This window comes from Triticum urartu, chromosome 6 (assembly GCF_003073215.2).
Source record: "Triticum urartu cultivar G1812 chromosome 6, Tu2.1, whole genome shotgun sequence".
Lineage (NCBI taxonomy): Eukaryota > Viridiplantae > Streptophyta > Magnoliopsida > Poales > Poaceae > Triticum > Triticum urartu.
In genome coordinates, this window is record NC_053027.1 from 437,104,339 (window position 1) to 437,156,105 (window position 51,767).

At 43.5% G+C, this 51,767-nt stretch overlaps 2 protein-coding genes and 1 pseudogene across 3 annotated transcripts; all 3 read right to left on the reverse strand.

Moving 5' to 3' along the window:
* Positions 1 to 15,218: 15,218 nt before the first annotated feature.
* On the reverse strand, positions 15,219 to 24,973 carry LOC125514036 (protein SIEL-like). 2 transcript variants are annotated; one of them, XM_048679280.1, is made up of 9 exons: positions 24,660 to 24,973; positions 23,260 to 23,573; positions 23,073 to 23,153; positions 22,393 to 22,626; positions 22,120 to 22,311; positions 21,859 to 21,999; positions 21,483 to 21,569; positions 16,727 to 17,175; positions 15,219 to 16,631 (listed from the first exon to the last, which is right to left on the reverse strand). In XM_048679280.1, exons 2-9 carry the CDS (start codon positions 23,551 to 23,553, stop codon positions 15,704 to 15,706), a joined length of 2,406 nt encoding a protein of 801 aa, XP_048535237.1. In that variant the 5' UTR covers positions 23,554 to 23,573; positions 24,660 to 24,973; the 3' UTR covers positions 15,219 to 15,703. The 2 variants fall into 2 exon arrangements, with proteins under 2 accessions (XP_048535237.1, XP_048535238.1); XM_048679281.1 differs by lacking the exon at positions 24,660 to 24,973 and having other exon boundaries at positions 23,279 to 23,401.
* An 11,508-nt stretch (positions 24,974 to 36,481) lies between these two features.
* Positions 36,482 to 45,916, reverse strand: LOC125514037 (protein SIEL-like). Its single transcript, XM_048679282.1, has 5 exons — positions 45,692 to 45,916; positions 45,419 to 45,610; positions 45,158 to 45,298; positions 44,806 to 44,892; positions 36,482 to 38,311 (listed from the first exon to the last, which is right to left on the reverse strand). Exons 1-5 carry the CDS (start codon positions 45,914 to 45,916, stop codon positions 37,781 to 37,783), a joined length of 1,176 nt encoding a protein of 391 aa, XP_048535239.1. The 3' UTR covers positions 36,482 to 37,780.
* A 3,624-nt stretch (positions 45,917 to 49,540) lies between these two features.
* Positions 49,541 to 50,749, reverse strand: LOC125512287 (annotated as a pseudogene).
* Positions 50,750 to 51,767: the final 1,018 nt, after the last annotated feature.

Consider the following 51,767-nt stretch of genomic DNA (forward strand, 5'->3'; position numbering starts at 1 on the left):
ACTAGGCAAGAGGCCGAGCCTTCCATCCTTTACCAAGTATATAGATGCATTAAGATAACAAGATAATATAATGATATCCCAACAAGAAAATAATGTTCCAACAAGGAACGATCTCCAATCTTCACCTGCAACTAGCAACGCTATAAGAGGGGCTTAGCAAAGTGGTAACATAGCCAATCAACGGTTTGCTAGGACATGGTGGGTTAGAGGTTTGACATGGCAATTTGGGAGGCATGATAAGCAAGTGGTAGGCATCGTAGCATAGGCATAGCAAAAGAGCGAGCATCTAGCAAAGCAAAGATAGAAGTGATTTCGAGGGTATGATCATCTTGCCTGCAAAGTTGTCAAAGTTGACTGGATCCTCGAAAGAAAACTCAACGGGCTCCTCGTTAGCGAACTCGTCTCCTGGCTCTACCCAAACAAGGCAAACAAGCAAAAGGAACACAATCAACCACGTGCAAAGCTCAAACAAATATGATGCGAACATGGTATGCTATGCGGGATGCGGTATGTGATGCATATGCAAGATTTGACAAGGAATGATTGAACCTGACCTCAACTTGGAAGTCCAAGTGTGCCACTGGAAAGGTGAGGTGATTTCGATTGAAATCGATATAAAGAACACCGGAATCGGAGGCACGGTTTGGAAATGGCAAGCAAAACAAATATGGCACCGGTCTGTGATAAACAGCAAGTAGCCATCTAAATGCAACAAGATAATTATGCTACAGCACTCAAACATGGCAACAAAATACATGGCAGGGATCCACTCATAAAGATTAACAAAAGATGAACACTGAGCTATGGCCAATTCATCCATTAACAGGTTCAAACAAGCATGGCAAAAGTGCAATTGGTAAACAGGTTTCAGACTTAGTGAAATTAACACAAGCCTGGAATTTCAGATCAGGTAGCACACTTTGGAGCATGAACACTATATGCTACAGGAACTTAACATGGCAAAGTAAAGCATGGCATGGAGCTACTCAAAGAGCTTAACAAAAGTCCCTTAGTGACCTTGAGCCAAAAGGGATCAGAAAGTACAATTGAAAGCATGTGAACATGGCAAAAACATAATCAGATTACAGACTTAGAGAAAAACTGGAACATGCAAATCTGTTAACAAGTAGGCATGTTTACGAGCTCGATGCACTCACTAAAGAGCAAGGAATGACAATATAAGCATACACCCATCAAGAATAAATATTATATAAGCTAGAAATGGCAAGAACAACAACATAGCATGCACGGATCAACAACAACATCCTCGGCAAAATCGCTAACAAGTAGACAATCTGCCAGGATTCAAGAAATAGTAAAAGTAGAGCTCGATTGACTCAAGCTAGGGTGCTCCATAATTGCAAACAAAGACATGGATGGATAGATCACCACAATATTAACAAATCATCCTTACTGATCATCCTCAAAAGAGGCACAGATCACTAGGAAACAACATGAACATATGGCATATTGATAAAAACAGATCAAGGACTTAGCGAAATTACTAAGTCCCTGAAATCAGCATTAACGAATGCACCACTTTGCAAGCTTGTGCTAGTCACCACACACATCACAAAAATACATGGCTAGCACCTCTGTAAATATGGTAAAGCCTATAACAAAACCCATGTAGAGCTCAGGGGCACATCATGCACACAATAATCATGGAAAAAATGACAAATAGCTATTTGGAGCAGCAGATCTGACAGTTATCTCAAATAGCTCTCTTCCAACAGCATTCGGGCATAAAGATGAGCTCAAATGAAAATGATGCAATGAGATGAAATGATGTGCTCTCTGAGACGAACATTTTGATATGCTACACGCCCAAAACGGATCTACGGATGGAAAGTTACGACATGATGAAGATGGTAAAATAATTAGGGTTAGGGACGAAAAAGTCACCCCCTCGATCTAGATCTGGCCGACACTATAGCACGCGCGGACTTCGAGGTTCAACATCGCCGGAGTCGAGGTCGTCGAAGGAAGGAGGCCGGCCGGACTTGCCGAGGAGAGGAGGGGCTCGCCGGGGCATCGGGCGGCGAGGTAGAATGGCGGCGAGGGAGGCGGAGCTCGGGGAAGCCGGAGTGGGGCGGCGCCGGCCGGTGAGGAGGAGGCGGCCGCGGTCGTCGATGCCGGTGAGGGACGCGGCGGCCGGCGCGGTGTCCTGCGGCGGAGGAGAGAGGCGCGGGGCGGCGCGGCTCTCCCAGGCGGCGGGGCGTGGTCGATGGGCCTCGGGGGCCCGGGGCGGGCTCCGCGGGCCGGTGGGACTCGCGGCGAAGTGGGGCGCGCGGGCGATGATGTGGCGCGTCAGGAGTGGTCGGCGGCGGGGGCGGACATGTCCGTCCGATAAGGTTTCGTCCGGCAGCGGCGGGGTAGTATTGCTAGGGTTTCGCCCGGATTTGGAAAGGAGGGGTCTTTATATAGGGGTAGAGGGAGTTAGGAGAGTCCAAATAAGGTGCGGTTTGAGGCCACGCGATCGTGATCGAACGGCCTAGGTGATGGATGAGGTTTAGGTGGGTTTTGGGCCACTTTGGAGGGGGTGTTGGGCTGCAACACACACGAGGCCTTCTCGGTCCCTCGGTTAACCGTTGGAGCCTCAAACGATGTCCAAATGGTACGAAACTTGACAGGCGGTCTACCGGTAGTAAACCAAGGCCGCTTGGCAAGTCTCGGTCCAATCTGGAAATGTTCAACCCCCACACACGAAAAGAAGGTAGAAAGGACCACCGGAGGAGATAGGAGCGCCGGAATGCAAAACGGACAACGGGGAAAATGCTCGGATGCATGAGACGAACACGTATGCAAATGCAATGCACATGATGACATGATATGAGATGCATGACAACGACAACAACACACGGAGACAAAAACCCGAACCCGAGGAAATAAAATAACTTAGCGCCGGAAACGGCAAGAGTTGGATTACATATTGGGTAAATCACATCCGGGGTGTGATAGCCTCCCCCTGCGCCTAGGGTTGGAAACCCTAGGGGTGGGGGGCGTCCCACTTGGCTTGGGGGGCAAGTCCCCCTTGGCCGCCGCCCCCCCTTGGAGATCCCATCTCCTAGGGCCGGCGCCCCCCCTAGGGGCCCTATATATAGTGGGGGGAGGGAGGGCAGCCGCACCAAGTCTCTGGCGCCTCCCTCTCCCCACGTAACACCTCTCTCTCTCTCTCTCTCGTTGGAGCTTGGCGAAGCCCTGCCGAGATCACCGCTGCTTCCACCACCACGCCGTCGTGCTGCTGGATCTCCATCAACCTCTCCTTCCCCTTGCTGGATCAAGAAGGAGACGTCTTCCCAACCGTACGTGTGTTGAACGCGGAGGTGCCGTCCGTTCGGAGCTAGGTCATCGGTGATTTGGATCACGACAAGTACGACTCCATCAACCCCGTTCTCTTGAACGCTTCCGCTCGCGATCTACAAGGGTATGTAGATGCACTCCCCTCTTCCTCATTGCTAGATGACTCCATAGATTGATCTTGGTGATGCGTAGAAAATTTTAAAATTCTGCTACATTCCCCAACAAGTTGGCCCGACATCTGTAAGCCTCGGGAGCAAGGTGGCCTCGGTATCATGTGCTCGAAGCGCATGAATATCGCGCTCCTTTCCCACTGGCTTTGGTGCATCTCGCTGTTGGGGAACGCAGTAATTTCAAAAAATTTCCTACGCACACTCAAGATCATGGTGATGCATAGCAACGAGAGGGGAGAGTGTTGTCTACGTACCCACGCAGACCGACTGTGGAAGCGTTGACGCAACGTAGAGGAAGTAGTCGTATGTCTTCCCAATCCGACCGATCCAAGCATCGTTACTCCGGCACCTCCGAGTTCTTAGCACACGTACAGCTCAATGACGATCCCTGGGCTCCGATCCAGCAAAGCGTCGGGGAGGAGTTCCGTCAGCACGACGGCGTGGTGACGATCTTGATGTTCTACCGTCGCAGGGCTTCGCCTAAACACCGCTACAATATGATCAAGGTGGAATATGGTGGCAGGGGGCACCGCACACGGCTAAGTAACGATCTCAATGATCAACTTGTGTGTGTAGAGGTGCCCCCTGCCTCCGTATATAAAGGAGCCAAGGGGGAGGGGGCCGCCGGCCAGGAGGAGGGCGCAGGAGGAGTCCTACTCCTACCGGGAGTAGGACTCCCCCCCCCAATCCTAGTTGGACTAGGATTCCCCGAGGGGGAAAGAGAGAGAGGGGGGCCGGCCACCTCTCCTAGTCCTAATAGGACTAGGGGAGGGGGAGGCGCGCGGCCACTTTGGGCTGCCCCTTTCTCCTTTCCACTAAAGCCCATCAAGGCCCATATGGCTCCCGGGGGGTTCCGGTAACCTCCCGGTACTCCGGTAAAATCCCGAAATCACCCGGAACACTTCCGGTGTCCGAATATAGCCGTCCAATATATCTATATTTATGTCTTGACCATTTCGAGACTCCTCGTCATGTCCGTGATCACATCCGGGACTCCGAACTAACTTCGGTACATCAAAACTCATAAACTCATAATATAACTGTCATCGAAACCTTAAGCGTGCGGACCCTACGGGTTCGAGAACAATGTAGACATGACCGAGACACGTCTTCGGTCAATAACCAATAGCGGAACCTGGATGCTCATATTGGCTCCTACATATTCTACGAAGATCTTTATCGGTCAGACCGCATAACAACATACGTTGTTCCCTTTGTCATCGGTATGTTACTTGCCCGAGATTCGATCGTCGGTATCTCAATACCTAGTTCAATCTCGTTACCGGCAAGTCTCTTTACTCGTTTCGTAATACATCATCTTGCAACTAACTCATTAGTTGTAATGCTTGCAAGGCTTATGTGATGTGCATTACCGAGAGGGCCCAGAGATACCTCTCCGACAATCGGAGTGACAAATCCTAATATCGAAATACGCCAAACCAACATTCACCTTTGGAGACACCTGTAGAGCTCCTTTATAATCACCCAGTTACGTTGTGACGTTTGGTAGCACACAAAGTGTTCCTCCGGTAAACGGGAGTTGCATAATCTCATAGTCATAGGAACGTGTATAAGTCATGAAGAAAGCAATAGCAACATACTAAACGATCGGGTGCTAAGCTAATGGAATGGGTCATGTCAATCACATTATTCTCCTAATGATGTGATCCCATTAATCAAATGACAACACATGTCTATGGTTAGGAAACATAACCATCTTCTATTAACGAGCTAGTCAAAGTAGAGGCATACTAGTGACACTTGTTTGTCTATGTATTCACACATGTATTATGTTTCCGGTTAATACAATTCTAGCATGAATAATAAACATTTATCATGATATAAGGAAATAAATAATAACTTTATTATTGCCTCTAGGGCATATTTCCTTCAGTCTCCCACTTGCACTAGAGTCAATAATCTAGATTACACAGTAATGATTCTAACACCCATGGAGAGCCTTGGTGCTGATCATGTTTTGCTCGTGGAAGAGGCTTAGTCAACGGGTCTGCAACATTCAGATCCGTATGTATCTTGCAAATCTCTATGTCTCCCACCTGGACTAGATCCCGGATGGAATTGAAGCGTCTCTTGATGTGCTTGGTCCTCTTTGAAATCTGGATTCCTTTGCCAAGGCAATTGCACCAGTATTGTCACAAAAGATTTTCATTGGACCCGATGCACTAGGTATGACACCTAGATCGGATATGAACTCCTTCATCCAGACTCCTTCGTTCGCTGCTTCCGAAGCAGCTATGTACTCCGCTTCACATGTAGATCCCGCTACGACGCTTTGTTTAGAACTGCACCAACTGACAGCTCCACCGTTTAATGTAAACACGTATCCGGTTTGCGATTTAGAATCGTCCGGATCAGTGTCAAAGCTTGCATCAACGTAACCTTTTACGATGAGCTCTTTGTCACCTCCATATACGAGAAACATATCCTTAGTCCTTTTCAGGTATTTCAGGATGTTCTTGACCGCTGTCCAGTGATCCACTCCTGGATTACTTTGGTACCTCCCTGCTAGACTTATAGCAAGGCACACATCAGGTCTGGTACACAGCATTGCATACATGATAGAGCCTATGGCTGAAGCATAGGGAACATCTTTCATTTTCTCTCTATCTTCTGCAGTGGTCGGGCATTGAGTCTTACTCAACTTCACACCTTGTAACACAGGCAAGAACCCTTTCTTTGCTTGATCCATTTTGAACTTCTTCAAAACTTTGTCAAGGTATGTGCTTTGTGAAAGTCCAATTAAGCGTCTTGATCTATCTCTATAGATCTTAATGCCTAATATGTAAGCAGCTTCACCGAGGTCTTTCATTGAAAAACTTTTATTCAAGTATCCCTTTATGCTATCCAGAAATTCTATATCATTTCCAATTAGTAATATGTCATCCACATATAATATCAGAAATGCTACAGAGCTCCCACTCACTTTCTTGTAAATACAGGCTTCTCCAAAAGTCTGTACAAAACCAAATGCTTTGATCACACTATCAAAGCGTTTATTCCAACTCCGAGAGGCTTGCACAGTCCATAAATGGATCGCTGGAGCTTGCACACTTTGTTAGCTCCCTTTGGATCGAAAAAACCTTCTTGGTTGCATCATATACAACTCTTCTTCCAGAAATCCATTCAGGAATGCAGTTTTGACATCCATCTGCCAAATTTCATAATCATAAAATGCGGCAATTGCTAACATGATTCGGACAGACTTAAGCATCGCTACGGGTGAGAAGGTCTCATCGTAGTCAATCCCTTGAACTTGTCGAAAACCTTTTGCGACAAGTCGAGCTTTGTAGACAGTAACATTTACCGTCAGCGTCAGTCTTCTTCTTGAAGATCCATTTATTCTCAATTGCTTGCCGATCATCGGGCAAGTCAACCAAAGTCCATACTTTGTTCTCATACATGGATCCCATCTCAGATGTCATGGCTTCAAGCCACTTTGCGGAATCTGGGCTCACCATCGCTTCTTCATAGTTCGTAGGTTCATCATGATCTAGAGCATGATTCCAGAACAGGATTACCGTACCACTCTGGTGCGGATCTCGCTCTGGTTGATCTACGAGGTTCAGTAGTATCTTGTTCTGAAGTTTCATGATCATTCATTAGCTTCCTCACTAATTGGTATAGGTGTCGCAGAAACAGTTTCTGTGATGTACTACTTTCCAATAAGGGAGCAGGTACAGTTACCTCGTCAAGTTCTACTTTCCTCCCACTCACTTCTTTCGAGAGAAACTCCTTCTCTAGAAAGGATCCATTCTTAGCAACGAATGTCTTGCCTTCGGATCTGTGATAGAAGGTGTACCCAACAGTCTCCTTTGGGTATCCTATGAAGACACATTTCTCCGATTTGGGTTCGAGCTTATCAGGTTGAAGCTTTTTCACATAAGCATCGCAGCCCCAAACTTTAAGAAACGACAACTTTGGTTTCTTGCCAAACCACAGTTCATAAGGCGTCGTCTCAACGGATTTTGATGGTGCCCTATTTAACGTGAATGCGGCCGTCTCTAAAGCATAACCCCAAAAGATAGCGGTAAATCAGTAAGAGACATCATAGATTGCACCATGTCTAGTAAAGTACGATTACGACGTTCGGAAACACCATTACACTGTGGTGTTCCGGGTGGCGTGAGTTGCGAAACTATTCCACAATTTTTCAAATGTACACCAAACTCGTAACTCAAATATTCTCCTCCATGATCAGATCGTAGAAACTTTATTTTCTTGTTACGATGATTTTCAACTTCACTCTGAAATTCTTTGAACTTTTCAAATGTTTCAGACTTATGTTTCATTAAGTAGATATACCCATATCTGCTTAAGTCATCTGTGAAGGTGAGAAAATAACGATATCCGCCACGAACCTCAACATTCATCGGACCACATACATATGTATGTATGATTTCCAACAAATCTTTGCTCTCTCCGTAGTACCGGAGAACGGTGTTTTTGTCATCTTACCCATAAGGCACGGATCGCAAGTACCAAGTGATTCATAATCAAGTGGTTCCAAAAGCCCATCAGTATGGAGTTTCTTCATGCGCTTTACACCGATATGACCCAAACGGCAGTGCCACAAATAAGTTGCACTATCATTATCAACTCTGCATCTTTTGGTTTCAACATTATGAATATGTGTGTCACTACTATCGAGATTTAATAAGAATAGACCACTCTTTAAGGGTGCATGACCATAAAAGATATTACTCATATAAATAGAACAACCATTATTCTCTGATTTAAATGAATAACCGTCTCGCATCAAACAAGATCCAGATATAATGTTCATGCTTAACGCTGGCACCAAATAACAAATATTTAGATCTAATACTAATCCCGAAGGTAGATGTAGAGGTAGCGTGCCGACCGCGATCACATCGACTTTGGAACCATTTCCCACGCGCGTCGTCACCTCGTCCTTAGCCAATCTTCGCTTAATCCGTAGTCCCTGTTTCGAGTTGCAAATATTAGCAACAGAACCAGTATCAAATACCCAGGTGCTACTGTGAGCATTAGTAAGGTACACATCAATAACATGTATATCACATATACCTTTGTTCACCTTGCCATCCTTCTTATCCGCCAAATACTTGGGGCAGTTCCGCTTCCAGTGACCAGTCTGCTTGCAGTAGAAGCACTCAGTTTCAGGCTTAGGTCCAGGTTTGGGTTTCTTCTCTTGAGTAGCAACTTGCTTGCTGTTCTTTTTGAAGTTCCCCTTCTTCTTCCCTTTGCCCTTTTTCTTGAAACTAGTGGTCTTATTGACCATCAACACTTGATGCTCCTTCTTGATTTCTACCTCCGCAGCTTTCAGCATTGTGAAGAGCTCGAGAATAGTCTTATTCATCCCTTGCATATTATAGTTCATCACGAAGCTCTTGTAGCTTGGTCGCAGTGATTGGAGAATTCTGTCAATGACGCAATCATCTGGAAGATTAACTCCCAATTGAATCAAGTGATTATTATACCCAGACATTTTGAGTATATGCTCATTGACAGAACTGTTCTCCTCCATCTTGCAGCTATAGAACTTATTGGAGACTTCATATCTCTCAGTCCGGGCATTTGCTTGAAATATTAACTTCAACTCCTAGAACATCTCATATGCTCCATGACGTTCAAAACGTCGTTGAAGTCCCGATTCTAAGCCGTAAAGCATGGCACACTGAACTATCGAGAAGTCATCAGCTTTGCTCTGCCAAACATTCATAACATTTGGTGTTGCTCCAGCAGCAGGCCTGGCACCCAGCGGTGCTTCCAGGACGTAATTCTTCTGTGCAGCAATGAGGATAATCCTCAAGTTACGGACCCAGTCTGTGTAATTGCTACCATCATCTTTCAACTTTGCTTTCTCAAGGAACACATTAAAATTCAACGGAACAACAGCACGGGCCATCTATCTACAATCAAACATAGACAAGTAAGATACTATCAGGTACTAAGTTCATGATAAATTTAGGTTCAATTAATCAAATTACTTAAGAACTCCCACTTAGATAGACATCCCTCTAATCCTCTAAGTGATTACGTGATCCAAATCAACTAAACCATGTCCGATCATCACGTGAGATGGAGTAGTTTCATTGGTGAACATCGCTATGTTGATCATATCTACTATATGATTCACGCTCGACCTTTCGGTCTCCGTGTTCCGAGGCCATATCTGTATATGCTTGGCTCATCAAGTATAACCTGAGTATTCTGCGTGTGCAACTGTTTTGCACCCGTTGTATTTGAACGTAGAGCCTATCACACCCGATCATCACGTGGTGTCTCAGGACGAAGAACTTTCGCAACGGTGCATACTCAGGGAGAACACTTCTTGATAATTAGTGAGAGATCATCTTAAAATGCTACCGTCAATCAAAGCAAGATAAGATGCATAAAAGATAAACATCACATGCAATCAATATAAGTGATATGATATGGCCATCATCATCTTGTGCTTGTGATCTCCATCTTCGAAGCACCGTCGTGATCACCATCGTCACCGGCGCGACACCTTGATCACCATCTCAGCATCGTTGTCGTCTCGCCAATCTTATGCTTCCACGACTATCGCTACTGCTTAGTGATAAAGTAAAGCATTACAGCGGAATTGCATTGCATACAATAAAGCGACAACCATATGGCTCCTGCCAGTTGCCGATAACTTGGTTACAAAACATGATCATCTCATACAATAAAATTTAGCATCATGTCTTGATCATATCACATCACAACATGCCCTGCAAAAACAAGTTAGACGTCCTCTACTTTGTTGTTGCAAGTTTTACGTGGCTGCTACGGGCTTAAGCAAGAACCAATCTTACCTACGCATCAAAACCACAACGATAGTTTGTCAAGTTGGTGCTGTTTTAACCTTCGCAAGGACCGGGCGTAGCCACACTTGGTTCAACTAAAGTTGGAGAAACTGTCACCCGCTAGCCACCTTTGTGCAAAGCACGTCGGGAGAACCGGTCTCGCGTAAGCGTACGCGTAATGTCGGTCCGGGCCGCTTCGTCCAACAATACCGCCGAACCAAAGTATGACATGCTGGTAAGCAGTATGACTTATATCGCCCACAACTCACTTGTGTTCTACTCGTGCATATAACATCAACACATAAAACCTAAGCTCGGATGCCACTGTTGGGGAACGTAGTAATTTCAAAAAAATTCCTACGCACACGCAAGATCATGGTGATGCATAGCAACGAGAGGGGAGAGTGTGATCTACGTACCCTTGTAGACCGACAGCGGAAGCGTTAGCACAACGCGGTTGATGTAGTCATACGTCTTCACGGCCCGACTGATCAAGCACCGAAACTACAGCACCTCAGAGTTTTAGCACACGTTCAGCTCGACGACGATCCCCGGACTCCGATCCAGCAAAGTGTCGGGGAAGAGTTCCGTCAGCACGACGGCATAGTGACGATCTTGATGTACTACCGTCGCAGGGCTTTGCCTAAGCACCGCTACAATATTATCGAGGATTATGGTGGAAGGGGGCACCGCACACGGCTAAGAATATGATCACGTGGATCAACTTGTCTGTCTAGGGGTGCCCCCTGCCCCTGTATATAAAGGAGCAAGGGGAGGAGGCCGGCCGGCCCTATAGGCGCGCCAAGGAGGAGTCCTCCTCCTAGTAGGAGTAGGACTCCTACTAGGAGGGGGAAGGAAGTGGGGAAGGAGAAGGAAAGGGGGGCGCCGCCCCCCTCTCCTAGTCCAATTCGGACCAGGGGGGAGGAGGCGTGCGGTCCACCTTTGGCTGCCCCTCTCTTTCTCCACTAAGGCCCATATGGCCCATTACTTCTCCCGGGGTGGTTTCGGTAACCCTCCGGCTCTCTGGTTTTCTCCGAAATCACCCGGAACACTTCCGGTGTCCGAATATAGCCGTCCAATATATCAATCTTTATGTCTCGACCATTTCGAGACTCCTCGTCATGTCTGTGATCACATCCGGGATTACGAACTAACTTTGGTACATCAAAACTCATAAACTCATAATATAACTGTCATCGAAACCTTAAGCGTGCGGACCCTACGGGTTCGAGAACAATGTAGACATGACCGAGACACGTCTCCGGTCAATAACCAATAGTGGAACCTGGATGCTCATATTGGCTCCTACATATTCTACGAAGATCTTTATCGGTCAGACCGCATAACAACATACGTTGTTCCCTTTGTCATCGGTATGTTACTTGCACGAGATTCGATCGTCGGTATCTCAATACCTAGTTCAATCTCGTTACCGGCAAGTCTCTTTACTCGTTTCGTAATACATCATCTTGCAACTAACTCATTAGTTGTAATGCTTGCAAGGCTTATGTGATGTGCATTACCGAGAGGGCCCAGAGATACCTCTCCGACAATCGGAGTGACAAATCCTAATCTCGAAATACGCCAACCCAACATTCACCTTTGGAGACACCTGTAGAGCTCCTTTATAATCACCCAGTTACATTGTGACGTTTGGTAGCATACAAAGTGTTCCTCTAGTAAACGGGAGTTGCATAATCTCATAGTCATAGGAACGTGTATAAGTCATGAAGAAAGCAATAGCAACATACTAAACGATCGGGTGCTAAGCTAATGGAATGGGTCATGTCAATCACATTATTCTCCTAATGATGTGATCCCATTAATCAAATGACAACACATGTCTATGGTTAGGAAACATAACCATCTTCGATTAACGAGCTAGTCAAGTAGAGGCATACTAGTGACGTTTGGTTTGTCTATGTATTCACACAAGTATTATGTTTCCGGATAATACAATTCTAGCATGAATAATAAACATTTATCATGATATAAGGAAATAAAATAATAACATTATTATTGCCTCTAGGGCATATTTCCTTCACAAGGTGCCCGGGCCTGACGGGTTCACGGGACGTTTCTACGCAACCTGCTAGCATATCATAAGAGCGGACTTCATGAGGGCGCTGGAGGAGTTTCATGGTGGAAATATGCAAGGGTTACGTGCAATTAACAAGGCCACAGTCTCACTCCTTCCTAAGAAGATAGGAGCCATCGATATCAAAGATTACATGCCGGTTAGCCTCAATCATGGTGCGGTCAAGATATTCGACAAAATCCTTGCCACACGCCTTGCGGACGACTTGCCTCACCTCGTGGGCAATCATCAGAGCGCTTTTGTGCGGGGAAGATCTTTACATGATAATTTCATGCTCGTTCAAGGCACGGCACGCAGATTACATACTTTGAAGGATCCCACACTATTGTTGAAGCTAGACATATCTAAAGCCTTTGACTCAGTACAATGGCCCTTCCTGCTGGAAGTATTGGCTCACATGGGATTCAGACCAAGGTGGATGGCATGGATCTGTGGACTGCTTGCAACATCATCTACTAAGATTACTGTGAATGGGATACCGGGGAAACGATCTTCAATTGCCAAGGATTGCGTCAGGGGAGCCCGCTGTCACCCATGCTGTTCATTTTATGCATGGACCCCTACACCGTCTCCTTGAACTTGCAACCACCGCGGGTTTACTTTCTCCCTTGGCCAGGACAGGGTTGTGGCATAGAGTGTCGATGTACGTGGATGATGTCATGGTTTTTCTCAAGCCAATGGAAAGGGACCTCCGGACGTGTGCCTCGGTCCTGGACCTGTTTGCCAACGCGTCAGGGCTCAGAATCAACTTGCAGAAAAGCCTAGCCCTGCCGATCAGATGTTCGCCGGAGGACATGGAGCTTGCTTCGGGGCTGTTGGGATGTGAGCAAGGAACGTTCCCTTGCAGATATCTGGGGTTGCCACTGTCGATAAGGAAGCAAGCCGCATCACAGTTTCAGGATAGGGTGGATCAGATGGCCGCGAGGCTGCCATCTTGGAAGGCACGATCACTACCAAAGAGCAGCCGGTTGCTCCTTATTCAGTCGGTGCTATGTGCTATTCCTGTGCACTCCATGCTTGCATGGGTTTGCCAACGAAAATGCTAAAGGCGATGATCAAAATCTGCAGAAGCTTTCCATGGTATGAGAAAGAAGACGGCGGAGGTGGAAAGTGCGCAGTTGCTTGGGAAACCTTATGCCGACCCAAGTGGGCAGGTGGACTCGGAGTTACAAACCTCAGGTGGATGAATATTGCACTCCAAGCGAAGTGGCTCTGGTTGCAACGCGCTGACAGGACTAGACCATGGGCAGAGTTCAAATTCTCAGTGCCGTACGAGGCAAGGGGATTGTTCCAAGCGGCGGCCAAAGTGACGGTGGGTAATGGACACACAACGCTCTTCTGGGAGGATAGATGGCTCAACGGATACAGGATGCAGGAGCTGGCACCGCTCATATATGACATGGTGTCAAAACGGACGAGGGACGTGAGAACGGTGGCAGAGGCTATACAGGGTGCAACTTGGGCGCGAGATGTTGGCCCAAACATGGATGACACGGCACTACTGTAGTTCCTAGAGGTGTGGCCGCAAGTACATAGCGTGGCTCTTGACCCACGGCAGCCGGATCAGCTCAAGTGGTCATGGGAGAAGGATGGTGAATTCTCGGCAAGATCAGCTTACGCGGCCAATTTCGCGGCCCTTCAATGCTCACCGACGGCAACCTACACATGGGTGTCAAGGACGCCCTTGCGCTGCCGATTTTTGCATGGTTGGCTCTAAGGGATAGAGTGTGGACCTCCGATAGACTGGCAAGACGTGGACTACCACATCAAGACACATGCCCCTTCTGCGATCAAAATGATGAAACAATTAATCATCTCATGACACAATGCGTTTTCGCGAAGGAGGTCTGGACGAAGGTGGGTCAGGCAGTTGGCATGACAGGAATGACGCCATCAAGCGATGAGGATCTAGTGAAATGGTGCACCAGGCCCATCTTCGAGGGGAGGCATGCCAAGACCTTGCGGGCGATTCACCTACTTGTCATGTGGGAGCTGTAGAAACACCGAAACGCTATTGTGTTCAAGGGCATGAGGCCGGACGTGCAACACATCTTACGACGGATCGCCTCCGAGTGTGGGTCATGGAGACAAGCGGGTGTTCTACGCAAAGACATGCGTTTCAACTTTATAGGAGTAGTTGGGTGGAGCGAGGGCGAGTAATCCGCTAGGATGTATTAAGGATGGAATGCGTAGTAAGACGTGTTGTAAATAACCGTAGATTGGGGTATCTTACCCTCTCCTTCTCTTAATATAAGATACGCACACTCGTGCGTGCGAGAAAAAAGATCAAGAGGAGAAAGAGAAAGGAAGAGTATGATCAGCTGATCGCTTCGCTAAGGCCGCGACCACGCACATGTTCAGTTCGCAGCTTTACCCTGCGATGTAATCAGAGGTTTCGTGTACCAAGGGAATCAAATTTTTTTAGTTCATCCTGTCCTACTAAACTTTTGTGCATGGTAATCTTAGCTTTGTCTTGGATATTTTTCACCCTTTCTCCTCGATCGTGCGCATGGATATTTTCACAAACCAACTTTTTTTTAGGTCAATAACAAAAAAAAGAATCAACTAAGGATTCAGTGGAAATGAATGAATCAACATGGAGTAGATGAAAGCCGGTTATACGAGATCGCGAGTGCAGTTGCTGGGCATGTATATGTAATTGTATAAGAAGAAAAGAAGTCACAGCGAACGCAAGAAGACACCAGCAGTACTTTCGACAAACGTAAACCCACAGCAAACAAGCCGCTGTCATGCGGCACAGCGTATGGTAAGTCCAAAGTTACACTAACGGGGAACCTGTCCCAGGCGCAGAAGCGCAGAACACACAAATCATACGTGCACAAGGTTAACATTGGCCTCTGCAGCCTCTAATTCAGCAGCCTCATAAAATTCACAGAATTTTCAATTCTTTAGTCATATGCCAAACCCTTACATATACATACGCCGCGAAGTAAACATACCCTAGCAACAGCAACACATCTTAGTGGTCGGGTAACTGCTTTGTTCCTGCTTACTGCTACCAAAATATCAGCGCAGCCAAATTCTTTACCCAGAGTTCTTGCTAGTACTATATCGGCTATGAGATAACGTTTCTTCTGGTCACATGCCATAGAAAAATTCTCCATTCTTAAAGAAAACAACTAATCAGAGTTTGATCTGATACTACAGTGAAACAACTAATCATATGAAACTCCTCATTAGTCACTACTGGTATTTTAACTGCCTTCGCATATTACTTGATCGCAGTTGATGTTAGAACACAATGGTGCAGTCGATCAAAGGGGGCATGCTGAAGAACTTGGTGCAAATGACCACTATCATTTCGACCATTGCCTTTGCTCGGTATCAGCACTAACAAAGTAGACATCCAATTCATCACATAGTTGCACTACACAATCTCTTGGCCCTCCATGTCCTTCCTGGTGAGTGCCGATACTTCCAAATGGGCATTCAATTACCAAGCATGCCCTCAGAACAAATGAACATGCCATTGGGGTAGCATAGAAAGGAATGACTCTGGAGCAGCTCTTCATCTTATCATTGCCCTCAAAACAAGACAAGTCTAAGAAGACATGTTGGACGGACTGACCAGCAACCATGCGGAGCCATATTCTATCATGACTAGAGGTATTGCACAGAGACATGTCAAACGCCACGCCCACGGGTAATCCATAAACATATGATAACGGATTTTCAGAATCTGTATCCCGGACTTGCAGCACAGCAGTTGTAGCATTAAGCATTTCAAAATCTCTTGCTGGTTTTAGATCAAAGATTTCAAGAAAGGTGCAAATGTTGACAATAGGAGTGCCGTCGATAAAGTTATCATCAAACACTTTCTTAACTTCTTTGCTGAAGTCGGAAAGTTCATAGGATCCATCGGCACACAGACCATCAATGTGATTAATTATCCAATGCAACTTATCTAGCACTAATTTTGAACATGTTCCAAACTCGGACAGTCTACATAAAATAGCTAACAAAGCAAACTCCAAAACTTGAACCTCCAGTTCTCTATTCAATCCAGCATAACAACATTTCATCCTTCTCACAGATGTATCCAACTTCTCAAGCAAAATATCAAGTGATGTGGGGCCAAAAGCATGAGAATCATCCAACTGAATGAACCACCATATTTCAACAATGAGCTGTACTGCATCAAGATAGTCGCATACAAAGCTCAACACCGCACTAGTTGATCCAGAAGAATTTACAGCTAAGCTATTGACTTCTTCTTTGCATGTTCTACAATAAAGACAATCAAAAGAAGTTGAAGTAATCACAAACAATAGCATGAAAGATTGGTTGCATGGGAAAGAACGGAATATAGTAAGTCATACCTCAGAGTACTTTGAACTTCTCCTATACTGCACGGCTTTATCATAACCCAGGCTCCTTTAACTGTTTCTAATATGATCCTTGTCGATTGCTTTATCACGACTTCATCTAAGTACTTGGTTGTTTTTCCAGTCGTTTCTACCTGTGCATGAGTTCCTCCCACAGTTTCAACACTGAAACATTCATAATCTCCACCTTCTGCAGACACTAACTTCTTTTCCCAAAACTGCATTCCAGCTTGACGATACAAATAGGATAAGAGTGAATCCTGTTCATCTTCGGCTAGTGCACACGAGATCATCCCAAATAGGGGAATTGCATGTGAAAATATAACTGTGGGTATATCCAGTTTTTTGTCTTTATCATCATAAGCAGCCGAGACAGAAACCATTAACAATGCTTTGATTCTAGGTTTATCCAAGATCAGCTCTCCATCAGATGCCATATTGATCTATGTCATAGATAATATAGCATTAAGGGATATAACAAAACTTCATAAAAAATCCAAAAGAAATGCTACTATACTCAATGTAGCAAATGAAGATATTACTCTACCTACGCATAAAAACAAGTCCGAAGTCCTTGTATGTTAAGAATAACAAAAGGCTAAAGTGAGAAAATATGGTTGGTCAGTGGAATTAATATTCAAATTCTTTTCACCACATTGTTTGCTTATGCTCATTCCTTAAACAGTTGGGCCTAAGGAGGATAAGCTGGAACTTAAATAAAGCTGATTTTAATATGTTAAAAGTTATTTGCAAACCAAGTGTGTGTGCATGGCTGCTAGGTGTCCTTTTTTGCTATTGGATCTAAAGAGAAGTGAGACTGTACCTCACATACTGAACACACCATCTCAGGTCATAATACCCCTAAGCGTGTTTGGTTGGGGGTAATTAGAGCTAAGGAATGGGAATTGAAGGGGTACGAGACTTCAAATCTATTGTTTGGTTAGGGGGATTGGGAGTTCATAAGGGAATAGTCATGGGACTTGAGACTCCAACTTCCACCGTTTTATTAACAGGGGAGGGGGTGGGAGTTGGAAGGGAATTGTTTTAGTGAGTCAATCTTAACCCTTCATCATAACTTGCGTTAATTTCCCTTGTCTATTCCCTTGTCAATTCCCACGAACCAAACACGAGAATACAGTTTCTCCTCAAACTCTCACACATAATTTCCATCATGCGCCAAACAGGGGATTGGGAATAAAACGACTCATCCCATGTCTAATCTCAATACAACTCCCTACACTAAACTCTCATTCCCCTTCCCAAATTTTGCCAGAAATTATTCAATGATAATGCAGTTGAGAAAACACATAATGTTAATCTGCAAACTGCTGTCAGCATTTCTTTGAATCAGTAAGATCCCTAAACTAGTAGCGTTGTGATGCATCCTCTGTTCATCTGATTTGGCTCGCACTTCACATTGATTTGGGGCAGTTTGAGCACAGAATAATATAGGTATGTTCCTCACTGACAACCCTGCCTATTGTTTTAATAGATTGTAGGCAATGTGATATCTAGACAGACAAACCATTATGATGTGCAAAGGTGTATGAGGCTATGAGCAAGCAGCGGTGTGTTTCTCCTTACAAGTAGGTTCTGTTTTAGGCTTTTATTGCATAATAGATATGGTTTTGTGATCTATGGTCTTAATTACAAAAGCATGCTAGCATATGGAAGAATGGATATTCTATTTGTTGCTCTTACTGATTTGGCTACAAAGAGGAGATCATCTGGAGTGTATCTATCTGCTGTGGACTCAGACACTATCATTATCACCCTACTAACAGATTACCATTTATAGATGATGCTCTACCGGTGATTTTGACTTTTCAAAGGAGTTTCCCTACAAACTCAGTGATTACGTGGCATACATATGCAACTTCTGTTCTGATAGAACTATTTCTCATTTTTCTGTGAAACTACTAGGTACCCATCTTGGTTGAACTTCGTGGAATTTTGCAAAATTTACTTACTGAGTTAGATTGCCCATATCAAGCAAGTTACAGTAATTTATTTGAATTTTTTTTACCAATGCTCCATCCTTATAGTATACTAAGATATGCATAGATACTTTTTTCACACACCTTGTGTCCGGTTTATGATATTTGTACTCCACAGAGAAATCTGCATGTCCACGCTTGATATCACCCCCCACCCTGCTGTGACGCTGAGCCACCGGTCACGTGGAAGAAGTCAAGAAGAAGGGAGTGAAAGGAGAGACTGGGGGGGGTAGGTTAGAAATGCAAGCCACTTTGATACTTAGATGAAAACATGATGGATTGTTCGCAGACTAATAATTAGCCATCAAAATGGAAGTTCCCTTTTGATGCAAACAATGGTTTAACATTTATTTCTTCGTAGAAAGTTTCCTGCAGATTGCAATGCCATTGGTGCCTCTGAAGCTAATTAAATGTACATGAATTGATTTTCATGCTAATGTGAAAATGAGGCATAATCTGCTTACTTTAATGTAGCATGTAGGTCAAAAACAACATGACTCCTTGATTAGAGGATGTGTCTGTGCAAACTAGTTCCATTGCGATGTTATCATACTTCATTAATACCTACAATTAAAATGTTATCATTACACTTGCGTCTATAAATACATATGGTTTGGTCGTTATTATTTAAATCTCAAAAGTTCTTGGTTCATATCCTGCTTGTTTACTCTTGGTTTTCTTTTTTCCTTCTTCCTTGATAGATACGTGACTCTGTAGTCTGTATAGAAGTTCTGTCTATATAACATATGTCTCCCTATGAAATTTAACCATGTGTTTGAATGGACAAGATCTGGTCTACTAAGATAGTATAAGATGGAACAGAAAGAATCTGATTACCAAAGATGAAAATAATTCCATATCTTCTGCAGTTACTGCAGCCCAATCTTCAAGGGATTATTTTTCCAATGTTTGACTATATTAACATATCATTATGTTCTAATATTTTAATACGAAAATATTGGTTTTCTCTCTCTCGATCAGTAGCTGGATATAGTGTGCAACCTATGTAATAGATATGTTATGTGCAACCTTTGTGATAGACTTGGCTATTCACGTTCCTACAACTATTACTTTTTCTCATCCAGTTGGTAGAGATACAGAAGACCTATAAAATGAGTTACCATCATGGCTTATACTTAGTACGTGACCATATCCTCGCAATTTTTTGTTTCTTGGCCTTGATGTAAAACTGTAAAAAGTGGCGGGTCAGCCCATTGCCGGCGCAGCTAAAGAGATATTTGGAAAAAGACGACAACCCAAATAAAGAAGATACAATGTTGGAGAAATGGAACACTCTGGTGCACTCTTGAGGAAGGTTTTAAGGGAAGTCAAACAAGAGGAACTATGCTGCTCGCTGCAACAGTATCAAATATCAACCTTCTGAATGCTGAAAGACAATGTCTCTTTGACAGCAAGGGGGCCTTTGAGGGGAGGAAGCCTAATTTTTGTAGTTGTTTCCATGCTAAACTGTAAGCAACTCTCGTTGTAGAACTCAAGTCTCAGCTCCAATGATATTTTATCATCTAACGAAAGGAATCTCAGCTGGTGCGATGCCTGCTATACTGTCTACTATGATCTTTATTTTACAAAATAAATGAGCTACCAGGACCGCTCAAACAATCTGCTAACAGTGATCACATGGCAACGCGGCCACAAATAATCTGACAGAGTGCGTCAAGCCGTGCCTTGGGTATTCTCAAAATCCAAATTTTGGAAAAAAAAACACGTACAATATTGTGGTCTCAAACTGTGGTTTTAGTCTTACATTGATAGCAGAAAGTCAAAAAATGGGAATACATTCTCAAATGAGGGAATATACTTCTTTCCCTCACGAAACCTAGAAAAACAAATGGTAAGAACTTATGATAAACTATGTGTAGTCTTCTAAATGTTGTAGACAAGTGTTAGATATCAGCAAACAACTGTAATGACATTATATATTTTCCGGTCTATAAAAACCTGCAGTAACTCAAATTTGTACTCGCCAAACAATGTTATAGATTTTTCTCCTTTTTGTTGTATTGACTTGCACTTTGTTGATTGTTGCCATCTCAGCTGGAGGGGTAATGCTTCATGCACCAGCCGGTTCACCCAAAAGTCCGAACTAATTGAGAAGGTTGGGCGAACCAGGTATACTTCAACAGGAGGTACCATCTTTTGTCACAGGTTTGGGCATCATCGAGTGGCCGATCCCATGCACTATCAAGCAACCAGACTTTGATGTTCACATCAGTGCGAAGCCCACATAATCAGGTGTATCTTATAGGATAGGTATTACACAGGGCTTCAAACATTTGGCTCACGAGGATAATGTATATTAATGTGATCTTCTACAAATATATGTAAATTAAATATGCTCTTTTCCTTTCAGATTCAGTTGTCCTAAATCAAACTGTAAATATACAACACATCCTTAAAGTATTACTTGGCTAAAAAAGAAATCTACAGTTGGGGATGAGTAGACTTCATCGTTACAAATTACTTAGCAACCTGCAAATATAGATGCATTCTTTGTTATTATTTAAGGTTCATAGCTTGGAATATTCTCAAATTACATACGACTGACAGAAAATAAGAACATGGGTACACGCTACCGAACTTGAGATGGTACCTCCTTTCTAGTATATACCGAACTTGAAAGAACCGCGGAAACAGAAAGAATCAGTACAGCAGCAATACTGAAAGTGAAAATATACATTTTATATAGAACATTAGCATGTAGATAAAATTGGAAGTAAGCAATGGAGAAACACCTCTTTGGCTAAATGTTTGGCTATATTGGCTGAAAAGCTCCCATGATTCTTGCCAATGGAAAACAGAACGCCATATATATCTTGATCCTGCATATAATAAATACGGGCGCAACATAGAAGAAAAGAGTCAGTTACCATAAATTGAAGTCATAGGCTCAAAGCCTCAAATAATTATAGAGTAAGCAATATTCTATACGCTGAATGAAACTCAAATTAACATTTAGCAGGATAATTAAGGCTTTGTGTTACATTGACTACACGAATAATTCATCTAGAAAATGTTCAAGCAAAGATCAGAATACCAAGGGAGAGCTAATTGTGAAGCATGGTGATTGTTCTGCATGTGAAGCATGGTGATTGTTCTGCACTAACATACCTCCGGATTTTTCTTCAGACCCGCAATGAGACCATCAAGTGCAGATTTAAACATTTGAAGTTTAGGCAGATTCACTGACCCTAGGATCTTGCGTGCTGCATTTCGAACTACGACATTGGCATCCATCAATATGCCAAGGAACTGCAAAAGCAACAGGAGGCATAAGATTACCAAATTTAGCATCTAGCATAGTTAACTACAAATAAAGAACCAATTCATACATCTAGCTTACACGAGATACATTATACTGATAATTAGTACCATGTGCATGTGCTTCTCCTGCATGCTCAAACATCCATATGTTGCCATATCAAACAGTGCCTGCAAAGTTTGCAGTCTAACTGCTTCTATATCATCATTCATCATGTCCATCAACAAGTCCAAGGCCTTCTGTGCATATTGGTTTGAAAGCTTTGCAAGAGCTCCCAGCGTTTTACATGCAATTGTTCGGACCTGTAGGGAGAACATGTAGAACAATAAACAAAAGACACGGGACGTTAAGGGGAATTATGTGGTATAAGAGAATGACCTGACCTGATAGAATTCATCTTCAACCCCATGCGCAAATATGCCAGCAGCACAGGGGAATGATAATTTAGGTGGTAGTTTTTTCCCTTTGATGCTAGAGGCACTCCCAGTGTCAGTTTTTATGATCTTCTTAGACAGCGACTGAAGCAAAACACCTTCCGATACTCTCTGCATTTTGGCAAGTGCGTTGAATGCTTCAATTCTTACTTCTGTACACATGTCCCTAGCCATGGAGCTAAGCTGAATAGAGAAGTCCAAAGGGGAAACAAAACAGTTATCATTACAGTGGTCAATGGAGTAAAACTTGCAAGTTACAAATATTAAATGCATAAGCATGATTAGATGCATCTTTCTTATTGTGTGCATCACAAACTGCATGTTTCAGTAGTAAATCTCATTTGCCATGAGTACTTTCACCTTGTCAAAAGGATTTCTGGTAATAAGAACAGAAAGGTAAATTGCCGAAAATACAGGTCTAGTAAAAAACAAGAATATCGCTCCTAGTATCAGTTATGGGCATGTCGTATAACTATTCATTCCAAACTTTAGTAGCCTGGAATTGACATATAGAAACAGAAGTATTAGGCTAAATAAAAATGTCCGTATCACATTAACATTAGGCCCACACTCAGCTAGTTGATCCTACCGTTCATGAACACCAAATCCAGCGGGAAGTGCAACCATACCTGTAGGAAAACCCAGTCCATTTGGTCACCATCACCACCCAACTCCTCTCTCATGGCAAACTTCTCCGCACAAAGGCCAACCTATCCACCGAAGACAGGAGATCTCCTCAATTCCTCATATGTAACTCTCAAAAGCATGCAGTAGCACAAAAGAAAACATATGTACCCATAAATGACAAAATCTCACCAATCGCACAGCGGCCAACCTGATACCCTCGTCTTCGTCCCTCAGCAATTTCTCCGTGCAAGCGTAGCAGCACTCCACAACCCCGCCGCCGGCATTCACCTTCTTGAGGACCGCAGCGAGGCCGCTGAGCGCCTCCGCCCGTGCCAACGGGTAGAGTCCGCTGGCCATCGAGACTAGTGCTTGGATCTCCATCTCAGGGTCAGCGCCTGAGCTACTGGATGCATGCGGCCCCATAAACCGAGCCCGCTTGGCGACGGACGGGCCGGGTTCGGAAGCGGCAAGGCCCTCGTCCATGAGATTCACGGCCCCATAAGCTTGGAAAGAATTTTGCAAAACCCATATAAGTATATTTCTTGCAAACTAAAACTAATAATCTCTAGCAAGTTAAAATTAGAACTGCATGCTGGTCGCATATTTACTGTATGATTAAATTTTTAGGTCTTTGTAACTGTTATTCCGATATCAGCACAGAGACCTGAAAAGAAGTATCAATTTCCATATAGCTGAGAATTTAAAAATTAAATAGCAACAATGCAGCTGTATGGATTGAACTCCTCCTCAAAGTATATATGCATTTAGATTTAGTTACACATGTTCATTCCAGCTAACTTTTATCCAGATTGCTTAGGACATTGTTATCCAAACAGTTGATGGAAAGAATTTAGCATAATACTACAAAACACAGGAGCTAGCATAGAGTTTTGTAAGGGGCATATCTATGTTTTCTTCTCAACGGTAGTGGCCGCCTAACTTACTTTACAAAATGGGACAAGGATAATGGAAGGATGGCCTTGTGCCCTTTATTCATGGAATGGTACTAATCAATACTCATCTGCTGCATAAGTTTCTTCATGGTTTTTTAGACTATAATCCTGACATTTTTTTGCCTTCCTAAATCCTAATCCTGTAGGGGATTGCTGTCTGCTACATGGCCTAGATGAGCATAGGCCTTGTCAACGGCATAGCCAGGATTGGCTGACGCCCCGGGCCAAAATTGAAGGGAAAAAATTCTCAAAAACTACCCCAGTTTTAAGGCATTCAAAAGCAACGCTCATTTGCAACTGATAAAAATCTGAACACATTATTTAATAGTGCTTCATCTGATAATGTAACACATAACAGAAGACAATATAAAGGATAAATAATACAATAGAGGGTACCAAATCAACGAGTTGTCCTAGTTCTTTTGTTCATCTTATCTTCCAGTAAATTGCAACACAAATTAGGAAAACAGTTTCTACTGCAACAATTAAGCAATCAAGCCATCAAGGTGTATTTTGAAGCATCAATTTGAATGGAGCTAATTGATGCATTAACTCAGAGAACAAAATCAAAAGACCTGCTGTGTGCTTTGACAAAGGAAGTTAGGATTTGGGAGTGGGCAGAGGACAGAAGAGTACCTGGTTGGCTAAACGGTGGCGGGAGGCCGGAGGCGGGGCGAGGTCGCCGGACGGCCGGATGGTGACGGGAGGCCGGAGGCGGGGCGTCGCTGGATGAGAGGCCGGGCGAGGTCGCGCACGAGCAGCGGAGTGCAGCAGGTGAAGCCGTGCGAGCGGGGTCGCCGCCTCGCCGGACAAGCAGATGAACTGGACGGGGTTAGACGGGGCGCCGGATTTGACGAGCGGCGGCCGGTGGCTCGCTGCCTGGCTCGATGCGTAGGGTTCCTCTCTCGTCTCTGCCTCTCTGTTTTTTTTTTTTTGAAACACTTTTTTTTTAAGACACGTCTCTGCCTCTCTGGTGAACATCTCGAGAGGGTTGCAGCAGAGGACAAGACGCCCGCGAAGTACGGAGAGGGAGGAGATGGCCGCGACGTAGGAGGCGCGGGTGGGGAGCGGGCGCGACGCAAGACGGCAGGAGATAGCGGGAGGACGGAGGAGTAGGGATGGCTTTCGCAAATCAGCCGCGCGCTGGCTTCCGGCTCCTCGTGCAGAAGCAGATCTACGGGTGTTTTTCTGGGGGCTATAGAAGCCGGAGCCGCACCAAAGGGCCTTTTCATGGGCCGGCTCCACACAGAAATGGCTCAGAAGCCACGGCTGCTATTTCGGGCTGGAGCTCCTCGCAGCCGGCTCCAACCTGGCCTTTTACTGTTTTACCCTCCCGCAAATCTCCACAATACAATAATAATGCCACAAAACAGTTCGCCCATTGTTTCCTTCGTCGTCCCAAGCCGATCCTCAGCCAAGGATTCCTTTGACCCGGCCACCACCCGCACGATCTCCGGCCATCGAAGTTCTCTCCCTCCTTTAGCGGTGGATCGTGTTGAATATATGAGCAAATTACTACGATATTTAGTTCGAATAAACAATAAATAAATCATGACGACAATAACAGGGAATGAACTGATCATACGAAGTAGCAAAGTAGATGAATAGATCGAATCTAAGGCACATACTAGAAATAAGAATTCTAGTAGGATCTCAAACAAGAAGGACAGAATCACATACAGTGTTGCAGGAGCGAGACAACCTGCATTGATGTTCGTCCATATCGTTGATGAAGAGGTTGCTAAGGTCGGGGAAGAAATTGTCGTCGGAGCATGGTTCTTTATACCTGTTTGTGCCACTTAGTGGTTTTTGCCTAATTAATGCATGTGGTGCTTTCGACCCGTTTGCGGCTTATGGTTGACGGGGAACGCAGTAATTTCAAAAAATTTCCTACGCACACGCAAGATCATGGTGATGCATAGCAACGAGAGGGGAGAGTGTTGTCTACGTACCTACGCAGACCGACTGCGGAAGCGTTGACGCAACATAGAGGAAGTAGTCGTACGTCTTCCCGATCCGACCTATCCAAGCACCGTTACTCCGGCACTTCCGAGTTCTTAGCACACGTACAGCTCGATGACGATCCCCGGGCTCCGATCCAGCAAAGCGTCGGGGAGGAGTTCCGTCAGCACGACGGCGTGGTGACGGTCTTGATGTTCTACTGTCGCAGGGCTTCGCCTAAGCACCGCTATAATATGATCGAGGTGGAATATGGTGGCAGGGGGCACCGCACACGGCTAAGGAACGATCTCAAGGATCAACTTGTGTGTCTAGGGGTGTCCCCTGCCTCCGTATATAAAGGATCCAAGGGGAGGGGCTGGCCGGCCAAGGGGGGCGCGCCAGGAGAGTCCTACTCCCTCTGGGAGTAGGATCCCCCCCCCCAATCCTAGTTGGAATAGGACTCCTTGAGGGGGGGAAAGAGAGAGAGGGGGGCCAGCCACCTCTCCTAGTCCTAATAGGACTAGGGGAGGGGGGAGGCGCGCGGCCACCTTGGGCTGCCCCTTTCTCCTTTCCACTAAAGCCCACTAAGGCCCATATAGCTCCCGGGGGGTTCCGGTAACCTTCCGGTACTCCGGTAAAATCCCGATTTCACCCGGAACACTTCTGATGTCCAAACATAGGCTTCCAATATATCAATCTTTATGTCTCGACCATTTCGAGACTCCTCGTCATGTCCGTGATCACATCCGGGACTCCGAACTAACTTCGGTACATCAAAATGTATAAACTCATAATAACTGTCATCGTAACGTTAAGCGTGCGGACCCTACGGTTCGAGAACAATGTAGACATGATCGAGATACGTCTCCGGTCAATAACCAATAGAGGGACTTGGATGCCCATATTGGCTCCTACATATATTCTACGAAGATCTTTATCGGTCAGACCGCATAACAACATACGTTGTTCCCTTTGTCATCGGTATGTTACTTGCCCGAGATTCGATCGTCGGTATCCAATACCTAGTTCAATCTCGTTACTGGCAAGTCTCTTTACTCGTTCCGTAATACATCATCTCGCAACTAACTCATTAGTTGCAATGCTTGCAAGGCTTATGTGATATGCATTACCGAGAGGGCCCAGAGATACCTCTCCGACAATCGGAGTGACAAATCCTAATCTCGAAATACGCCAACCCAACATCTACCTTTGAAGACACCTGTAGAGCTCCTTTATAATCACCCAGTTACGTTGTGACGTTTGGTAGCACACAAAGTGTTCCTCCGGTAAACGGGAGTTGCATAATCTCATAGTCATAGGAACATGTATAAGTCATGAAGAAAGCAATAGCAACATACTAAACGATCGGGTGCTAAGCTAATGAAATGGGTCATGTCAATCAGATCATTCAACTAATGATGTGACCTCGTTAATCAAATAACAACACCTTGTTCATGGTTAGGAAACATAACCATCTTTGATTAACGAGCTAGTCAAGTAGAGGCATACTAGTGACACTAAGTTTGTCTATGTATTCACACATGTATTATGTTTCCGGTTAATACAATTCTAGCATGAATAATAAACATTTATCATGATATAAGGAAATAAATAATAACTTTATTATTGCCTCTAGGGCATATTTCCTTCAGTCTCCCACTTGCACTAGAGTCAATAATCTAGATTACACAGTAATGATTCTAACACCCATGGAGCCTTGGTGCTGATCATGTTTTGCTCGTGGAAGAGGCTTAGTCAACGGGTCTGCAACATTCAGATCCGTATGTGTCTTGCAAATCTCTATGTCTCCCACCTGGACTAGATCCCGGATGGAATTGAAGCGTCTCTTGATGTGCTTGGTCCTCTTGTGAAATCTGGATTCCTTTGCCAAGGCAATTGCACCAGTATTGTCACAAAAAAATTTCATTGGACCCGATGCACTAGGTATGACACCTAGATCGGATATGAACTCCTTCATCTAGACTCCTTCGTTCGCTGCTTCCGAAGCAGCTATATACTCCGTTTCACATGTAGATCCCGCTACGACGCTTTGTTTAGAACTGCACCAACTGACAGCTCCACCGTTTAATTGTAAACACGTATCCGGTTTGCGATTTAGAATCGTCCGGATCAGTGTCAAAGCTTGCATCAACGTAACCATTTACGATGAGCTCTTTGTCACCTCCATATAACGAGAAACATATCCTTAGTCCTTTTCAGGTATTTCAGGATGTTCTTGACCGCTGTCCAGTGATCCACTCTTGGATTACTTTGGTACCTCCCTGCTAGACTTATAGCAAGGCACACATCAGGTCTGGTACACAGCATTGCATACATGATAGAGCCTATGGCTGAAGCATAGGGAACATCTTTCATTTTCTCTCTATCTTCTGCAGTGGTCGGGCATTGAGTCTTACTCAACTTCACACCTTGTAACACAGGCAAGAACCCTTTCTTTGCTTGATCCATTTTGAACTTCTTCAAAACTTTGTCAAGGTATGTGCTTTGTGAAAGTCCAATTAAGCGTCTTGATCTATCTCTATAGATCTTGATGCTAATATGTAAGCAGCTTCACCGAGGTCTTTCATTGAAAAACTCTTATTCAAGTATCCCTTTATGCTATCCAGAAATTCTATATCTTCCAAAATTGCCTTAATATCATATTTTCCGAACTTACGTACATTATTGTCCATCCGCATTATAATTATTTCTTCGAGATATGATGCAATTGGATTACTAGAGCTCCTCTTAGCCTCACGTTTCTTGTAAATATTTCAGACTGATATTTCCCTAAGGTCCTTGTATTATGTAAACAAAATGTTCGGTGCATCAAGCGACTATCAAGGGAAGTGTTATTCAACTCGCGATGCAGGTCTGTGCAATCCTAGGGGTGCAGTGAAGTTTGTGGATCGTCTGGTAGGGTCTATGTCACTCCGCACTTTGCTTAGCTCCCTTTGGATTCGACAAAACCTTCTGGTTGCATCATATACAACTCTTCTTCCAGAAATCCATTCAGGAATGCAGTTTTGACATCCATCTGCCAAATTTCATAATCATAAAATGCGGCAATTGCTAACATGATTCGGACAGACTTAAGCATCGCTACGGGTGAGAAGGTCTCATCGTAGTCAATCCCTTGAACTTGTCGAAAACCTTTTGCGACAAGTCGAGCTTTGTAGACAGTAATATTACCGTCAGCGTCAGTCTTCTTCTTGAAGATCCATTTATTCTCAATTGCTTGCCGATCATCGGGCAAGTCAACCAAAGTCCATACTTTGTTCTCATACATGGATCCCATCTCAGATTTCATGGCTTCAAGCCATTTTGCGGAATCTGGGCTCACCATCGCTTCTTCATAGTTCGTAGGTTCATCATGATCTAGCAGCATGATTTCCAGAACAGGATTACCGTACCACTCTGGTGCGGATCTCGCTCTGGTTGATCTACGAGGTTCAGTAGTATCTTGTCCTGAAGTTTCATGATCATCATCATTAGCTTCCTCACTAATTGGTATAGGTGTCGCAGAAACAGTTTTCTGTGATGTACTACTTTCCAATAAGGGAGCAGGTACAGTTACCTCGTCAAGTTCTACTTTCCTCCCACTCACTTCTTTCGAGAGAAACTCTTCTCTAGAAAGGATCCATTCTTAGCAACGAATATGTCTTGCCTTCGGATCTGTGATAGAAGGTGTACCCAACAGTCTCCTTTGGGTATCCTATGAAGACACATTTCTCCGATTTGGGTTCGAGCTTATCAGGTTGAAGCTTTTTCACATAAGCATCGCAGCCCCAAACTTTAAGAAACGACAACTTTGGTTTCTTGCCAAACCACAGTTCATAAGGCGTCGTCTCAACGGATTTTGATGGTGCCCTATTTAACGTGAATGCGGCCGTCTCTAAAGCATAACCCCAAAACGATAGCGGTAAATCAGTAAGAGACATCATAGATCGCACCATATCTAGTAAAGTACGATTACGACGTTCGGACACACCATTACGCTGTGGTGTTCCGGGTGGCGTGAGTTGCGAAACTATTCCACAATTTTTCAAATGTACACCAAACTCGTAACTCAAATATTCTCCTCCACGATCAGATCGTAGAAATTTTATTTTCTTGTTACGATGATTTTCAACTTCACTCTGAAATTCTTTGAACTTTTCAAATGTTTCAGACTTGTGTTTCATTAAGTAGATATACCCATATCTGCTTAAGTCATCTGTGAAGGTGAGAAAATAACGATATCCGCCACGAGCCTCAATATTCATCGGACCACATACATCTGTATGTACGATTTCCAACAAATCTGTTGCTCTCTCCATAGTACCGGAGAACGGTGTTTTAGTCATCTTGCCCATGAGGCACGGTTCGCAAGTACCAAGTGATTCATAATCAAGTGGTTCCAAAAGTCCATCAGTATGGAGTTTCTTCATGCGCTTTATACCGATATGACCTAAACGGCAGTGCCACAAATAAGTTGCACTGTCATTATCAACTCTGCATCTTTTGGCTTCAACATTATGAATATGTGTGTTACTACTATCGAGATTCATCAAAAATAGACCACTTCTCAAAGGTGCATGACCATAAAAGATATTACTCATATAAATAGAACAACCATTATTCTCTGATTTAAATGAATAACCGTCTCGCATCAAACAAGATCCAGATATAATGTTCATGCTCAACGCTGGCACCAAATAACAATTATTTAGGTCTAATATTAATCCCGAAGGTAGATGTAGAGGTAGCGTGCCGACCGCGATCACATCGACTTTGGAACCGTTTCCCACGCGCATCGTCACCTCGTCCTTTGCCAGTGTTCGCTTAATCCGTAGTCCCTGTTTCGAGTTGCAAATATTAGCAACAGAACCAGTATCAAATACCCAGGTGCTACTGCGAGCTCTAGTAAGGTACACATCAATAACATGTATATCACATATACCTTTGTTCACCTTACCATCCTTCTTATCCGCCAAATACTTGGGGCAGTTCCGCTTCCAGTGACCAGTCTGCTTGCAGTAGAAGCACTCAGTTTCAGGCTTAGGTCCAGACTTGGGTTTCTTCTCTTGAGCAGCAACTTGCTTGCCGTTCTTCTTGAAGTTCCCCTTCTTCTTCCCTTTGCCCTTTTTCTTGAAACTAGTGGTCTTGTTAACCATCAACACTTGATGCTCCTTCTTGATTTCTACCTCCGCAGCTTTCAGCATTGCGAAGAGCTCGGGAATAGTCTTGTTCATCCCTTGCATATTATAGTTCATCACGAAGCTCTTGTAGCTTGGTGGCAGTGATTGGAGAATTCTGTCAATGACGCAATCATCTGGAAGATTAACTCCCAATTGAATCAAGTGATTATTATACCCAGACATTTTGAGTATATGCTCACTGACAGAACTGTTCTCCTCCATCTTGCAGCTAATAGAACTTATTGGAGACTTCATATCTCTCAATCCGGGCATTTGCTTGAAATATTAACTTCAACTCCTGGAACATCTCATATGCTCTATGACGTTCAAAACGTCGTTGAAGTCCCGATTCTAAGCCGTAAAGCATGGCACACTGAACTATCGAGTAGTCATCAGCTTTGCTCTGCCAAACGTTCATAACATCTGGTGTTGCTCCAGCAGCAGGCCTGGCACCCAGCGGTGCTTCCAGGACGTAATTCTTCTGAGCAACAATGAGGATAATCCTCAAGTTACGGACCCAGTCCGTGTAATTGCTACCATCATCTTTCAACTTTGCTTTCTCAAGGAACGCATTAAAATTGAACGGAACAACAGCACGAGCCATCTATCTACAATCAACATAAACAAGCAAGATACTATCAGGTACTAAGTTCATGATAAGTTTAAGTTCAATTAATCAAATTACTTAAGAACTCCCACTTAAATAGACATCCCTCTAATCCTCTAAGTGATCACGTGATCCAAATCAACTAAACCATAACCGATAATCACGTGAGATGGAGTAGTTTTCAATGGTGAACATCGTTATGTTGATCATATCTACTATATGATTCACGCTCGACCTTTCGGTCTCTGTGTTCCAAGGCCATATCTGCATATGCTAGGCTCGTCAAGTTTAACTTGAGTATTCTGCGTGTGCAAAACTGGCTTGCACCCGTTGTAGATGGACGTAGAGCTTATCACACCCGATCATCACGTGGTGTCTGGGCACGACGAACTTTGGCAACGGTGCATACTCAGGGAGAACACTTCTTGATAATTTAGTGAGAGATCATCTTATAATGCTACCGTCAATCAAAGCAAGATAAGATGCATAAAAAGATAAACATCACATGCAATCAATATAAGTGATATGATATGGCCATCATCATCTTGTGCTTGTGATCTCCATCTCTGGAGCACCGTCATGATCACCATCGTCATCGGCGCGACACCTTGATCTCCATCGTAGCATCGTTGTCGTCTCGCCAATCTTATGCTTCCACGACTATCGCTACCGCTTAGTGATAAAGTAAAGCATTACATCGCGATTGCATTGCATACAATAAAGCGACAACCATATGGCTCCTGCCAGTTGCCGATAACTCGGTTACAAAACATGATCATCTCATACAATAAAATTCAACATCATGCCTTGACCATATCATATCACAATATGCCCTGCAAAAACAAGTTAGACGTCCTCTACTTTGTTATTGCAAGTTTTTACGTGGCTGCTACGGGCTTAAGTAAGAACCAATCTCACCTACGCATCAAAACCACAACGATAGTTTGTCAAATAGACTCCGTTTTAACCTTCGCAAGGACCGGGCGTAGCCACACTTGGTTCAACTAAAGTTGGAGAGACTGTCGCCCGCAAGCCACCTATGTGCAAAGCACGTCGGAAGAACCGGTCTCGCGTAAGCGTACGCGTAATGTCGGTCCGGGTCGTCTCGTCCAACAATACCGCCGAACCAAAGTATGACATGCTGGTAGGCAGTATGACTTATATCGCCCACAACTCACTTGTGTTCTACTCGTGCATATAACATCAAACCATAAAACCTAGGCTCGGATGCCACTGATGGGGAATGCAGTAATTTCAAAAAAATTCCTACGCACACGCAAGATCATGGTGATGCATAGCAACGAGAGGGGAGAGTGTTGTCTACGTACCTACGCAGACCGACTGCGGAAGCGTTGACGCAACGTAGAGGAAGTAGTCGTACGTCTTCCCGATCCGACCGATCCAAGCACCGTTACTCCGGCACTTCCGAGTTCTTAGCACACGTACAGCTCGATGACGATCCCCGGACTCCGATCCAGCAAAGCGTCGGGGAGGAGTTCCGTCAGCACGACGGCGTGGTGACGATCTTGATGTTCTACTGTCGCAGGGCTTCGCCTAAGCACCGCTACAATATGATCGAGGTGAAATATGGTGGCAGGGGGCACCGCACACGGCTAAGGAACGATCTCAAGGATCAACTTGTGTGTCTAGGGGTGTCCCCTGCCTCCGTATATAAAGGATCCAAGGGGAGGGGCTGGCCGGCCAAGGGGGGCGCGCCAGGAGAGTCCTACTCCCTCTGGGAGTAGGATCCCCCCCCCCAATCCTAGTTGGAATAGGACTCCTTGAGGGGGGGAAAGAGAGAGAGGGGGGCCGGCCACCTCTCCTAGTCCTAATAGGACTAGGGGAGGGGGGAGGCGCGCGGCCACCTTGGGCTGCCCCTTTCTCCTTTCCACTAAAGCCCACTAAGGCCCATATAGCTCCCGGGGGGTTCCGGTAACCTTCCGGTACTCCGGTAAAATCCCGATTTCACCCGGAACACTTCTGATGTCCAAACATAGGCTTCCAATATATCAATCTTTATGTCTCGACCATTTCGAGACTCCTCGTCATGTCCGTGATCACATCCGGGACTCCGAACTAACTTCGGTACATCAAAATGTATAAACTCATAATAACTGTCATCGTAACGTTAAGCGTGCGGACCCTACGGTTCGAGAACAATGTAGACATGATCGAGATACGTCTCCGGTCAATAACCAATAGAGGGACTTGGATGCCCATATTGGCTCCTACATATATTCTACGAAGATCTTTATCGGTCAGACCGCATAACAACATACGTTGTTCCCTTTGTCATCGGTATGTTACTTGCCCGAGATTCGATCGTCGGTATCCAATACCTAGTTCAATCTCGTTACTGGCAAGTCTCTTTACTCGTTCCGTAATACATCATCTCGCAACTAACTCATTAGTTGCAATGCTTGCAAGGCTTATGTGATATGCATTACCGAGAGGGCCCAGAGATACCTCTCCGACAATCGGAGTGACAAATCCTAATCTCGAAATACGCCAACCCAACATCTACCTTTGAAGACACCTGTAGAGCTCCTTTATAATCACCCAGTTACGTTGTGACGTTTGGTAGCACACAAAGTGTTCCTCCGGTAAACGGGAGTTGCATAATCTCATAGTCATAGGAACATGTATAAGTCATGAAGAAAGCAATAGCAACATACTAAACGATCGGGTGCTAAGCTAATGAAATGGGTCATGTCAATCAGATCATTCAACTAATGATGTGACCTCGTTAATCAAATAACAACACCTTGTTCATGGTTAGGAAACATAACCATCTTTGATTAACGAGCTAGTCAAGTAGAGGCATACTAGTGACACTAAGTTTGTCTATGTATTCACACATGTATTATGTTTCCGGTTAATACAATTCTAGCATGAATAATAAACATTTATCATGATATAAGGAAATAAATAATAACTTTATTATTGCCTCTAGGGCATATTTCCTTCAATGGTATGTTTGGCCCGTTGTTCGTCAGCTGGCAATTTTGGGTAAGTTGTATTAAAAATATGTAAGTTATTGCACAATTTGAAAAACAAAAATTTGGTGCCACATCTCAGCATCGCTCACCTACATGCATCTTGTATTTCATGCATGTACATCACAACATGTATGCTAACTGAATCAACATTTCAACAGGTATATTATTAAGGAAATTTGGCATTGCCTAGGGTTTCAGATAGCCGCTTTGTTTGTTGTCTCCGCTAGCTTATTTCTGGTCTTCTCAATCTCCTATTTTTGGCTTCGGTGATGAGTGCATATGATTGCTCTTTTTTCCTCTTCAAGAGGTCAACTACATCTTGGAGGGCTTTCTGCCTTTAGCAGGGCCACGAGAACATGAACACTTGTCGAATTCGACAGGCTTTGATCTAATCTGACATCATTTGGAAATTGGCACATAGATAGATCTTAAATCTGATCTTGGGTCAACCATACTATCTTCCTAGCATGAACTGCATCTTGACATGAAAATTTTACAACAGTGAACCATAGAAGACAGTCTAACTTTTACATGGTAAATGAAGAGCACATGCATTTATTTATGCCACATATGAGTTCTAGAAGTCAACTAAGTAGTTCATACAAGTCATACAATTTTAGTTTGGTGCAAACCATACAAGTCACCCGTGGTTCGATTAGAATTTGAGCTATCAGTTTATTGTGTTTCTTTCTCCATGCGATGTGCACTTTTGAAATAATAATGCTTCAAATAATGTATCTTTATATAGATTTATTGTTCCATTCTATATCAACGCATGGACATTCAACTACCATTTAATAATTGGCAAATCTATAATACATAAATAGTTGATCCCCACTAATTCTAACTTTCTCAACATACAGCCCTTCACATCACCAAATTTGCCACGCCATCCTCCACTACAACTATTTTTTAGCACATGCATACACAAATTTATTTATTTTTCATCTCCAATGGTCTAGCGTATATGCATGCTCTTTGTCCACACACAATTGCCTTTGCAATAATAGCTTTTCATTTGTGTCACTTCATTCCTATAAATTTTATCCAAAATTAATCTTTAAAATCTCGCAGCAATGTGCGGGGAAATCACCTAGTTGAACTAGTGCCCCAGACTCGCAAACGAGCAATGGAACTACTGCGTAACAAACTCTACTGCGCCACTGAATTACAAATAGGGAGCATAAAAGACATTCAAGCCTCAAGAACATCATCAGCCTGGTGAAATTTTAACAATTCGATATGGCTGACGTGCAATGTATTCACTATTTTTTATGAGTATGCATTGATCGAATAGTTGACACTAGCAATTTAAGAAAAAACTCTAATAATTGCCCTTGACACCACTGAGTTCTTATTGCACACAAAATATGATCTTACGGATGTAATCTCCAAAACGCAACACTAATTCATTAATCCATTGAAATATTGTCAGAAAATATTTACTCCAACAACTCTCATCGCAGCCAATTTTCACATGCATGGTCGTACCATATTTACTACTACTCCATTCAACCTATACTCTAGTCGCACATTAACTTCAGAATGGGCCCACTTCTTGAATATGCTCTCACATGTATGGCCAACATATGTTTGGGAAACACTTATAATCAGTAGTCTGATTGGAAGCAAATCGCCAGACATATCAACTGCCATTGATTCTTTTAAATCTCACGGTGAAGATACCGCTTAAAAAACGTCAAACCGCCTGCACAGGCCGCGTAACCCACCCCTAATTTCTCGCCTGAATCCCTTCTCTCACGTCTCACCTGGCACGCAACGCCACTCAGCTCACCGTCAACCGCATCGCCCCTCCATATTCGACCGCGCATCACCCCCGAGCTCGCCGCACATCGTCACCTCCTCGTCGATGACCACAACTACCCCATCGTCCAGATCCGTTACTTTGTTCTCCCACACCATCTTACCCGGGGGGACAACGCAGGTGCGCCATCCCACCATTAGGGGCTCGATCCCCCCATCTCTCTTCTATGGTTGGTGCTTCGCCAGGTCACCCTACGGCTGAATCAGTTGTCGGAGTAGCACGGGCCAGCCGGAGAACCTGCAGTAGCCTCCGACATCCTCCTCACCCCCATTTGAAGTGCCCAATCCTATAATCAATTGGAAGGCATTTTGTACTGAGGTAACTAAAGGTTACTGCATGAACATCTGGAAATAGTTTCGATGTGGTATGTTCTTTTCTAGAAATTGAACAACGTTCCTACATCTCAGATTCATATAGTGGTGAAATTTGTTCCAGGTAATAAGCAGTGACAATATGTGAAACATGGCTTCTAAGATAATATTTCTGTGGTAATATGAAGTCATCCTATGCACGAAAACTGGGCAGAGGTTACTAAAACTTATGTCGTGTTTTCTGTAGGGAGGTTAGTTTGTACCTTTTGCCTGTGTCCATGAGATTACTAAAATAAACAATCCAAAAAAAATAGATTACTGCCATGAATTGGTTATCCTAATTGGATCCATTTGGTTGCTTTCGAAAATGGGTTACTTGTAGGAAAGAACAGACAATTCTGAGTCTTCATTAACATATAAAACCCGATGCTGCTTCTTCTACGCATAATATCTGATGACATGTCCTTCAAAAACTTCATCAGTTTAGCTTTATTATTCACCAATCCTTAATGATGTCCCCCAACCCAAGTACAGATTTCCAGGTACAGTTTTTCCGAATATAAGAAAAATGACATAGCTACATCTGCTTTCTTGGGTTGTTGCTTCATGCTCTGGCAGTAATATTGTAATTTTCATCGTGTACGCTACTATCATACTATGTCAAAATTTTGACATAGCTACGTCTGCTATCTTGGGCTCTGATATTGTACCCAACATGTTTCTGAGTTTAAGTTATCTTGCATCAATATTTCCATCCTATTCTCTATTTTATTCCTTATCCAATTTTTAGTAGACAAGTGCTTACAGCTTATTCTTGCTTATATTGTCCTGCTACAATAATCGTTTTTACTAGTTTTTTTACATGCTTCCTATATATGAAGCTTCCAAAGTGTACTACAAATTTTCGTTTTTTACATGCTTATCTATATATGAAAGATTGGTTGCATGGGAAAGAACGGAATATAGTAAGTCATACCTTAGAGTACTTTGAACTTCTCCTATACTGCACGGCTTTATCATAACCCGGGCTCCTTTAACTGTTTCTAATATGATCCTTGTCGATTGCTTTATCACGACTTCATCTAAGTACTTGGTTGTTTTTTCAGTCATTTCTACCTGTGCATGAGTTCCTCCCACAGTTTCAACACTGAAACATTCATAATCTCCACCTTCTGCAGACACTAACTTCTTTTCCCAAAACTGCATTCCAGCTTGACGATACAAATAGGATAAGAGTGAATCTCGTTCATCTTCGGTTAGTGCACACGAGATCATCCCAAATAGGGGAATTGCATGTGAAAATATAACTGTGGGTATATCCAGTTTTTTGTCTTTATCATCATAAGCAGCCGAGACAGAAACCATTAACAATGCTTTGATTCTAGGTTTATCCAAGATCAGCTCTCCATCAGATGCCATATTGATCTATGTCATAGATAATATAGCATTAAGGGATATAACAAAACTTCATAAAAAATCCAAAAGAAATGCTACTATACTCAATGTAGCAAATGAAGATATTACTCTACCTACGCATAAAAACAAGTCCGAAGTCCCTGTATGTTAAGAATAACAAAAAGCTAAAGTGAGAAAATATGGTTGGTCAGTGGAATTAATATTCAAATTCTTTTCACCACATTGTTTGCTTATGCTCATTCCTCAAACAATTGGGCCTAAGGAGGATAAGATGGAAGTTAAATAAAACTGATTTTAATATGTTAAAAGTTATTTGCAAACCAAGTGTGTGTGCATGGCATGCTGCTAGGTGTTCTTTTTTGCTATTGGATCTAAAGAGAAGTGAGATTGTACCTCACATATTGAACACACCATCTCAGGTCATAATACCTAAAGAGAAAGGAAATTACGTGTGCCAGAAATTATTCAATGATAATGCAATTGAGAAAGACACATCATGTTAATCTGCAAACTGCTGTCAGCATTTCTTTGAATCAGTGAGATCCCTAAACTAGTAGTGTTGTGATGCATCCTCTGTTCATCTGATTTGGCTCGCAGTTCACATTGATTTGGGGCAGTTTGAGCACAGAATAATGTAGGCATGTTCCTCACTGACAACCCTGCCTATTGTTTTAATAGATTGTAGGCAATGTGATATCTAGACAGACAAACCATTATGATGTGCAAAGGTGTATGAGGCTATGAGCAAGCAGCGGTGTGTTTCTCCTTACAAGTAGGTTCTGTTTTAGGCTTTTATTGCATAATAGATATGGTTTTGTGATCTATGGTCTTAATTACAAAAGCATGCTAGCATATGGAAGAATGGATATTCTATTTGTTGCTCTTATTGATTTGGCTACAAAGAGGAGATCATCTGGAGTGTATCTATCTGCTGTGGACTCAGACACTATCATTATCACCCTACTAACAGATTACCATTTATAGATGATGCTCTATTGGTGATTTTGACTTTTCAAAGAAGTTTCCCTACAAACTCAGTGATTACGTGGAATACATATGCAACTTTTGTTCTGATAGAACTATTTCTAATTTTTCTGTGAAACTACTAGGTACCCATCTTGGTTGAACTTCGTGGAATTTTGCAAAATTTGCTTACTGAGTTAGATTGCCCATATCAAGCAAGTTACAGTAATTTATTTGAATTTTTTTTACCAATGATCCATTCTTATAGTATACTAAGATATGCATAGATACTTTTTTCACACACCTTGTGTCCGGTTTATGATATTTGTACTCCATAGAGAAATCTGCATGTCCACGCTTGATATCACCCCCACCCTGCTGTGACGCTAAGCCACCGGTCACGTGGAAGAAGTCAAGAAGAAGGGAGTGAAAGGAGAGACTGGGAGGGGTAGGTTAGAAATGCAAGCCACTTTGATACTTAGATGAAAACATGATGGATTGTTCGCGGACTAATATTTAGCCATCAAAATGGAAGTTCCCTTTTGATGCAAACAATGGTTTAACATTTATTTCTTCGTAGAAAGTTTCCTGCAGATTGCAATGCCATTGGTGCCCCAGAAGCTAAATAAATGTACATGAATTGATTTCCATGCTAATGTGAAAATGAGGCATAATCTGCTTATTTTAATGTAGCATGTAGGTCAAAAACAATATGATTCCTTGATTAGAGGATGAGTCTGTGCAAACTAGTTCCATTGCGATGTTATCATATTTCATTAATACCTACAATTAAAATGTTATCATTATACTTGCGTCTATAAATACATATGGTTTGGTCGTTATTATTTAAATCTCAAAAGTTCTTGGTTCATTTCCTGCTTGTTTATTGTTGGTTTTCTTTTTTCCTTCTTCGTTGATAGATACGTGACTGTAGTCTGTATAGAAGTTGTGTCTATATAACATATGTCTCCCTATGAAATTTAACCATGTGTTTGAATGGACAAGATCTGGTCTACTAAGATAGTATAAGATGGAACAGAAAGAATCTAATTACCAAAGATGAAAATAATTCCATATCTTCTGCTGTTACTGCAGCCCAATCTTCAAGGGATTATTTTTCCAATGTTTGACTATATTGACATATCATTATGTTCTAATATTTTAATATGAAAATATTGGTTTTCTCTCTCTCGATCAGTAGCTGGATGTAGTGTGCAACCTATGTAATAGATATGTTATGTGCAACCTTTGTGATAGACTTGGCTATTCACGTTCCTACAACTATTGCTTTTTCTCATCCAGTTGGTAGAGATACAGAAGACCTATAAAATGAGTTACCATCATGGCTTATACTTAGTACGTGACCATATCCTTGCAAATTTTTGTTTCTTGGCCTTGATGTAAAATTGTAAAAAGTGGCGGTTCAACCCATGGCGGGCGCAGCTAAAGAGATATTTGGAAAAAGATGACAACCCAAATAAAGAAGATACAATGTTGGAGAAATGGAACACTCTGGTGCACTCTTGAGGAAGGTTTTAAGGGAAGTCAAACAAGAGGAACTATGCTGCTCGCTGCAACAGTATCAAATATCAACCTTCTGAATGCTGAAAGACAATGTCTCTTTGACAGCAAGGGGGCCTTTGAGGGGAGGAAGCCTAGTGCTTTGATCTGATGTATTCCACTATTCTCAGAATTTTTTTAGTTGTTTCCATGCTACACTATAAGCACCTCTCGTTGTAGAACTCAAGTCTCAGCTCCAATGATATTTTATCATCTAATGAAAGGAATCTCAGCTGGTGTGATGCCTGCTATAATGTCTACTATGATTTCTATTTTACAAAATAAATGAGCTACCAGGACCGCTCAAACAATCTGCTAACAGTGATCACATGGCAACGCGGCCACAAATAATCTGACAAAGTGCGTCAAGCCGTGCCTTGGGTATTCTCAAAATCCAAATTTTGGAAAAAAAAACATGTACCATATTGTGGTCACAAACTGTGGTTTTAGTCTTACATTGATAGCAGAAAGTCAAAAAATGGGAATGCATTCTCAAATGAGGGAGTATACTTCTCTCCCTCACGAAACCTAGAAAAACAAATGGTAAGAACTTGTGATAAACTATGCGTAGTCTTCTAAATGTTGTAGACAAGTGTTAGATATCAGCAAACAACTGTAATGACATTATATATTTTCCGGTCTATAAAAACCTGTAGTAACTCAAATTTGTACTCGCCAAACAATGTTCATGAACACCAAATCCAGCGCGAAGTGCAAACCATACCTGTAGGATAACCCAGTCCATTTGGTCACCATCACCACCCAACTCCTCTCTCATGGCAAACTTCTCCGCACAAAGGCCAATCTATCCACCAGGAGATCTCCTCAATTCCTCATATGTAACTCTCAAAAGCATACAGTAGCAAAAAAGAAAACATAAGTACCCATAAATGACAAAATCTCACTAATTGCACAGCTGCCAACCTGATACCCTCATCCTCGTCCCTCAGCAATTTCTCCGTGCAAGCATAGCAGCACTCCACAACCCCGCCGCCGGCATTCACCTTCTTGAGGACCGCAGCGAGGCCGCTGAGCACCTCCCCCCGTGACAACGGGTAGAGTCCGCTGGCCATCGAGACTAGTGCTCGGATCTCCATCTCAGGGTCAGCACCTGAGCTACTGGATGCGTGCGGCCCCACAAACTGAGCCCTCTTGGAGACGAACGGGCTGGGTTCGGAAGCGGCGAGGCCCTCGCCCATGAGATTCATGACCCCATAAGCTTGGAAAGAATTTTGCAAAACCCATATAAGTATATTTCTTGCAAACTAAAACTAATAATCTCAAGCAAATTAAAATTAGAACTGCATGCTGGTCGCATATTTACTGTATGATTAAATTTTCAAGTCTTTGTAACTGTTATTCTGATATCAGCACAGAGACCTGAAAATAAGAATCAATTTCCATATAGCTGAGAATTAAAAAAAACATAGCAACAATGCAGCAACAATTTCCATATGCATTTAGATTTAGTTACACATGTTCAATCCAGCTAACTTTTATCTAGATTGCTTAGGACATTGTTATGCAAACAGTTGATGGGAAGAATTTAACGCAATACTACAAAACACATGAGCTAGCATAGAGTTTTGTAAGGGGCATATCTATGTTTTTTCTCAACGGTAGTGGCCGCCTAACTTACTTTACAAAATGGGACAAGGATAATGGAAGGATGGCCTTGTGCCCTTTATTCATGGAATGATACTAATCAATACTCATCTACTGCATAAGTTTCTTCATGGTCTTTTAGACTACAATCCTAATTTTTTTTGCCTTCCTAAATCCTAATCCTGTAGGGGCATTGCTGTCTGCTACATGGTCTAAATGAGCATAGGCCTTGTGATTACTGAGATCAACCGTAGAATCAAAAGCATATAAGATCACCGGTTCGTCGGTGTATTGGCAGAGGACCTACCAGCGGTGGTGGAACTGGACTGCCGCGGTGCCGACGGTGGTGCCCCTTGTGCCTTCTCCATGCGAGAACGGCCGACAGCGTGTTGTAGGTAGGCCGCGGAGAGGTGGGCCGGGAGGGGGCGAGCAGAACCTGGCAGTAGGCGGCGTAGAGGAGCAGGAGGCCGCGAGGAATGGGGCAGGGCCGCAACGGCGAAGGGGATCTCGAGCGTGATGTGGCAGAGGACAAGACGCCCGCGGAGTGCGTAGAGGGAGGAGATGGCCGCGATGCAAGATGCGCAGGCAGGGAGCGGGCGCGGCGCAAGACGACAGGAGATAGCGGGAGGACGGACGAGTAGGGATGGCTTCTGCAAATCCGCCGCGCGCTGGATTCCGGCTCCCCTTTGGAAATATTTCGGGATCTGACCCTGTTGCCTACCACCAGGGGGTGGCGGTAGGTTTGCACGTCCTACCGCCATGGGCTCTGGCGGTAGGTCCCTTGACGGCGACTGACGGCCGTCGGCTCGTGCTGACGTGGAAAAGGGCCTACCGCCATGGGCTCTGGCGGTAGGGTACTAAAGCCTACCGCCAGCACCTCTGGCGGTAGGGTCCTGGGTGGTGGATAAGGTGGATAAGGGGCTGGTTTGTGGGCCCTAATGCCTATGACCTTCCAACTAACGCCTATGACCTTCCACCGGTATGCTAGAGAAGTAACATGTTACTCCAAAATGTGTTTCAACACTAACATCCATTTTATATGCACTCACCGCCTCCTCTATGCAAGTACTTCACCTGGATAGATTATGAAGTGCCAAAAGATGTCCAAAAGGACAAATATGAAGATTGTCTTAGGCGCCAGCAGCTGTTCGAAGAAAGGTTTCAAATAGGCTTGGAGGAAGAGCGTCGTCATAAAGAGAGGATGGAGCGGAAGTAACGCGAGGAGGAGAGGGCAAGCCAAACAAAGCTTGCTCGTGAGGAGAGGACAAGAAAGCTTGCAAAGGCTCGCAAGGCACAAGAGGAGGATGAGGCACGTGACAAGAAGGGGAAATGGCCCCGTATGACTCAGTAAAGCCTTCGCTTCGGTGGACTCGTCATGTAACCGGATGAAGCCATGCCAAATTTATCATGAACTATGTAGTACTAAGGCATGAAGCCATGTTCCGTGAACTTGTCGTGAATGAATTTGCCATTTGTATTGAATTTGGTGTGGAGATGTTTGCAAGGTGTCGTGAGAACTTTAGTTTGTCAGCAATTTGTGTGATTTGTCAGCAATCTATGTGATGATTTTTTTTATAAACTGTTGTGTTGAGATGACGGATAGAATAGAGGAAGGCCTCTGTTTTTAAACCTACCGCCAGACACCCTGGCGGTAGGTTGCTGGACCCTACCGCCAGAGCCCATGGCGGTAGGGGTGGCATAGTTTCTGTGATGGAAAAAAGCAACCCCTTGGCGATAGGCTCAAACCCTACCACCAGAGCGTCTGGCGGTAGGTTGTTGGATCCTACCGCCAGAGCACATGGTGGTAGGGGGCGGCAAAGCTTCTATGACGAGAAAAAACACCACCTTGGGGGTATGGTAAGCCCACATAATCAGGTGTATCTTATAGGATAGGTATTACACAGGGCTTCAAACATTTGGCTCATGAGGATAATGTATATTAATATGGTCATCCAAAAATGAATATAAATTAAATATGATCTTTTCCTTCCAGATTCAGTTGTCCTAAATCAAACTATAAATATGCAACAAATCCTTAAAGTATTACTTGGCTAAAAAATAAATCTACAGTTGGGGTTGAGTAAACTTCATCATGACAAATTACTTAGCAGCCTGCAAATATAGATGCATTCATTGTTATTATTTAAGGTTGATAGCTTGGAATATTCTCAAATTCCAAACGACTGACAGAGAATAAGAACATGGGTACACACTACCGAACTTGAGATGGTACCTCCTTTCTAGTATATACCGAACTTGAAAGAACCGCGCAAACAGAAAGAATCAGTGCAACAGCAATACTGAAAGTGAAAACATACATTTTATATAGAACATTAGCATGTAGACAAAATTGGAAGTAAGCAATGGAGAAACACCTCTTTGGCTAAATGTTTGGCTATATTGGCTGAAAAGCTCCCATGATTCTTGCCAATGGAAAACAGAACGCCATATATATCTTGATCCTGCATATAATAAATACGGTCGCAACATAGAAGAAAAGAGTCAGTTACCACAAAATTGAAGTCATGGTCTCAAAGCCTCAAATAATTATAAAGTAAGCAATATTCTATACGCTGAATAAAACTCAAATTAACATTTAGCAGGATAATTAAGGCTCCGTGTTACATTGACTACACGGATAATTCATCTAGAAAATGTTCAAGCAAAGATCAGAATAGCAAGGGAGAGATAATTGTGAAGCATGGTGATTGTTCTGCACTAACATACCTCCGGATTTTTCTTCGGACCTGCAATGAGACCATCAAGTGCAGATTTAAACATTTGAAGTTTAGGCAGATTCACTGGCCCTAGGATCTTGCGTGCTGCATTTCGAACTACAACATTGGCATCCATCAATATGCCAAGGAACTGCAAAAGCAACAGGAGGCATAAGGTTACCAAATTTAGCATCTAGCATAGTTAATTACAAATAAAGAACCAATTCATACATCTAGCTTACACGAGATACATTATATTAATAATTAGTACCATGTGCATGTACTTCTCCTGCATGCTCAAACATCCATATGTTACCATATCAAAAAGTGCCTGCAAAGTTTGCAGTCTAACTGCTTCTGTATCATCATTCATCATGTCCATCAACAAGTCCAAGGCCTTCTGTGCATATTGGTTTGAAAGCTTTGCAAGAGCTCCCAACGTTTTACATGCAACTGTTCGGACCTGTAGGGAGAACATATAGAACAATAAACAAAAGACACGGGACGTTAAGGGGAATTATATGGTATAAGAGAATGACCTGACGTGATAGAATTCATCTTCAACACCATGCGCAAATATGCAAGCAGCACTAGGGAATGATAATTTAGGTTGTAGTTTTTTCCCTTTGATGCTAGAGGCACTCCCAGTGTCAGTTTTTATGATCTTCTTAGACAGCGACTGAAGCAAAACACCTTCAGATACTCTCTGGATTTTGTAAAGTGCGTTGAATGCTTCAATTCTTACTTCTTTACAGATGTCCCTGGCCATGGAGCTAAGCTAAATAGAGAAGTCCAAAGGGGAAACAAAGCAGTTATCATTACAGTGGTCAGTGGAGTAAAACTTGTAAGTTACAAATATTAATTGCACAAGCATGATTAGATGCATCTTTCTTATTGTGTGCATCACAAACTGCATGTTTTAGTAGTAAATATCATTCACCATGAGTACTTTCACCTTGTCAAAAGGATTTCTAGTGATAAGAACAGAAAGGTAAATTGCCGAAAATACATGTCTTCTAAGTAAAAAACAAGAACATCGCTCCCAGTATCAGTTATGGGCATGTCGTATAACTATTCATTCCAAACTATACTAGCCTGGAATTGACATATAGAAACAGAAGTGTTAGGCTAAATAAAAATGTCGGTATACAATTAACACTAGGCCCACACTCAGCTAGTTGATCCTACCGTTCATGAACACCGAATCCAGCGCGAAGTGCAAACCATACATGTAGGATAACCCAGACCATTTGGTCACCATCACCACCCAACTCCTCTCTCATGGAAAACTTCTCCGCACAAAGGCCAACCTATCCACCGAAGACAGGAGATCTCCTCAATTCCTCATATGTAAATCTCAAAAGGATACAGTAGCACAAAAGAAAACATAAGTACCCATAAATGACAAAATCTCACCAATCGCACAGCTGCCAACCTGATACCCTCGTCCTCGCCCCTCAGCAATTTCTCCGCGCAAGCGTAGCAACACTGCACAACCCCGACGCCGACATTCACCTTCTTAAGAACCGCAGCGAGGCCATTGAGCGCCTCCGCCCGTGACAACGGTAGAGTCCGTTGGCCATTGAGACTAGTGCTCGGATCTCCATCTCAGGGTCAGCACCTGAGCTACTGGATGTGTGCGGCCCCATAAACCAAGCCCGCTTGGAGACGGACGGGCCGGGTTCGGAATCGCGAGGCCCTCGTCCATGAGATTCACGGCCCCATAAGCTTGGAAAGAATTTTGCAAAACCCAAATAAGTATATTTCTTGCAAATTAAAACTAATAATCTCTAGCAAATTAAAATTAGAACTGCATGCTGGTCGCATATTTACTGTATGATTAAATTTTCAGGTCTTTGTAACTGTTATTCTGATATCACCATAGAGACTTGAAAAGAAGAATCAATTTCTATATAGCTGAGAATTTAAAAAATAGCAACAATGCAGCTGTATGGATTGAACTCCTCCTCAAAGTATATATGCATTTAGATTTAGTTACACATGTTCATTCCAGCTAACTTTTATCCAGATTGCTTAGGACATTGTTATCCAAACAGTTGATGGAAAGCATTTAGCGTAATAGTACAAAACACAGGAGCTAGCATAGAGTTTTGTAAGGGGCATATCTATGTTTCTTCTCAACGGTAGTGGCCGCCTAACTTACTTTACAAAATGGGACAAGGATAATGGATGGATGGCCCTGTGCCCTTTATTTATGGAATGATACTAATCAATACTCATCTACTGCATAAGTTTCTTCATGGTCTTTTAGACTATAATCCTGATTTTTTTGCCTTCCTAAATCCTAATACTGTAGGGGCATTGCTGTCTGCTACATGATCTAAATGAGCATAGACCTTGTGATTAATGAGATCAACCGTATAATCAAAAGCATATAAGATCACCAGTTCGTTGGTGTATTGGCAGAGGACCTACCAGCGGTGGTGGAACTGGACTGCCGTGGTGCGGGCGGTGGTGCCCCTTGTGCCTTATCCATGCGAGAACGACCGACAGCATGCTGCAGGTAGGCCGCGGAGGGGTGGGCCGGGAGGGGGCGGGCAGAACCTGGCAATAGGCGGCGTAGAGGAGCAGGAGTCCGCGAGGAATGGGGCAGGGCTGCGGCGGCGGAGGGGATCTCGAGAGGGCTGCGGCAGAGGACAAGACGTCCGCAGAGTGCGGAGAGGGAGGAGATGGCCGCGATGCAGGATGCGCAGGCGGGGAGCGGGCGCGGCGCAAGACGGCATGAGATAGCAGGAGGACGGACGAGTAGGGATGGCTTCCACAAATCCGCCGCACGCTGGCTTTCGGCTCCGCTTTGGAAATATTTCGGGATCTAACCCTTTTGCCTACCACCAGGGGGTGGTGGTAGGTTTGCACGTCCTACCGCCGTGGGCTCTGGCGGTAGGTCCCTTGACAGCGACTGACGGCCGTCGGCTCGTGCTGACATGGAAAAGGGCCAACCGCCATGGGCTTTGGCGGTAGGGTACTGAAGCCTACCGCCAGCACCTGTGGCGGTAGGGTCCTGGGTGGTGGATAAGGGGCTGGTTTGTGGGCCCTAATGCCTATGACCTACCAACTAACGCCTATGACCTTCCACCGGTATGCTAGAGAAGTAACATGTTACTCCAAAATGTGTGCCAACAATAACATCCATTTTATATGCACTCACCGCCTCCTCTATGCAAGTACTTCACCTGGATAGATCATGAAGTGCCAAAAGATGTCCAAAAGGACCAATATGAAAATTATCTTAGGCGCCAGCGGCTGTTCGAAGAAAGGTTTCAAAGAGGCTTGGAGGAAGAGTGTCGTCAGAAAGAGAGGATGGAGCGGAAGTAACGCGAGGAGGAGAGGGCACACCAAATGAAGCTTGCTCGTGAGGAAAGGACAAGAAAGCTTGCAAAGGCTCGCAAGGCACAAGAGGAGGATGGGGCATGTGACAAGAAGGGGAAATGGCCTTGTATGACTCAGTAAAGCATTCGCTTCGGTGGACTCGTCATGTAACCGGATGAAGCCATGCCAAATTTATCATGAACTATGTAGTACTAAGGCATGAAGCCATGTGTCGTGAACTTGTCGTCAATGAATTTGCCATTTGTATTGAATTTGGTGTGGAGATGTTCGCAAGGTGTCGTGATAAATTTAGTTTGTCAGCAATTTGTGTGATTTGTCAGCAATCTATGTGATGATTTTTATTTATAAACTGTTGTGCTGAGATGATGGATAGAACAGAGGAAGGCCTCTGTTTTTAAACCTACCACCACATACCATGGCGGTAGGTTGCTGGACCCTAGCGCCAGAGCCCATGGCAGTAGGGGGGCATAGTTTCTGTGACGGAAAAAATCAACCCCTTGGCGGTAGGCTCATACCCTACCGCCAGAGCCTATGGCGGTAGGTTGCTGGATCCTACCGCCAAAGCACATGACGGTAGGGGGCGACAAAGTTTCCGTGACAAGGAAAAACACCACCTTGGCGGTAGGGTAAGCTCACATAATCAGGTGTATCTTATAGGATAGGTATTACACAGGGCTTCAAACATTTGGCTCACAAGGATAATGTATGTTAATATGATCTTCTAAATATATATATAAATTAAATATGCTCTTTGCCATCCAGATTCAGTTGTCCTAAATTAAACTATAAATATGCAACAAATCCTTAAAGTATTACTTGGCTAAAAAGAAATCTACAGTTGGGGTTGAGTAGGCTTCATCATTACAAATTACATAGCAGCCTGCAAATAGATGCATTCATTATTATTATTTAAGGTTGATAGCTTGGAATATTCTCAAATTCCAAAGGACTGACAGAAAATAAGAGCATGGGTACACCCTACCGAACTTGAGATGGTACCTCCTTTCTAGTATATACCGAACTTGAAAGAACCGCGCAAACATAAAGAATCAGTGCAGCAGCAATACTGAAAGTGAAAACATACATTTTATATAGAACATTAGCATGTAGACAAAATTGGAAGTAAGCAATGTAGAAACACCTCTTTGGCTAAATGCTTGGCTATATTGGCTGAAAAGCTCCCATGATTCTTGCCAATGGAAAACAGAACGCCATATATATCTTGATCCTGCATATAATAAATATGGTTGCAACATAGAAGAAAAGAGTCAGTAACCACAAAATTGAAGTCATAGGCTCAAAGCCTCAAATAATTATAGAGTAAGCAATATTCTATACGCTGAATGAAACTCAAATTAACATTTAGCAGGATAATTGAGGCTCCGTGTTACATTGACTACACGAATAATTCATCTAGAAAATGTTCAAGAAAATATCAGAATAGCAAGGGAGAGATAATTGTGAAGCATGGTGATTGTTCTGCACTAACATACCTCCGGATTTTTCTCCAGACCTGCAATGAGACCATCAAGTGCAGATTTAAACATTTGAAGTTTAGGCAAATTCACTGGCCCTAGGATCTTGCATGCTGCATTTCGAACTACAGCATTGGCATCCATTAATATGGCAAGGAACTGCAAAAGCAACAGGAGGCATAAGGTTACCAAATTTAGCATCTAGCACAGTTAATTACAAATAAAGAACCAATTCATACATCTAGCTTACATGAGATACATTATATTGATAATTAGTACCATGTGCATGTGCTTCTGCTGCATGCTGAAACATCCATATGTTGTCATATCAAACAGTGTCTGCAAAGTTTGCAGTCTAACTACTTCTGTCTCATCATTCATCATGTCCATCAACAAGTCCAAGGCCTTCTGTGCATATTGGTTTGAAAGCTTTGCAAGAGCTCCCAGCGTTTTACATGCAACTGTTCGGACCTGTAGGGAGAACATATAGAACAATAAACAAAAGACATGGGACGTTAAGGGGAATTATGTGGTATAAGAGAATGACCTGACGTGATAGAATTCATCTTCAACCCCATGCACAAATATGCAAGCAGCACTGGGGAATGATAATTTAGGTTGTAGTTTTTCCCTTTGATGCTAGAGGCACTCCCAGTGTCAGTTTTTATGATCTTCTTAGACAGCGACTGAAGCAAAACACCTTCAAATACTCTCTGGATTTTGGCAAGTGCGCTGAATGCTTCAATTCTTACTTCTTTACAGATGTCCCTGGCCATGGAGCTAAGCTAAATAGAGAAGTCCAAAGGGGAAACAAAGCAGTTATCATTACAGTGGTCAGTGGAGTAAAACTTGTAAGTTACAAATATTAATTGCACAAGCATGATTAGATGCATCTTTCTTATTGTGTGCATCACAAACTGCATGTTTTAGTAGTAAATCTCATTCACCATGAGTACTTTCACCTTGTCAAAAGGATTTCTAGTGATAAGAACAGAAAGGTAAATTGCCGAAAATACATGTCTTCTAAGTAAAAAACAAGAACATCGCTCCCAGTATCAGTTATGGGCATGTCGTATAACTATTCATTCCAAACTATACTAGCCTGGAATTGACATATAGAAACAGAAGTGTTAGGCTAAATAAAAATGTCGGTATACAATTAACACTAGGCCCACACTCAGCTAGTTGATCCTACCGTTCATGAACACCGAATCCAGCGCGAAGTGCAAACCATACATGTAGGATAACCCAGTCCATTTGGTCACCATCACCACCCAACTCCTCTCTCATGGCAAACTTCTCCGCACAAAGGCCAACCTATCCACCGAAGACAGGAGATCTCCTCAATTCCTCATATGTAAATCTCAAAAGCATACAATAGCACAAAAGAAAACATAAGTACCCATAAATGACAAAATCTCACCAATCGCACAGCTGCCAACCTCATACCCTCGTCCTCGCCCCTCAGCAATTTCTCCGCGCAAGCGTAGCAACACTCCACAACCCCGCCGCCGGCATTCACCTTCTTGAGGACCGCAGCGAGGCCGCTGAGCGCCTCCGCCCGTGACAACGGGTAGAGTCCACTGGCCATCAAGACTAGTGCTCGGATCTTCATCTCAGGGTCAACACCTGAGCTACTGGATGCATTCGGCCCCCTAAACCAAGCCCGCTCGGAGACGGACGGGCCGAGTTCGGAAGCGACGAGGCCCTCGTCCATGAGATTCACGACACCATAAGCTTGGAAAGAATTTTGCAAAACCCATATAAGTATACTTCTTGCAAACTAAAACTAAT

Excerpts from the sequence above, each read along its gene's own strand:
- LOC125514036 (XM_048679280.1), bottom strand. The coding sequence starts at position 23,553 with ATGGACGAGGGCCTTGCCGCTTCCGAACCCGGCCCGTCCGTCGCCAAG. Across the intron at positions 22,000-22,119 it reads AGGAGAAGCACATGCACATG|TTCCTTGGCATATTGATGGA; the intron begins GTACTAATTATC and ends TTGCTTTTGCAG. Across the intron at positions 17,176-21,482 it reads CCAAACATTTAGCCAAAGAG|ATCAATATGGCATCTGATGG; the intron begins GTGTTTCTCCAT and ends TCTATGACATAG.
- LOC125514037 (XM_048679282.1), bottom strand. The coding sequence starts at position 45,916 with ATGGCCAGGGACATCTGTAAAGAAGTAAGAATTGAAGCATTCAACGCA. Across the intron at positions 45,611-45,691 it reads TTGAAGATGAATTCTATCAC|GTCCGAACAGTTGCATGTAA; the intron begins GTCAGGTCATTC and ends TTCTCCCTACAG. Across the intron at positions 45,299-45,418 it reads AGGAGAAGTACATGCACATG|TTCCTTGGCATATTGATGGA; the intron begins GTACTAATTATT and ends TTGCTTTTGCAG.